Source organism: Castanea sativa, chromosome 11 (assembly GCF_040712315.1).
Source record: "Castanea sativa cultivar Marrone di Chiusa Pesio chromosome 11, ASM4071231v1".
Classification (NCBI taxonomy): Eukaryota; Viridiplantae; Streptophyta; class Magnoliopsida; order Fagales; family Fagaceae; genus Castanea; species Castanea sativa.
In genome coordinates this window covers 33,655,483-33,718,414 of record NC_134023.1, presented here as the reverse complement: position 1 = coordinate 33,718,414, position 62,932 = coordinate 33,655,483, and the positions used below count along the sequence as shown (strand labels likewise).

The 62,932-nt window shown below is 38.5% G+C and overlaps 1 protein-coding gene across 4 annotated transcripts; it reads left to right on the top strand.

Moving 5' to 3' along the window:
• The first annotated feature begins 23,767 nt into the window (after nt 1-23,767).
• On the top strand, nt 23,768-55,653 carry LOC142615660 (uncharacterized). 4 transcript variants are annotated; one of them, XM_075788400.1, is made up of 26 exons: nt 23,768-24,079; nt 24,159-24,239; nt 24,718-24,855; nt 25,532-25,642; nt 25,738-25,788; nt 26,225-26,325; nt 27,838-27,931; nt 28,700-28,831; nt 28,916-29,176; nt 29,298-29,376; nt 29,513-29,601; nt 30,196-30,279; nt 31,256-31,330; nt 31,453-31,500; nt 42,429-42,524; nt 43,173-43,402; nt 44,524-48,056; nt 48,173-48,252; nt 48,431-48,511; nt 49,624-49,695; nt 49,775-49,871; nt 49,988-50,042; nt 51,458-51,586; nt 51,692-51,809; nt 53,123-53,205; nt 54,876-55,653. In XM_075788400.1, exons 1-26 carry the CDS (start codon nt 23,915-23,917, stop codon nt 55,291-55,293), a joined length of 6,501 nt encoding a protein of 2,166 aa, XP_075644515.1. In that variant the 5' UTR covers nt 23,768-23,914; the 3' UTR covers nt 55,294-55,653. The 4 variants fall into 4 exon arrangements, with proteins under 4 accessions (XP_075644515.1, XP_075644516.1, XP_075644517.1 ...); XM_075788401.1 differs by lacking the exons at nt 23,768-24,079; nt 24,159-24,239; nt 24,718-24,855 and having other exon boundaries at nt 25,564-25,642; nt 25,731-25,788; XM_075788402.1 differs by lacking the exons at nt 23,768-24,079; nt 24,159-24,239; nt 24,718-24,855; ... (3 more) ...; nt 27,838-27,931; nt 28,700-28,831 and having other exon boundaries at nt 29,009-29,165.
• Nucleotides 55,654-62,932: the final 7,279 nt, after the last annotated feature.

Sequence of the window (62,932 nt, the reverse complement as noted above, 5' to 3'; positions counted from 1 at the left end):
AGGCATCCCCTATTTAGAGGTTGGAATGTTGAAAAAAAAAATCAGCAAAAAATGTATGGGGGAAAATCCTAAAAAAAAAAAGATTTGGATAAGAGTAAGTTGATTTTTCAGATCAGAACCAGTTTCGCAATTTGATCATATCGTTTTTACTCAAAATTCTGATTAAGCTGAAATTTTGACAACTGAAGGGAAATTCGATTTTCTACAACTTTTACAAAAATAGCCTAGTCCTAATTTTGAGTTCTACTATACCAAAAGTGCCTCAGAACGTGAATCTAAAATCTGCTACTTGATTAGCACGTTTTTGAAGTGTTTTCCAACTCTAAGACTGTATTTGGACGAATTTCAGAGTTATTTTATATAATAAACCTCATTCCAAAGTGATAATTATGACTTTTAAAATAATTATTTAGAATATAATTATCTCAAAAGCCTAATTATCCATAGTCTTTAAATATCATCAGCTTATTTGTTTTAATCCCATGCAACAATTCTCACTTTAAGAAAAATATTCCACCAATCACATAAATTTATTTAATTAATTGTAATCATTAACCAATCAAAATTAATTTCAATTAATCACACGTGATCGGCTTCACCCCATACAATGCATGCAAACCGTGCAAACTTGATCATGTGATATTTTTCAATCCAATAGTCCGATTTGGGAATCGGACATACCGTCGCGACCGTTAGAACCTCAAGATCATTTTTATGATATGCAATGAAATGAATGAACTGATGCATGTAATTCAAGAACAAATTGATGCATGTAATGCAATCTTGATTTTTGGGGTACATGGATGATCATTCCAATCATCTTCCTTGATTAAATCATGGGTGCAAAATCGAGTGTCTACAGAACCCAATCCCACCCGACCATTGGGTTGGCTTTTACTCATTGTATTCCAAGTCTTTATCTCATTAAATGCATATTCAATACATTATTCCAACTCACACACTCTAGCATGCATCTAAGGCAAACAACATGGCATTAATGATCCTAGACCTAATCGTTCATATATCATGGCATTTAAACACACATCTCCAAAGGCAGAAACATCACATGATAGAATCAAACAGAACATGTTAAATCATCTAAGCATCATAGACATGGCATTCAACCAAACATGTTCATGTTATTTAGACATATCAAGCTCATATTTCAAGCAATGCTTGTTCATGTGAGTGCATGACTTACCACACTTACCTCACTATATTACAGCACCTATATGTCAATGCATGTTCATGGTATCCAAGAAAATCAAAACCCCAATAAACATAAAAGGCATGAAACAAAGCAAAGTGAAACAAAACAAGATAAACAGATGTATACGAATGTGAAAATTATGTTAAACAAAGGCTAAACATGTAGATAAAAGAAAGGAAAAATGAACATAAGGTGAATTAGGGTTAATAAGCAAGAGTATGCATGTGCATACATAGGGCATGTGTACACAGCCCATCTGTATGCATTCGCATGCAAGTAGCATGCGCACGCATACGCGCCCTAAGAACCCTAACCCAAAAACTATAGAAAAGAAACACAAAAACAAAGAAACTAACAACCTAACATGCTTAGAATGAAAACACAAAGAAAACTCAAACTTAAACAAACGTATTGGAAATTAAAACATGCAAACAAGCCAAAGAATTATAGAAAAACCAAGAAAAGGTGAAGAGCCAAAGATAGAACTATTACTACAACACAAGAACTTCCTAAAGCTTGACTTTGACCATTTCCCTCAATCAATCTAGTCACAACTAATTCAAAAACGACTTAGTAAACTTGGAATTCAAAGATCAAGGCTAGAAAAGGTCTCAATCAAGTAAAATTTGACTTGAGGATGTTTTGTGAAAAACTCCCTCTTTGGTTCACTATTTTCTGGTGCATCTTATGTGTTTTACCACTAGAATTCGTCCTTAAAAATCTACCATTTATGGCTTTATATAGTCAAAAAATAGGGTTTGGGGTGGCTCCCAAACGATGTGAGATTTGTTCTAAACCTAGTTTAAATGCAGAAAACTTTTTCTTTCATAGTTTTTGAAACCCTAGCATGCGTACGCATACACATGTATGCGTAGCATGCATGAAGCATGCACATGCAGAGTCTAAGCATGTGTGCACATACGCTTGTATGCGTACGCATGCCCTAGGTTTTTCATGATTTTTATTTTCCAAAAATAGTTTATTTGATCCAAAAATAAGTTATTTTTTCCACAAATACTTTCCTTAAGTCAATTTTCATCTGATCAAGCCCTAAACCAACTTTGGGCTTTAGAATTCTAACATCATTGGAGAATGGGGGCCCCAGTTGTAAAGGGTACAAAATGCAATATCTACAGGCTTCTATTTTGGTTTTGGTTTCACTATTTGATCTTCTTTTTTTATCGGTTTGTGGGTTTCAAGAACATGAACAATCATGTTCTGGTTCATGTTCTGGGAAGAACATGAAAAACATGTTCTTCCAAAAAAAAAATGTTGAAAAGAAAAAGAAATTAAATTAATTATTTTATTTCATTTAAAAAATAATAATGAGTTTATAAGTTTGTTTTATTATTTTTCTGATGTGGTTTTTTTTAGAATTAAAATGTTGATGTGGCATTTTTTAAATACCAAATAAAATTTCCTATTTTTATTTTATTAGCCATGTGACACGTCAGTATTTAGTATGCTAACAGTGCACTTTGTTTGCTATATAGGACTTTTTTGTTAGTGGGTTGACGATAAAGACTAAAATGGAAATGATTTTCTGTTTTCAGGGACTGAGGTAGGTGCAAAATCAATATAGGGACCAAAATGAGAATAGGCCCAAAATGTAGGGACCAAAAGATAAGGGATTACTAGATTTCACCTATGATGTATGCACAAAAGCTAAGGAGTTACTTAGGCAAAGTTGTAGCTAGGTAATTTCTTGAAGCATAAATTTAAACATTGATATATTTTCTCTTAAAAACAAGCTAATAAGGTTCTCCTTAACTCAACCACACCTCTAGGAGTTGAAGTACTGAAATCCTGAGGCTTCATCCCAAATAAATATTGGAATTGAATAGGGGTTGGGGCATTGATTGGATTGGTATTACTTTTGACATCTATCGCTCTAGCTCTCACTTATCTCAACTGTGGGTATTCTTATTTCTCACCTGAAGCATTTTATTCTGAGATGGACCTAGCCAAAATTTGAAAAAAAAAAATTCTTAGTACGTATGTACAAAAAGAAAAGTTTCAATTTGTCCCAAAATATGCAATCTTGGCCCCCCTCCCTCCAAAAAAATTATAAATTGGCCCATGAAATCCAAAAGTATATGTTCTATTCTATCCCTTTTGCCCAGTTGCCTAAAGAATAATTACAATAACTTCTGGATAATAACAGAAAAAATAAAGCACAATTCTAGTCCAAAGAAACCCAATTGCCCAAAAAATAATATGAAATTACCTACATACAAAGAAATTCAATTGCCCCAAAAATAACATGAATTACCTATAAACAAACTAATATTGACAACAAAAGTAAAACACAAATTTGGCATTATCAAATATATGATTTTTAGTTCACATGGTGTGAACTATGAAGTGGTTAATGTTATTTTTTTAAAGTTACTTTTTAAAAAGTTTTTAGTTGTGTTTGCTGTAATAAGTTGTTTGGTAATGTTACTTTTAAGAAATGAAAGAAATTTGTCAATCTTATGTCAAAATATTATTTAAATGGTTAGGTAGACGTAGGATAAATTCCTTATAATTAATTAGTGTTGCCTTTTTTTTTTTAAGATCATGGAAAAATAATGTTCAATTTTGATTTTTTTTTTATTACGAAAAATTCAAAATAATTTAGAAGCTCATATTGAAAATGCAAAATTGTCAACATCTAGTTTGATGTCCCAATTTCTAAAATCCATCAAATAATTTTTTGAAAAATCACCATATATAAAATTGGTAGTAGTTCATTATAGGATAATCTAGAATTACCACGAATATATTATGATGTTAATTAACACAATGCAATTGAACAAGCTTATGTTAAGTTTGGTCTATACCCATTTTCTTTTCTTTTTTTATACTTTAGCCCCCTCATTTCTGAATCCTGGTTCCGTCCTGATTTTATTGTACGAGTTATGTATTAATGTCATCAAATTGATTGTGCACTATTGGGGAAGTGACAGTGTTAAATTAAATTATAAGAATCATTTTTCCGACTTTTCCCTCGTGGGCTCCCATGCGTGAGTCTAGCGATGGTGAAAACATGTTGCCTATCTTAGCGTAGGCCATCTTTTTCCCAGGACGGTGAAACCTAGTGACCTTGCACCTCTCTCATCACTATCTCTCCCTCCCCTCTCCCTCTCACACGCCTCTTTGTTTCTCTATAACAATGGATGACCTCACTGGTAAGTGGGCCCGCCTCTCCCTCAATACATGTGAAACTCAAACACTCCCCTTGGCCCCTGAAGTGGAGAACAATAACAGAGTACCGGTGGCCAAGCTCTTCACAAAATGCCGTGTCAACATAGAAGCGCTGTCCCGTACACTGAAGACTATGTGGCGATCTATACAGAATTTTGAGGTTCGTGACCTCACTTCCAATACTGTTCTGATCCTTTTTTCCGACGAGGCCGACGCGAAAAAGATTCTTTCTCAGGGACCTTGGTCCTTCGATAAGTATCTGATTGGACTGTACAAACTAGGCGATTCTGAGTCCATGGACGACGCCAAATTTGACACTGCCTCCTTTTGGGTCCAAATCCACAACCTTCCACTCAGTCGCATGAATAGAGCAAACGCTGAGATGATTGGAAGCTCGCTCGGCAAGGTTGAACAAGTAGACGCCTCGCCTACCGGCGAATGTCGCGATTGTTGTGTGCAGGTCCGGGTTGCGCTAAATATTGAACAACCCCTCTGCTGTGGTCGATTCGTGGACATGGGTGCAACCGAACCTCTATGGGTCTCGTTCCAATACGAACGCATGCCGGTTTTCTGCTACTGGTGTGGGCTCATGAATCACGACGAGAAGGATTGCCGGTTATGGATGGACAACGGTGAAACATTGACAAAAGAGTCCCAAAAGTATGGACCATGGTTGCGAGCCACCACGGCAAACCCCCAACAAACCCAGGTTGTCCACACCAAAACTCCACAGCCCACGGCATCGCCGTCCACACATCGCCCAACACCATCCCCCACTACATGCCCCTCACCGGCAATGGAAAGAGCCCATAACCTGCCAGAAAATCCTCCTTCTCTGTCCAAAAATAATGACCCCGTGATCTCAGCAACGCATCCCGAAAACACGCCCACAAATAAGGAAATTCTTTTTGACCCGATTCTTTTCCGTACGCATATTACGGAAATTGATCATGCTTTAAACTCTTTTCAAAATTCAAACAGACAAACTTTACCTACACAGCTAGACACCATCCTAGCCACAAATACTCCAACGCCTCCATCACCATATCTCCCAAAGTCAACCAACACAATAAAGAACACCAGTGCTGCCATAGTACCTCACGTGACTCCCACCCTCCCCATAACTGACCATGCTTTGCACTCTTTTCAAAACTCCCACCAACCAACCCCATATATACAGCTAGCCGACACCCCAGCCACATATTCTCAACCATCCCCATCACCGTGCCCCCCAAAATCAATCACCACCAAAAAGGAAACCGACGCAGCCAAAGTGATCCACGTGACTGACACCATGCCTCCCATAACTGACCATGATATCCATGCACCATGCCAAAATTCCAACAACTCCATAACAATCACAAACCTTGACCTTGTGGGCCTAAAACAAAGTTCTTGGCGTCGGCTTGGGCCACCTCGACACATAATGGACACTAGTGGGACCTGCGACCAAAGTTTCAGGCTCTAAAAGAAAATCCTCTGAGGAGGTGCACATGGAAGACTCTTTTGACAAAAAAAAGCAAAAGTTGCTAAATGAGGAGGCACGTACCCTGGGCAAACTCATGGCAGACAACCTAGGAACGGCGGTGGTTGCTTGGCAGCACTGCCGGACGCAATGAGTATATTGAGCTAGAACTGTCGGGGGCTTGGGAACCCCCGTACAGTGAATGCTCTCAAGAGAGTGTGGAAGAAACAAGCTCCCATCTGTGTCTTCTTAATGGAGACAAAACTCTCTACTGAACAGCAAAATAACATGAAACGAAACTGGGAATATAACCAAGGATTGATAATCTCTAGTGATGGTTCAAGTGGAGGCTTAGAACTCTTATGGAAACCCGGCACTCAGATTTATGTAAAAAAAATTTCCCGCTGGTTTATTGATGCCCATATAGTCTGTGATATAACAAGTATAACGTGGAGGCTAACTGGTTTCTATGGCCACCCTGATACCAACAAGCGTGAAGAGACATGGACTCTTCTTGAATCCCTTGGACGATCGAACACTCTACCTTGGCTGTGTCTGGGTGACTATAATCAAATTCTCAGTCAAGCGAAAAAGGTCGGAGGACTTCTTCGACCTACTAGGCAAATGGACCATTTTCGCATGGCAATCTCACACTGTGGTTTCTTGGACCTGGGCTACCATGGATCTCCATTCACATGGTCACGGAACCATCCTACTGAGGGCTGCATTCGCATACGCCTGGACAGGGCACTTGCCACCGCTACATGGAAATCAAAATTCCCCAGAGCATCAGTTCAACACCTTTCAATGTCCACCTCAGACCACTCCATGATTGTTGTACATTTGCCACCCTCTAAGACTCGGCTCAAATATCCTCGGCCACCTTTCTGCTTTGAAGCAATATGGCTTCGTGACCCACGTTGTGCTGAAATAGTGGAAGAGGCATGGATGGAAGGACTATACAATCCAAATGGTGCCCCAATTAGCAATTGCCTTGACAGTTGTAGAGCTCGGCTATCTGCATGGAATAAATCTGAGTTTGGGCACGTCGGAAGGCAGATTGCAAGGTTGGAAAAGGAACTACAATCTCTATAACAACATCCCCGCCCTAACCACGAAAAGATTGAAAAGACCCGCAAAGCTTTGAATTGCTGGCTTGATGCTGAAAACACAATGTGGCACCAGAGGTCCAGGCACTTGTGGATCACTGATGGCGACCAAAACACCTCTTTCTTTCACCAAAAAGCTTCAAACTGTAAGGACAGAAACCTTATCTGAGGCATTACAGACCCAAATAGGGTATGGCAGGAGGATGCTCAAGCTGTGGAAAGGGTTGTTCTAGACTACTTCAACACCATTTTTCAGTCCAACGGTCCTACAGACACTGCTCCAATAACTGCAGTTGTTCGACCTGTGGTCACTACTCAAATGAATAAGTACCTTTGTCAGCCTTTTCAAGCAGATGAGATACACAAAGCACTGAAGCAAATGCACCCAAAGAAATCCCCGGGCCTAGATGGTATGCCACCACTCTTCTACCAACATTTTTGGTCTCTGTCGGGTGAGTGTGTTACAAAAGTTATACTTGATTTTTTAAATTTAGGAATCATGCCTCCTAAGTTTAATGACACTCATATTGTACTCATCCCAAAGGTGAAAAATCCTACCAAGATAACAGAATATAGACCCATAAGCCTAAGCAATGTCATCTCCAGATTAGCTTCCAAAGTTATTGTAAATAGGCTTAAACGCTTCCTTCCTGAAATCATTAGTGAAAACCAGAGTGCGTTTATGTCTACCCGGCTTATTACTGATAATGTATTAGTAGCTTTTGAGACTATGCACCAGTTAAATAAAAAACAAAGCGAGTGGGTTGGGGAGATGGCTTTAAAGCTTGATATGAGTAAAGCTTTTGATAGAGTCGAATGGGGCTGCCTTCATGATATAATGTTAAAAATGGGTTTTCATACTAAATGGGTAAACCTTATGATGCTTTGTGTTACCTATGTCACATATTCCATCAGGATCAATGGCGAGCCCCGTGGTCATATCACCCCCACGAAAGGCTTGCGACAGGGGGACCCTATATCCCCTTTTCTTTTCTTGTTTTATGCAGAAGGACTCTCCGCCCTCCTCACTCAAGCCTCTAGGAGTGGGGCAATCCATGGTGTTGCTGCATGCCCACGGGGTCCACAGATTTCCCACCTTTTTTTTGTTGATGATAGTTTAATCTTCTGCCAAGCCACTAGTGATGACTGTGATCACCTAGAACACATCCTAGAGACATATGAAACAGCATCTGATCAACAACTCAACCGTGACAAGACTGCCTTATTTTTCAGCCAAAACACACCACTTGAGATTCAGGAGGACATTAAACATCGTTTTGGGGCAAAAGTTATTAGACAACATGAAACTTATTTGGGTTTACCCTCCCTGGTGGGTCGGTCAAAAAGAAATACCTTTCGAGCCCTTAAGGAAAGATTGGATAACAAGCTCTCGGGATGGAAGGAAAAGTTGCTCTCACAGGCCGGAAAGGAAATTCTCATCAAGGCAGTGGCTCAAGCCATTCCCACCTATACAATGAGTGTCTTTAAACTTCCAGACTCCCTTTGTGATGAAATGACAAGTACAGTTCGTAATTTTTGGTGGGGCCAAAAGGATGGAAGAAACAAAATGGCCTGGTTAAGTTGGGAAAAAATGTATGCACCCAAAAAAGATGGAGGTTTGGGCTTTCGTGATCTCAAAGCCTTTAACATAGCACTCCTGGCAAAACAGGGCTAGCGCCTTCAAAGCAATACACGCTCACTAGTTCATCGTGTTCTCAAGGCACGTTACTTCCCTGACCATGACTTCCTCCATGCTGAATTGGGTCGAACACCCACCTATGCTTGGAGAAGTATAATGGCTGCACAAGACGTTGTTAAGGCTGGTCACCGATGGCAAGTGGGTGATGGCACCTTTATACAGATTTGGAGAGATAAATGGCTGCCAAAGCCATCTACTTTCCGAGTCATCTCTACGCCAAACACCTTGCCTGAGACTACGACTGTTTCTGAGCTCATTGATGAAGCCACAGGAGAGTTGAATGTTGATTGGTTAATCATGTTTTCCTACCTGATGATGTCCGCACCATCCTTGGCATCCCACGTAGTAATAGATGCAACAAAGACCACATAATTTGGGCCTACATGCCAAAAGGCAAATTTACTGTGACCAGTGCTTATAAAGTTGCCTTGTCTTTATCTCAGTCTAAATCAATAGAAGGAACATCAGATGCCAACAGCCACAGTCAGTTTTGGCAGAAAATCTAGAGCCTCCGGATTCCAAACAAGCTGAAAACCTCGCATGGAGGGTAAGCCGGAATATTCTCCCCACGAAGGCGAACCTCTACTCTCGTGGAGTGCTCGACGACCCTACTTGTGATGCATGCGGCCTGACTGCCGAGACCAACGGGCACCTCTTCTATCTTCAGGCAGCATGTGGGCCAAGACGTACTCGAACTTGTTATCTCCATCGCATGGTGCATGTGGTACAACTGGAACAAAACACGGCATGGCTCCCCACAGCAGTCTTCAAACGAAATCCTACACAAATCTCGCACTGTCATGGAGGAGTTCCAGGTGGCTCACTTCGCATGTCCTCAACCCATCGGTCCATCAGACAATCGCTGGGTTCCCCCTTCAAACCCGTGGCTCAAAATAAACACTGACGCAGCTATCTTCAAGAATCTCGGCACAGTGGGCATCGGTACAGTGATCCGAGACCATGCATGAATGGTCATTGCAGCCCTCAGTCAGCATCTGCACTTACCGTTGGGTCCCTTAAAGGTTGAAGCAAAAGCGATGGACGTAGCCGTTTCGTTTGCATGGGATCTTGGCGTACTGGATGTTATTTTTGAAACTGACTCCCACGTTTCACTGCTCTGTCTGGCTCCACCATACCACCCGCTATAATGATTGACGTCCTTGAAAGCATCTAGCAAAAATTGCATGATTTTAGACGAGTCAAAGTCCAACATGTCAAGCGCCAGGGAAATAAATGCTCACATACGTTGGCACAACATGCAAAGGGTATCCATGACTTTGTAACCTGGTTGGATGAAAGTCCACCAATAATTGAATCTCTAGTATTACAAGAGGCTATGTACTTCTCCCTTACGTAATAAAAATTTTCAGTCTTCCTATCAAAAAAAAAAAAAAAAAAAAAAGTAATAGGATATGAGAAGGCATATGGTTAATAGGTGGCGTAACTATCTCAAGTGATGATACAAACATAATGTCACGTGTGTAGTATGTAGCGTGCTGTGACGATCATTGTTGATTGATTCATAATTTATGTAATACCATTTGAGCAACACTATCAACTTCGATGAAATTACATATTCCTTTGACATGCAGCTGGTAACGTGTTACCATATAATAAGGTTTTAAAATTTAAGTGGAAAATTTAAATTATTAAAATTTAAGATCAAGGAGGCCACCAACATTATATGCAAGATATGTGATGCCCATTATCGAAATATGCTCCTTTCTTGACATAGATTATATTCACAAAGATTAAATTTAGTACCATACAAATAAATGCTTTGGAGGGAGGAAGGGTGAGAGTTACATTCACTAAGAGTCCGTTTGGTTGGATGAGTGAAAAAGTGGGAGGATAGAAAATGGTGGGAGAATGGAATAGTGGGAGGATAGAAAAGATTTTAATTTCTCTCTTTTTTGTTTGGTTGAGAGTGAAAAAATTGAGAGATGGAAAAAGTGAGTTTGTATAAATTTACATGTACACCCTTGTTAAAAAATAATGGCCAATTAAAACAAAAAAGTGACAAAAAAAGGCAATCATCCAATTTATTAAAAAATAAAAATCATGTCTCATTAAACAAAAACAAAAAGAAAAGAAAAAAGAAAGAGGCAACATGCCCACCCACAGCCTAGAAGAAAGAAAAAAAGAAAAGAGAAAGGGAACATCTAGGAAAGGAAAAAAAAAAGATATGGGCATTTTTGTCCATTAAGTAACCACATTTTCTCCCTTTAGTTTTCTCTCCATTTTGGGGAGAAAACTTTTTGTGGGCTCGGAGAGAAAACACCCAGGTCCCGCCATTTATTTTCCTTCCTCTCCACCCAACCAAACACACTCCAAAAAGTTTTCCTTTCCATTTGCTCTCCAAAGTTTTCCATCCACCTATTTTACCTCTAAACAAACACACCGTAAGGTAGAAGTACATAAAAGACTGCAAAATAAATTGCAACCAGCCAAGTTTAGGATGGATATGGTTTCAATCCACATACGCCCATTGTATTTTGATAAGTCAATGGTTAAGTAAGCCAATTTATATGATAGATATGGTTTCAATCCACATACGCCAATTGTGTTTGGATAAGTCAGTGGTTAGACCCAAATGCATTAGAGAGTTCTAGTCCAAAACTCAAACCAATTGGTCGCCCATTGGCTACTATCGTTGCATTTTCATCTAAAAGAATAAAATAGAATATTAATTATGGAAAATTACAGTAAACTTACCTGTAATTTGGCTCGTTTGCATTTTGCCTACTTGGCTTGTGTTCAAAACTTAACACTTTGCCCACCTAAAATTACCACCGTTAGTCTCCCATAACCCACTTCTGTTGAAAACACTCTTTTAAGACTAAAACAAATTTAAAACGAATCAAAGAGTTAGGGTTTGAATTTTTTACAAAAAGTGATGAACATTACAATTGAAATTCCAAACAATTACAAATCAAAATTTTGAAATTAAAACTAGTACAAATCAAATGCTCACATGTCACAACAAACACAACACAACACAAATCGAGGAGAGAGCCCACAAATCACAATAAACACAAAACAAAAGTTCCACCATGGGTATGGGTTTGGTTTAGATTGGAGAGAGAGAAAGAGAGAGAGAGAGAGAGAGAGAGAGGAGGGGAAAGCTTGAGGTCATTGGTTTGATGTACATTAGAGAAAATTGAGAGGGTTTAAAAGAGAAATCGTTGAGTTAGAGGTGGTTTGGTGCAGAATGAAGATGGCTTCAAACTAAGATAGGCGATGGATTGGCCATTTTCCTGAGCCATTGCTCGTCGCCTCACACCACTACCATCACACAATCTTAGATCTCCTCTCTATGTGTTTTGTTGCTATAGTGTGTGTCTAAAAATGTGTGATTTTGAGATTTAAGGTGTAGTTCTCTAGGATTTTTGTGAATGTTTGAAAGTGTGGCTGAAAGGATATTTTTTGAAATTAAACTATAAACATAACAACAAACTCCTTTGTGCTTACCTTTCTGTTGAAGTTTTATGCCAATTTTCATAAAGCCTACAACTAGTGCCTGAGGAAGGGCTTGAAGCCACTCTTCCCTACTTCTATCTTGAGGAATCACATTCAAAACATTATCCAAAATATTATCCAATAAGTTCTCCTCTGCAAAGATAGTAGCTGATATATCATTATGTCCATAAGAAATTTGCCAAGAAGAATCTAGTGTGTATTATATCCATTAGGGGATTATATTGATGCTCCATTTGGTCGCTAAGAAAAGGATGGAAAAAAATAAGAAACCAAACTTTTGAATGATAAATTTCCCATAATTGGGACTGCTGATGTGCTGAAATCGTCAATGAGTTGTAGGCCCTGAATCGCGCCAATGGATACCTATGGAATAAGAGTAAAAAGACCAAGCTGAAGGCACCGGTGTGGTATTGGCTAAAAACCCTCCGAAGGTCAAGTTAGCGAGTGAGAAATCTCTAAGAACTCTATAGCGAGAGAGCTAGGAATTTTTTGCGTACCTGTGAAAGGTGGAGGTCTTGTACTTATATAGTGGCAAGTGGTGGATCGAAATCCCTTTAAAGTAGAGATCTTTCCTTACTAGGAGGGCTTGGCACTTAGGGTTTCCAAGATTTTAGGGTGCCTTTCCATATGAGAGAGATATGGGTGAGTAATGGGTTTTATTTTAAGTGTCATGCAAGACATTTCCATGTGCAGGTATTCGTGGGGACCAAGCTAGGCCACGCCCTATAGAGGCACTCATCGGGTTTCCTTATCTGGTCATCACCTTCGGTGTCGTCGACCTAGGCCTTCTGTTGGTTTCCAAGGAGTTGGCGGGTACGCAACTCCGTTGTTTCCCTAAAGCGATGCGTCTGGGGTATTTATTTAGTAAAAAATGCCCCTATTAGCTGACCCTTACTCCATGGTTTCGTCGACTTTGGCTGACGAGTCTGCGGAGTACATGGGCATTTATGACCATTAATTAGAGTTTTATCGAAGATTGTGTCTTTAAGTGGCGTAGGCAACCCTAGGCTTTAATGCCAGGTGACACGTGGCATTCGCTGGTTGGCCTTGTTTCTAATCAAAAAGCATCACTTCGTTTGTCATGCTTCTTCGCCCTATAAATAGTTCCTCCTCCCCTTAGCTGGTCACTTTATTTTATTTTCATTCTTGGAGAGCCTTAGGGATCAAAGTGCATCCACCCATTGTTCTTGAGCACCCATCATTCGAATCACTCTATCACCTTCGAGGAATCCGTTGCCTTGTAAGTTCCCTTTATCTCTCTCTTTCTTATTTATTCTTTCAGTTGGTCGTCATCTATATAGAGACTCGTCGAATAGGTTCTTAAAATACCTCCGTCGCTTGTAGGTGAATAGATGTCAGGTGGTAAAGAAGTGATGAGTGAACGGTCATCGTCAGTTTGTGAGGGTGCGGGCTATGACGAGGTCTACCCGTCAGGTCATGGGGCTGGGAGGGCTTAGCCTAGTCCCCGGAAAGAGAACTGTCTACTCATTCTCCTAACAAGGGGGAGGAGGAGAAGTATGAAGGGGATGAAGGAGAGAATGAAGAGGGAGAGGAAGGAGAGGAAAGAGAGGAAAGGTAAGATGGGAAGGAAGAAGAGAGCGCTGAAGAGAGTCACGAGGAAAGTGATGAGTTGGTAGACCAGGCAGATGGTGGAGGTAGTAGACCCTTTATTCTACCCAAGATATGGACGGTGAATGACTTTTATCTGACCATGTCTCAAAAGGTCTTTAATACCCTTCGCGGTTGTCACCAAATTCCTAATAGCATCCCCATCCATTTGCCAAGGAAGTTTGAGAAATGCTATTAGGGTAAAACGACGGACATGGGTATGTATGACCATATGTTTACAGCTAGGCTGAGGTTGCCATTAACAGAATTGCACCGTCAACTTGCTAATTACCTAGGCTTATCTGTCAACCAAATTGCCCCCAATACGTGGAGGATTTTTATTGGTGCTGAGGTGATATGGGGTTATTTGAGTGGAGGGAACCGTCGGCTCACACTTGACGAGTTCTTTTACTGTTACAAATCCCAGCAGATATCCTCATCAAAGGGCATCTACCATTTCCTAGTTAGGAAGTCGTCGCTCAAGCTCGTGTCTGATATTCCATATTCTAACAGAAACTGGAAGATTAGGTATTTTTTCGTTGAGGGGAAGGAATCCATGTGCAAGCCCGAAGAGTGGGCTAGTATGCCTGACAGGTTTGATAACACGTGGGGGATTGTCAAGGAGTCTGGTATGCCATCGACCTTTCATATCTTTGACAATCTTAGTTTCATATTTAACACTTGGAATTTTCTTGTTTCTTTGCTTCTGCCCGTCCTGAGATAACTAACGAGCAAGAAAGGACTTAGTTACCCTCGACACCTTCCATGCCTTTTATGGCGATTCGGAGCTAACGCCTGTAGCCCGACGACTGTACACCGCTTCACGATGTCGTAAGTTCCTTTGTCCGTCAGTACTTCTGTCAAATCTTCTTTGTACCTTATTCGTCCATTTTTAATTTGTCCCGTCATTTTTCAGAGATGGAGATAGGTAGGCAAAGGGTGCTGATAAGAAAGGCAATTGCGGCTCGTAAGCAACAGGGAGACATCTACATCGGTCCCCAAAGTGGTCCCCAAGGCGACCAACAAAAGAAAGATTGAAGCCAAAGACGACCGTTCACCCAAGAAGGGGACGGGTTCATCTGTAGGGGACCAGCGGCATAAATCTCCTCCCCCATCCGCCCCTCATCAAGGCGCTGGCAAGGGTCTGATGACCAGTAAGGGCCCTATCATTAGCAACTTCATCCAGAAGCTTCTCACACACAAGGATTATGCCGTTGGGATGGTCAACTCTATCATCAAGGAGACGGATCTAGACCCCTGTGCCGGGTACACTACAGAAGACTCGGGGGATTTAAGCCTTTATGATCTGTCGAGGGTACGTATCTGTCATTTTGAGTCTGCTAGTTTTTCTTTTACGTACCTTCTAACCTCCGTCACTTTCTCTCATTTCAAGCATTGGTACGGATGATGGCCATCCAAGACAGGTGTGAGGCGAGCGAGGGGGTGATCCGTCGATTTTGTAAGCGCTAGGAGATAGAAAATAAGGAAAGGGCTCAGTATGTAGAGTCAGTCTGTACCCTTAACAAGGAGTTGACGGCCAAAATCATGGCACTTATGAAAGAGGCCCGTCGGCGCGAGGAGGCGAAGAAGGTGAGGACTAACTTGGCAACAAAGCTGGTTGCCTTTCGTGAGCAGGTGGAGAAAGCCAGGGCCATCGCCGTGACGGAGTTTCGGGTCTCCCAACCCTTCTTCGATGTGTGTGGCATTTATTATGGCGACATGTTTGATGATTGTCTAAAGCAAGTGGGAGTTGCTTATCCCAATCTTGACTTATCCCATATCAAAATAGAAGACATGGTCCCGCTAACGCTTGGAGGAGATAACACTGGCAGCAACGAGACCGTTGACTCTGTTTATACGATTGAGTAAGAGGTGAAGGAAACTGACAATGTAGTCATTGCCCAGCCTGCCCTTGAAGGTCCTGATGCTGCTGTGGTGTCGTCCGTTGTGGACCTGACAGCTGCTAATGCCTCACCCATCGTGAATCCAGCCGACCCTGATGTTCCTTTGTCTTGATTTTCCCCAACTTTTGTATTTAAGTTTTTGTTGGATTATTTGTAAGACAATCATCAATGCCTCTTCTTTTGGGCTTCTATGTAAAAATATTCACCTTTTTTAGGGTACATCTACTGCTTTTATTCGTTGGTCACGCTAATTATGTTTTGATTTTATTATATCCATGTGTATGTCTTTGTTGTATTGGTATTGTCAATATTCTATTTCATCCGTCCACCCTATAAGTAGGACTTAGTAAGATTTTTAAGACTAGGTACTTGTTGGTATCCTTGGTCATCTGTCCACCCTATAGGTAGGATTTCGTAAAATTTTGAAGACCAGGTACCCGTCGGTATCCTCGGTCATTTGTCCATCCTGTAGATAGGATTTCATAAAATTTTCAAGACTAGGTACCCGTCGGTATCCTTGGTCATCCATCCACCCCGTAGGTAGGACTTAGTAAGATTTTCAAGACAAGGTACCCGTCAATATCCTTGGTCACCCGTCCACCTTGTAAGTAGGATTTCATAAAATTTTCAAGACCAGGTACCTGTCGGTATCCTTGGTCATCCGTTGGTCACGTAGGTAATTGGGTAGAGAGTAGAATAACATTTCTGATAATGCATTCAAGGTTTTATTAATAATAGAAAGAGCCAAAAAGAAATTTAACATCATTTGATATAACAACAATGACATGAAAGAAAAGCGAAAAAATAAGCTACATCCAACTACTACTGGTAGTATTTCCTTAAGTGCTTAGTGTTCCTTGGGTGACAAAGCCTTTGCCTGTCAAGAGTTTTCAAGTAGTAAGTCCCCTTCCTATAGTAGTCGACGATCTTATAGTGTCCCTCCCAATTGGGGCCCAACTTACCTTGTGAGGGATCTCTGGTGGCCGTTGTTACCTTCCTTCTGACTAGGTCCACGACCTAGAAATAACGAGGCCTGACTTAGGTGTTATAATGTTTTGCCATAAGGTCCTGATACTAAGCCATCCTCTGCTCTGTCTTTACTCTGACTTCGTTAAAAAGATCCAACTCTAGGCGCACCCTTTCTTCATTCTTCCCTTTATCATGGTGGGATACTCGATAGCTAGTCAACCCTACTTCTATTGGGATGATAGCTTCGTGTCCATATATGAGGTGGAAAGGCGTCTCCCTTGTAGGTGTGCGAGTTGTTGTCCTATAAGCCCACAAGACACTGGGTAACTCATTCGGCCATATCTCATTTGCTCCCTCAAGCTAAGTCTTGATCATCTTGAGTAGGGACCGGTTTGTGACTTCAACTTGTCCGTTGGCCTGGGAGTGAGTGGGAGAGGAGTAGTGATTCTTAATTCCTAACTATTGGCAAAAATCACTGAATGCGTCATTGTTGAATTGATTTCCATTGTTAAAGATAATGACCCTGGGGATTCTGAAGTGGCAAATGATGCTTTTCTAGATGAAGGTATAGACATTCTTCTTTGTGATAATGGCCAATGGCTCTACCTCGACCCATTTGGTAAAGTAGTCGATCCCTACAATGAGGAATTTAAGTTGCCGCATGGCAATGGCGAAGGGTCCCACTATATCCAATCCCCATTGGGTGAACGGTCAGGGTGCGCTCATTAGTGTAAGTCCTTAAGCGACTGTTGTATAATGCTACTGAAGTGCTGGCACCTATCACATGCCTTTACATAGGATTGGGCATCCTTCTGCATAGTAGGCCAGTAGTATTCGGCTCCATATTAGCTTGTGAACCAATGAGCATGCCCCCGAGTGGTTCCTGCATACTCTTTCATGTACTTCTCTCATGACATAGTCCGCTTTGTCGGGGGTTAAGCACCTCAGATACGGATGAGAGAAGCTCCTTTTATAAAGGATATCCCAAATCATTACGAAATGTGATGATTGTACCTTCAGTCTACGGGAACAGTTGCGATCTTCTAACAATGTCCCATTCTTGAGGTAAGATATGATGGGCGCCATCTAGTGGGTCCTTAGGGGAATGACTTGCACTTCTAATCTGTCAATGGTAGGGGCGTATTGAACAAAGGATAATACCTGATTAGTGGCGTCCATATACTCCACGGATGCAGCTTTGGCCAAACGGTCTGCTTGCCATTTTCTTCCTTTAGGATCTGCACAAACTTGTTTGAAAATCCCTCACTTGTCTTGTTTTTTACCATGCTTAGATATTTTTTCATTCGCTCTCCTTTTGCCTCGTAATCGCCGTTGATGTGCCCGACCACAACCTGTAAATCACAGTGTATGACTGTTGACACAACCCTTACTACTTTGGCTAAGTCGAGGCCTGAGAGGACTGCTTCATACTCTGCCTCGTTGTTGGTCGTTGAGAATTGGAGGCAGATTGCACAATCTACCTATCTCCTTCTAGCAACCGTAGTAAGACCCTAGCTCCGCCTGCTCACTGGTTAGATGAACCATCTATGTCGTTAGTTCCTCCTCTTCAACCTCTCCTGGCGTGAACTCTGTAATGAAATCAACTAACGCCTGCACTTTGATTGTGGTTCAGGGTCGGTATTGGACATCGAACTCGTTGAGCTCTATTGCCCATAGAACTAGTTGTCCTATTGCCTCTGAATTGTTCATCATCTTTCGCAGTGGCTTTTTTGTTTGGACCATTATAGTGTGTGCTTGGAAGTACGGCCTGAGTAGTAGACGAGCAACTGCACTCGGTCTTCCTCCGATATAAGAACAAAACTGATGGCTATTTGGGACACAGCTAAGTAGATAGAGAGCTCTTCGCTAGGTTTAGATGGGCTGAGCAACAGGGGGCACAAGGTATGTCTTTAGCTCTTTGAAAGCCTTCTTGCACTCGTCAATCCACTTGAAAGCCTTCCGTAGTACCTTAAAGAAGGGTAGACAGTTGTCCGTTGCTCTGAAGACAAACCTGTTAAGGGCTGTAACTCTACCATTCAGGCTTTGCACCTCCTTAATGTTCTTCGGAGGAGCCATCTTCATTATCGCTCGAACTTTGTCTGGATTGGCCTCTACACCACGCTGTGATACCATGAAGCCTAAGAATTTTCCTGACGCTACACCAAACATGCATTTGCTGGGATTGAGTTTCATATCGTAGAGGCAATGGGTATTGAACGTTTCCCGAAGATTGTCTAAATGGCTAACTTCCCGTGCACTCTTTACGAGTATGTCGTCTACGTATACTTCTATGTTTCGCCCAATTGGCTATGTGAACATCTTATTCACAAGCCTTTGGTATGTCGCCCCTGCGTTCTTTAAACCAAATAGCATGACTTTGTAGCAGAAAAGTCCTTGGCTCGTGACAAATGAGGTCATCTCTTGGTCTGCTTCATCCAACATGACCTGATAGTATCCGGAGAAGGCATCCATGAAACTCAACAACCAGTAACTAGGCGTAGAGTCCACGAGGAGGTCGATGGAGTGGATAGCTGTCCTTTGGGCAAACCTTGTTTAGGTCGGTGAAGTCCATGCACATTCTCCACTTGCGGTTTGCTTTTTTGACCATGACTATATTGGCCAACCATTCGAGATAGTAGACTTTCTTAATGAAATGTGTCTCCAACAACTTGCAAACCTTTTCGGCTATGGCTTTGTCCTTTTCTTGGGCGAAGACCCTCTTTTTTAGCTAGACTAGGGAGAAGGTTGGGCATACGTTGAGCTTATGTACCATTGTACTGGGGCTGATCCCTAACATGTCCTCATGACTCCAAGCGAAGACGTCCTAGTTGTTTTATAGGAAGAGGGCAAGCTACTTGCGAACTGAAGGTTTGGCTTGTGTGCCGATACGAATGGTTCAGCCCAGGACTCTATCGTCCAAGGAGACTTCCTCCAGATCTTCTGTTGGCTCTACTGCCACCCTTCTCTCTTCAATGTTCAACGCTTGTAGGTGATCGTCCATTTCCAACGTGGCAACATAACATTCTCGAGCAGTCATTTGGTCCCCTCACGCCTCCCCTATCTCGTACTCTGTTGGGAATTTTACTATCAAGTGGTATGTGGACATAGCTGCCTTCTACGCATTAAGCATAGGTCGATCAATGATGGCATTATAGGCAAAGGAGCAATCAACCACCAGGAAGTTGACTTCCCTAGTGAGTTGCTGAGGGTATGTTCCAATGGTCACTGGTAAGGTGATGGTCCCTACGGGGAAGACCTTGGTGCCACCAAATCCTACTAATGGTGCATCTAAGGGTAGGAGGTGATCTCTGTCAATTCTCATTTGCTAGAACGTAGGATAGTAGAGGATATCTGTCGAGCTCCCATTGTGTACCAGAACTCGTCGGGTATTGAAAGTTGCAATTGACAGGTTGATGACTAAGGCATCGTCATGGAGGTGGTGTAGTTGTCTAGCGCCGTCTTCTGTGAAGCTAATGACAGGGTTGTCAATCATGGTTGCCTTAAAAGGCCATTCAGAGATTTGAACACTCTGCACCATATGTAAGTATGTCTTTCTTGCTTTTTTAGATGATCCTGCCATAGTGTTTCCTCCTACGATTACCCTTATCTCCCCAGGCAGGGCTCTAGGTCCTTCCTCGACTTATCAGTTGGGTTCAGGGTCCCTTGGTTGGTTTTCTCCACCCCTGACGAACCGTTATAACTTCCCTTGCTTGATGAGGGTTTCGATCTACCGCTTGAGGTCATAGCATTCGGAAGTGTCGTGCTTGTGGTCCCAATGGAAGTGGCAATATTTGTTTCTAGATCTCTTGTTCGGTTTACCTTTTAGTTTGTCTGGCCAAATCAGTGCCGCGTTGTCCTTTATCTGCATGAGGACTTGATCTAGCGGGGTATTCAAGTGGGTGAAATTCATCGTTCTTCCTGACAGGGGTTTTGATCTCCTATCGTCCCTTAGGTCATTCATTCGGGCTAGCTTTCTTCCCTTGTTCGGATGATGATCGTCCTGTCGCTCCTTTTTTCTCGGTGTATCCCCCCAGGCGATCATTGCATCTTCGGCATTCATGTATTTTGTGGCGTTGTATAGTGCTTCGGTCATTGTCTTTGGGTTATTCTTATAGATGGATAAGAGAAACTCCCCCTTCTTTAATCCGCTGGTTAAGGCAGTGATGAGGACTTTGTCATCAGCTTCGTCAATCAAGAGGACTTCCTTGTTAAAGTGGGTCACGTACGACCTTAGGCTTTCGTCTTCCAGTTGGTTAATGTTTAATATGGCCACAAAGGACCTTTTGTGTCTTTGCCCTCTAATAAAGTGTGTAATAAAGTGCCCACTCAACTCTTTGAAGGTAGAGACTGTGTTCGGGGCAAGCTTGCTGAACCATACCCTCGATGGTCCCTTCAGTATAATGGGGAAGGCCCTGCACATAATTTCATCCAGAACTCCTTGTAGGTGTATGAGGGTCTTAAATGACTCTAGGTAGTTGAGTAGGTCCCTCGACCCATTATACATTTCCACTTATGGCATTTGGAACTTCATTGGGAGAGGGAAGGACGTCACTTAGGCGGTGAATAGGGAGTCCGTCCAATGCACCAATTCGTCCAGGTTGGTGGATACTCGTTCCCTCAGGGCATTCATCATCATATCCATCTTTTACTTCATCATCTGCATGTCTTAGGCCATGCGCATAGTGCTGACTTCCAGTGCTAACTTCCATTTTGGACGGGTGGTTGGTATCTTCTAGTCCATCCTTTCTGCTCGGGAAGTTACTCTCCTCTTGGTCTTCCCTTTCCCGTCGATAGATGACTTTCATTTAGCTCATCAATCTCCTGCTTGTCGCGTTGTTGCTCGTTCCTTTGGTTAAGCTGTTGCTCCAAATCCTGGTTGCATTGGGTGAGTCACTTTACTACTACAGCTAGGGTTTGCACTTGTCTTTCCAAGGCATTGGAGGGATTCCTTGTTCCCTGGTTAATGGTAGCCATTGAACGTGTCTGGACCATGTAACTCTTTCATCTCAGAATCGATGATATGGTTAACCACACTAATCCCCACAAACGACGCCAACTGATGACGTGTTGAAATTGTCAGTGAGTTGTAGGCCCCTCATCATGCTAATGGATACTTGTGGAGTAAGATTAAAAAGACCAAGTAGAAGGCACCGGTGGGGTATCGGCCAAAAACCCTCCGAAAGTCGAGTTAGTGAGTGAGAAATCTTTAAGAACTCTATAGTGAGAGAACTTGGGATTTTTAGCGTAACTGTGAAAGGTGGAGGTCTTGTGCTTAAATAGTGGCGAGTGGTGAATTGAAATCCCTTCAAAGTAGGGATCTTTCCTTGTTGGGAGGGCTTGGCACTTAGGGTTTTCAAGATTTTAGGGTGCCTTTCTATATGAGAGAGATATGGGTGAGTAATGGGTTTTATTTTAAGTGTCATGCAAGACATTTCCATGTACAGGTATTCGTGGGGACCAAGCTAAGCCATGCTGGATCCGTCTGCCTCTTTTCCTCGTGACCCTCTTGCCCTGTCCGATGGTTTCCTGTCGACTTATAAAGGCGCCCATTGGGTTTCCTTATAGGGTTGTCACCTCCAATGCCGTCGGCCTAGGCCCTTTGTTGGTTTTTGAGGGGCTGATGGGTACGCAATGCCATCTTTTCCCTAAAGCGATGCGTCTGGGGTATTTATTCTGTAAAAAATGCCCTGAGTAAAGACCACTGAAAACCAAGACTTCTATCCGATAACACCAAATTCAACTTCTAAGTTGGCTTTGCATGTTCTTTTTTTTTTTTTCTCCTTAGCAACCAGATAAAGGGTTGAAAATGATGTCGACAGATTTCCTAGAACCATCAACATCATTTTTAAAGGTGTCAAGTTTAGGATTTTTGAAAATGTTTTTTTTTGGATCCGTGTGAATATGAAATTTTTTTTTTGGATTGATTGACTTAAGATTGTTCATACCAAGAGGTAGTATGTTCATGAACCTGGATTTACAATTTTTACAAACTACTTTTAGATCTTATTTCTCTTATATATATATATATATATGTATGTATGTATTTGTTTTGTGAGGAGAGGGATATAAAAGTTGAGCAAAAAGACATATTTACCCTTGTTTTTATTAGAGGTGGGTAACTGGAAACTAACAGAAGTAATCTCAAGTGGGCAAAGTGTTAAGTTTGAACCACGGGTAGGCAAAGTGCAATGGGTCAAATTACAAGTGGGTTTACTGTAATTTTCCCTATTACTTATCGGTGAGTGAAGTAGAAAAAAAAAGAGAAAATAATATCCTTTCGTGAAAATAATTAGGCTTAAAATGTTTAGCGTTAGATAAAAAATTGGTAGATATACATTCTTTTTTTTCAAAAGGAGAATATCTAGACCTATCTACCTATTCTCTCACGTGTATCCATTTTCCTGTCTTATGCACATTAATGAACGTGACCCCTATATGTTGGTTAGTGGTTTTGAACCCTTCAGAATTACTAAGCCAATTTAGGGTTGGATATATTCAATATGGGAAAATAACTACAGCAATAAATGAAAGTCAATAATCACGCCAGCAAGAATGATTAGGGGTAGCTAAGAGTGGCCTTTTATTTCTTACCAAATTAGTGATGCACAAAATAAAAATAAAGGAAATATCATAAATACAATGTTGTTTACGATACATAACCACACATGAGGAGGTGACCTAATGATAAGAAGCTCTCGTGGCCGATCACCAAACAAGTCTGAGGTTGCAAGTCCATTTAAAGCTTGGGTGGTCCTATGTGGTCAGATTACTAACAGAAATGGACAAATTGACTAATATGAAAACAATTAATGGTTAGATTACTAACAAAAACAAACAAATTGACTAATATGAAAACAAAATCAAACATATCGAGGTCCAAAAAAAAAAAAAAAAAAAGAACGAAGAAATTTTGAAACGTAAAAGATTAAAAATGAAAACAACCATAAATTTTCAAGGTCAAAAGTGTACTTTAGTCGAAACTATGTTGGAGGGATAGGACATTGGAGGCTATTACGACGTGTCGTATATGGATTTTAGTTGAGCAACACAACAAAACACAACACAGCATCATCAAGAAGAGAGAGAGGGGCGTGAGTGAACACCAAAAAGGAAGTCTTTTTGGTTTTTTCGCCAAATTCCACCATCGAAAGAAAGAAAGAAAGAGGCTCCGCATCTTTCTTTCTTCTAATACTACTACTACTACTACTACAAAGTACAAACCAGCAAACGCAGCAGTCTGAATTGGAATTTCATTGATTAGGGAGATATTATTGAGTGACAATGGAGATAGAGTTGGAGTCGCGGGTTAAAGCTTTGCCCTACAAGGTTAAAGCCACCTCACGAGAGTCGCCGTCTCAGAAAGCCGGTAACGTCCTCGACTCCGACCTCCGCACCCACTGGTCCACCGCCACCAACACCAAAGAGTGGATCTTACTCGAACTCGACGTACCTCTCTCTCTCTCTCTCTCTTTCACTCTCACGCTTTGCGTATTTGCAAATCAATTTTGTTGTTTTTTTTTTGCAGGAGCCTTGTTTATTATCGCATATTCGGATTTACAATAAGTCTGTACTCGAATGGGAAATTGCCGTTGGCTTGCGTTACAAGGTTAGGTTTAAATTATCTGCTTCAAATTCAATTCATTCACTTTTGTTGTGTTGAAGCTTCATTTCTTTTTAAATTTGGTAATTATTTCATAATTTACATTCAAAATGAGAACTTGAGAGTACATTCATTTCATTTTCACTATCATTGTTTTGAATAGGACTGACTTAATACATTTTCCATATTTATATTGAGTTTAGAAATTGAGTATACATTCTTTACATTAGAAAGAAAAAAGAAATTGGAATACTTCATTTTCTCCTATGAAGCGTGGACACTGACACGACACGACACGAGACTGTAGGGATACCATAGTTAATTAATTATGTGCTTCTTAGAATTGCTTCTTAGAATTTCTCTATCACTGTTTTTGAAATTTCTATGGTACCAAATTTTAATGTTATATGAATTTGAGGGCTAAATTATGTGCCTTGATGCTGTATCATGTAGTGATTTTTTTTTTTTTTATTCTCTTTACCAGCCAGAGACATTTGTGAAAGTTCGCCCACGTTGTGAAGCTCCTCGACGTGACATGGTGTACCCTATGAACTACACTCCATGTAGATATGTGCGGATATCTTGTCTACGGGGAAATCCCATAGCTATTTTCTTTATCCAGGTAAGTTAGGACGATTGTTTGTGTCATTTATACCTTGGATTGCAGTAACAATCTGCTATAGGATTGTTTGGTGGTTTTTAACTTATCAGATTAGAATTTTCTAGCGATGCACTAGCCGTCACCTGCTGTAAGACATGTGATTGCTTAAAAGTTAGAAACTATATGCTGTCGTCATCCTTAAGAATTGAAGCTAAATTCTCTAGGTATTTACTGTGGGGAATTTGGGATGACCCTTCACTAGTATTGGCTCATGTTCAATTATTTTCTGCCTCAATTGTTCTTCTCTAATGATAAACTAAATATATTGAAATGCTCTTATATGGTTATTATTCTGAGAAGAATTATTGTTATGTCCTACATGCTTAGCTTCTTTTGGCAATATTTTTTTTTGTAAACCATGATTACTCTTGTAGTTAAACTTTTATGTTGTCATCTTTGACACAGAAGTTATTTCCTACCTGCTTTGTTTCTTGGGGGCAATGTAGTAAAAATCTTGCTTCATTTTGTCTGTTGCTTTGTATAAAATGCTTACAATGGATGTTAACAGCTACCTTTTGATTATATAATGCTCTAATCTTTATCTAATCGTGTAATTTACAAACTCTTGTGACATGTAGTTTGGAGCTTGGTCTCAGTTTCCGGAACTAAAGTTACTTCGGTCATTTCTGTTTTGCAGCTAATTGGGGTTTCGGTTAATGGTCTTGAACCTGAGTTTCAACCAGTTGTTAATCATTTGTTACCACACATTATATCACACAAACAAGATGCCCAAGATATGCATCTTCAGGTGGATTCACCATTAATGCCATCATTTATGTTTTGCTGTATACACTGTCTTGAATTATGATATTCTTTGCCAATCTGATGCCCATTAGTTTGTAGTTGCTTCAAGATGTGACAGACCGGCTACTTGTGTTCCTTCCACAACTTGAGGTATAGATTTTTTTTTTTTAATAAGTAACTTGAGGTATAGATTTGTTGCACATTAGTTCAGGGTCTATATCTTCTTTTATTTCCCCTATTTTTTGTCTTGTTTTGTTTTGTTTTGTTTTGTTTTGTTTTGTTTTTTTTGTAATTGGTAAGTTACACACACTCAGTGGGTCTTGAGCCTATAACCTCACCCTTCATCCCATTGTTATGAGAGAAGGAAGTTGTAGTTGAGCTATAGCTCCTTGGCGTAACCTCCGAAAAGTTACGATCTAAACATTAAAAGGGCTGTGAACTCTAAAACTGAATGATAGTGGGGGCTGCCTAAAGCCTCCATCCCATCATACAGTGTTCTTTTTCTCCCCGTATATTCTTTTTCCAATTCCACTTTTTTGGCTTGTTGCTATCATATTGGTAAACTTTATGTTTTACAACTGTGCAGGTGGACCTTACAAGCTTTTCCGATGCTGCTGAACCTAACTTACGCTTTCTTGCTATGCTTGCTGGTCCATTTTATCCAATACTTCACATTGTGAATGAAAGGTTAGTTTATGCTGCCTTATATATCCAACTTCATATTTTGTGTGGTTGTTTGTTGGTTTACCTGAACATTGTACTTTCTGTGCTTTGGCAATGGATTGAGAAATTTCACAAGTATAACATTAGAGTTACATACAATACTTGCTGATTCTCTGTCTTCCTTTATAATCCAACCATGGGTGTAAAATATTCTAAATTTGGTAGCTTTTCATGCTTCCAAAAGCATAAATGGGTTTTATGTTTGACTACTTTAAACAACTACTAGATGATCTACTTTTTGAATGGGAAATATGTGTGTGTGTGTGTGTTCTTTTTTGGGTAAATTGGGAATAACATTAGAAACAAAATGACAGAGTTAGGAATAGAACAGTTCTTTTTGGTACATACCATTCAAGTCCAACAGCAACAAAAAGGAAAAAACTACTCAAAATCTTCTTTCTGGGTTATTCCTTATCTTTCTAGTGCAATTGCCTCTCAGTTAGCTTCCCTGTAAATATTCTTGACCCGAGTCTGAGGAATGGTGCCCAACTGGTACTTACAATCACCACAAGAGAGTGCAAAAGTCTGTTAGCAGAGAAATGTATACCAATCATACCCAATACAGCTTTTGCATATACATCAACATCAATGGCTTTTAATTTAAGTTTTTTTGCAAGCAGCAACCCATCTCTTAGTGCCTAAAGCTTGGCTATGACACTACTAGTGCACCCCATGGTCCTAGAAAAGCCCCTGACCTAGTTTCCTTTTGAGTTGTGAATGGTGCACCACCACCAGCTGCTACAAGCTGATTAAATCAAAGGCTAGTTTTGGCTGTACCTCTTTTTAGGTTGCTAGAGAAGGTATTACTCATCAAGAGTGTTGCTTTGTTTGGTGTTACTATTTCCTTGATAGGAAGCATTTCGCTCTATTTGTTTAGCAGTTAAGCAGATAAGCATCCCATTTTATTTGTTGTATATTTTTACTGGATTCATTGCTTTTGCCGCTCAAGAGAATTCTTGTTGTGAATACCACAGCAATAAAAAATGATATTGTGCTCTTGCGGGATACTGAATGACTAATAGACAATGGGCCAAAAAGGTTTATGATTTTATGTCTTAAATTATTGGGTGGCCCAAATACCATCATAAAGTGGGTGAATGCTACTCTTCCCAACCCTTCTGAATATTTATTTTCCTTGCTTGTCTCCCCACCTGCAATTTGCGTAGAGGAAATATTATAAAAATTGGGATCCTAGTGTCTTTGTGGCTGCTGGTGCTGGACACATCATGGTTGGACTGACTTGTCATTACACTACCGTTCCTGTTGAACTGTGTATAGTAGTATACTTTGTTTATGAGCTACTTCCTTCATTGCCTCAACTTTGAATTTGTTCTGAAGCAGTTGCCCTTGGTATTGAGTTCTCTATAACTCTCCATTGCCATTCTATGATTTGGGGGTTGCAGTATTTTTTTTTTGGCAAATAATGTTTACCTTGCCATACTCAACTAATTTTGAGGTATGGGATTGAGACTGCAGGGCAACTGGAAAGTCTTTCAGCAATATTTCAGACTCTGAAGGCTCTAAGAACACTCAGCTGTCGTCAGCCTTAACTGTTTCCTCCAACTTTGAGGTAACTTTGGTGCCCTCTCTCTAATTCTTGGTTCCTTGACATTTGATTTGACATGCTTCCTAATAAATAAATGCGACTACAAAATTGGTTCTCAGCCCCTGCCCCCAAAATCTTGTGTGATTGGTAGGAAGCCCGACTCTATATATCCTATTAGAACATCATTTGTTTATTTTTGCTTTTGTTCTTTATCCAAACTAAAAATTGTTTTTGCTTTAGTTGTCATCCATTGAAAGAGGAAACCTATGTTTTTTTTTATAAAAAAATCTTAGTTTTTCTCTTGTTTACTATCTGTGGCTTTCCATAATTTGCCCTGTCAGCTCTTGATTTAATATCCACACTCAAAGGGATTTAATATATCTGAAACTTGTGCCACATGGTTTTATCTCTCTCTCTCTCTTCCTTATTAAAGGTTTGTTGCTTTTTTTTTTTTTTCCAACTCTTTTATTTTCAACTTTTTAAGAGGCATGTGATATTAATGGACTATGGGAAAACTGTATGCTACATTATCTAAGACTGTTTGGTTCAAAAATTCGCCTTTTGCCACTTTCTGAAAATTTTTCTTTTTAGCTTCTGCTGCAAGTCATAAAAGCAAAAGTTTGCTCAGTGACTCCAGAAAATATTGCCTGAAACTTTCTCACAAATTTTAAAAGAACTAATTTTCTTCTTTCCTTTTGCTCACAGGAGAGTACTTTCTCAGTGTATACCTAAAAGTTACTTTCTTATTTCTATGCCCTTTTTCGTTTAAAGTCATACTCTTTTCACCTGCAGCCTCGGAGGTCACGCAGCACATCACCTTTTGTCTTTTCCACATCTAGTTCAATTGTGTTTCGTCCAGATTCGATTTTTGTTCTGCTGAGAAAGGCATATAAAGATTCTGATCTGGGAATTGTTTGCAGAACGGTAATTCATCTGTCTCTACCCATTGTTGTTGAGTTGTCAGCCTGTAAATGCTAATCTGGATATACATATGCCCTTATATTTCAGGCTTCCAGAATTCTGCAGAAATTCATAGAGCCTGTTACAGTGCAAGAAGCATCGACGTCTCCTAATGATGTAACCTCTGATCCAGATGAGACATCGAAATCTGAATTATCTAATCCAGTTCCTATAGTTGATTACTCAAACTTGTTTGGTGAAGAATTTGGTATTCCTGATGATCAATGGGACACCAGCTATCTCAACATCCTAGATTTAGGGGCGGTGGAAGAAGGGATTTTACATGTTCTTTATGCTTGTGCGTCACAGGTTGATTACTGTAAAAGGGCCATAAAAACTCTTTAAGCAACTGTTGAATTTCGTGCTGCCTGTTTTTGTTTGTTGGGATTTTGATCTGTCAATTTACATAATAACTTCTCATCTTTTGCAGCCTCTCCTTTGCAGCAAACTGGCAGAGAGAACTTCTGACTTCTGGTCTGCATTACCACTTGTACAAGCATTGCTACCAGGTTAAGTATCATGTAACAGAAAATTTTAAAATTATCTTCCTTCTTTTTAGCAGCAAGTATGTTCTGCATTTTCGAGAATATCATGGTCATTCTTGACTCAAATTTTTGACATGTATTTTCAATTGCCAATCTGTAGCACTTCGTCCTATTGTGAGCAATCCTGACGTTGTTGATGATACTTTTTCTCAATGGAAGCAACCTACTGTGCAACAAGCACTATCTCAGGTCAGACATAATGTTAAGGTTTTTTTCTTTGGCCAAAATACACGGTCGGTCCTTAAAGTTTACATGTTGATCCTTTAGTCCCTGCTGTTCTAATGAGCAACTTTTAGTCCCTAACGTTTCAAAAACGAGTGCTATTGGTCACTCAGTCTAGTTTGGTTAATTTTATAGTATATGTGGGTAGTGGAACAATGAGGTGGCATTTTTTAATGACGTGGCAGCTTTGCTTTATTAAAAAATTGCAGTGAAAGTATGAGTTTCATTGATTTTTGTGTATACAAAATTCATGGTTGGAAAGTGTGAGTTTCAGTGAGTTGCCTCAGTGTGTAATTTTTTAATAAAAATAAGCTGACATGTCATTAAAAAGGAGCGAACTCATTGCTGTATTAGTATACATTAAAATAAACGGAACTAGACGAATGGGCCAATAGCACTTGTTTTTTAAACTTTAGGGACTAAAATTGCTCATTTGAAACATAAAGGACTAAAAATGCTCAACATGTAAACTTTAGGGACTGAGTATTTTGGGCTTTTTTTTTTGGCAATGATTTTTGTTTAGATTTTATATCCCACTTACATGGTGGTTATATTTTGCAGATTGTGTCAATGTCGGCATCATCTTTATACCGCCCACTTCTTCATGCCTGTGCTGGCTATTTGTCATCGTTTTCACCATCACATGTTAGTTGGTTCATTTTAATTAGTTCAGTAGCAATTTAAGCTCTCCTTCATCTAAACACAATTTTTTGTCCTGTCTTTCATCCTGTAGACCATCTATGGAGAGAGTATTGAATCAGTAATATTGATTCTTGCACTTTCAGAGCTCAACAACATATAAAAATGATATAAAAATTTAAAAAAATCGAAAGAATCCAGTTTCAGTATCAGACTGGTCAATGTAGTCATGATTCAATTTGTTAGGTCAAATTATGATGGGTTTGATAGGAGTAATGGAGGAGAATATATGTCAATACCAGGAGATGAATAATTGTTATTATTATTCATTCAGGAATAATTGTATGATGATGTTTCATTCTAATATTATGAGTAAACTAAAAAATAAACATATGGTCCTCCTACATATTATGCTTATGCACACACCTTAAACAATTTTTGTTTTCCCCTATAAAAGTTTACTTGCAATACTGCAAGAATGCCAATGAGCTCAATTGGCACTTTCTCCCCTTGCAAGTTCTAGGCGGAGGGTGAGGTCATGGGTTTAAGACTAACTGGGTGCGTAATTTATTAATAAAAAAGGGTGCAATAATGTGAAATCTGAGAGTAAATACAATTATCATACAAAATTATGTGTTTGGTTTTGGTAATTGAAGGAAGCACACAGCAAAATATGAACTCGCCATCTCACCCTCAACCTAGGAAGTGCGTTAGGTCTAAAGGCCATTACCTTTTGCTGAGTATGTTACATTGTAGTATCCCATTCATCAATCTAAATAGATACTTCTCACTTCTAAAATGTCATATTTGAAAAATATATTTTGTTCATCTTACATGGGTAATGACTACTTCGTTTGGAACAATTTAAGTTGGCTGGCGTAAATATGTAATCCTTTCTTCTAAGCATATTAACATTTATTTCTAAGGGTATGAGCTTCACTTTTTCCCTTGCTAACAAGCTGCTTTAACCTCAATTCTACAGGCAAAGGCTGCATGTGTTCTGATTGATCTGTGTGCTAGTGTGCTTGCACCTTGGATGGCTCAGGCGATTGCAAAGGTTAGTCTGGGTCAGTGGTTTTGAGTTTTGCGCTATACCATCGATGTGACACTGTTGGTTTACTGTCATTTGTACTTTATTTATTTTTGCTTATCTCAGCTTTGAGGCTGATTTTGATACAGGTTGATCTGGCTGTGGAGCTTGTAGAGGATCTTTTGGGTACAATCCAGGTATGTTCATTGGTTGTGTGAACCAAATATTGTGTTATATTTAGATCTTCAATTTCTGTAACTTGAGAGATATGTGTGATTCATATTTATAATTATGGTGAATGGAAATTCTTCTTTCCTTTCTTCAATGTTTAGATCTTTGTAATTCATGGGTTGACTGCATGCTTTTATTATTATTATTTGACTTATTCCTTCCCTGTGACAGTCACTTAGTAGCTTTCCTATGTGTCTGGTTGGGATAGCTTATTTTCTTGTCTTTTTTAGTTTAGAAGATAAGTTGGGTTAAAGTATAGCTTTACTTAGAAAAAAGGAATGTTGTAAAATGTTTTGCCTAGTCAAATAAGGGATGTAAGCTGGAAAAAAGCTTAGCCAAATGAACACTTTGACAATATCATTTTCTTCATCTACCTTGTATGTTTATTATTAGAAAATCTTTTTGTTTTTCTTCCTATTAAAAAAATTTTTGATTCGTTTTCTAGTTATTATTTTTAGTTGAATTGTTTGTAGGTTAATTGCTTTTAAATTAATTTATGTATGTTTTCAAACATTTTGATGATTGTTACTTATTTTTAAGACCTAAAATAAACATAAAATATGCCTAAAAATATATAAAATATACCTAAAAATATATTAATTAATTAATGGCCATGTCCATGTCCTTGTTGTGTCATGTTAGAGTTTTTAAAGATTTACTAAGTCGTATCGATATCGTAATGTTCCCGTTTCTGTGCTTCCTACACACACATTGGCTAGGTTAAAGTTACAATGAATGTAAATTTTAACTATTATTATTATCACACGAAACATCTTTTTAATGACTAAATATTTCTTCAAATTGGACCATTGGATTATATGTTTTTTCCATATCTCCTGTTCTCGTTAACTAAGTCTAGCTGAAATGAGAATGTGATGATAGATAAGGGGAAATACACGAAAAGATAGGACTCGAAATGAGGAAATCTGCTTAAAGATTTTTTTTTTTTTGATAAGTAATAAAGAAATTTATTGAAAAAAGAGAGTCACCCAAGTACACAGGAAGTATACAAGGGAGAACAAATCAAAGACGAACATTACAAAAAACAAGGAAATCTAAAATAGAAAGAAAAGGAAGGTTTCTCCACACGGAGAACCAATCAAGTAAGGTTCGGAAAAAAAGAGACTTAAGAACAGGCATGGAACTCTCGATGTCTTCAAAACATCTACTATTTCTCTCCTTCCAAATACACCACAACAAGCAATGAGGAACGGCCTTCCAAATATCTCCATTACGATGGCGACCAAAACGACCTTGCCAACAAGCCAAAAGCCCCACAACAACACCTTGGCATAACCCAAAGAAATCCCAAATAAACCGAAGACCATGTCCCACAATTCCATGGCAACCGGCAAGAAGAAAGAGATGGTCAACACTTTCACAATTGCACTTGCACATATAACACCAATCCAGATGCAAATCTTTCTTTTTTTTAAATTGTCTACAGCGAGACATTTTCCCAAAGCCGCAATTCAAACAAGGAAAGCTACTTCTAGAGGGGATCTTCCGCTTCCAAATGCTTTTCCAAGGGAAAATTTGCTCCTTATGGCCAACAAGAAGATGGTAGTAAGAACTAACCGTGAACCCCTTACTCTTACAGGGCCAACAGGACTTGTCCTCCCCAATCCCCCTTACGGAAAGTGCTATAAATGGAATTGATGAAGCTCCCCGAAAGCTTCCAATTCACGATTATGCACATCTCTACAAAACTCAAACTCCCAATGGAGGACTCCATTGGTGTACCTCAAAAGATCCGCCACAGTAGCCTCTTTTCACGACAAATCCTAAATAATTCCGATAGCGAACGGCAAGAGAAGAAGTACCACACCAATGATCTAGCCAGTACAAAGACCTTTGATCCATCTCCAATATCAAACATAATTAAACGAGATAAGGAGGCCACCCCCGTCTCGATGTTTTTCCACAAACCGACACCATAAGGACCAGAGAAAGAGGTAGAACACCACCACCCCAATCACAACCATACTTCACCGCAATCACTTGACGCCAAAGAGCATCCCTTTCTTGCCCAAATCTCCATAACCACTTCCCTAATAAGGCAATATTGAAGGTTCTCGATTCCTAATCCCCACCCCACTCCGAAGAGAAGGGGAGAACACACCGAAGACCAATCAACCAGAATGAAATTTGGGCTCATCTCCTAGACCACCCCAAAGAAAGTCACGTTGAAGTCTAGCAATTCGGGTTGGCCACAGGAATAGGGAATAAGGAAAGGAAATAAGTAGGAAGATTGGAGAGAGTGCTTTTAATTAAAGTGACTCTACCTCCCTTGGATAAATATAATTTTTTCCAACCTGCTAATTTTCGTTCCATCCTTTCAAGACTAGGAAGCCAAAGAGACTTGGCCTTCAATTTTGCCCCCAAAGGACGACCCAAGTATTTCATAGGGAGGGACCCATGATTGCAACCTAAGACAACCACTAAAAGATCCATATCTTGCACCGACCCCACCGCCACCAAATTTCGACTTACCCAAATTAACCTTCGACCCCGACACAGCTTCAAACCAAATGAGCACCATACGGAGAGTCAGCAGCTGATCAATGTTAGCATCACAAAAAATAAGAGTATCATCAGCGAAAAGGAGATGGGAAACCATCAAAGGATTACCATCAGAAACACCAACTCTAAAGCCAGATAAACGGCCTTCAAGGGCAGCCTTATCCAACATTCTACTAATGGCTTCCATAACCAAAACAAATAACAAGGGGGATAAAGGATCACCTTGCCGCAACCCCCTTGAGCTTCCAAAAAACCCATGAGGAGTACCATTGATGAGGATAGAGAAACGAACCGTTGATACACAGAAGGAAATCCAACGTCTCCACTTATCTGAAAAACCGCAACGCTCAAGCAAGTAATAAAGGAATCTCCAATTCACATGATCGAAGGCTTTTTCTATGTCCAGTTTACATAACAACCCTGGCTGACCAGACTTTAATCTACTATCAAGACTTTCATTGGCAATAAGAACAGAATCAAGGATCTGCCTATTAAGAACAAAGGCATTCTGAGGAGCTGAGATGATCTCTCCTAAAACCATGCGAAGACGATTAGCCAAAGCTTTGGCAAGAATTTTATAAATCCCCCCAACAAGGCTAATAGGGCGGAAGTCCTTTAGTTCCACTGCTGCAACTTTTTTGGGAATGAGAGCAATGAAAGTTGCATTCAAGCTTTTTTCAAATTGGCTAGTATCATGGAAGTGGTGGAACACTGCCATGATGTCTGATTTGAGAATCCCCTAGCAAGATTGAAAGAAAGCCATCGAAAAACCGTCAGGCCCAGGGGATTTATCCCCATTAAACTCCATGATGACATCAAAAATCTCAGAATCCTCGAAAGGTCTCTCTAACCAATCCACATTATCCCTAGAAATCCTAGGAAAATCCAAAACATCTGGAAAGGGTGCCGCTTCTTGTCGCTCCGAGTAAAGGTTCAAATAGAATTGTTCAATATGGTCGCAATTCTATCCCGGTTGGAAGACAAAACCCCATCGATGATAAGGTTTTCAATACAATTACTTCTTCTATTAGAATTCGCCATCCTATGAAAAAACCTCGTATTGGAATCTCCCTCCTTTAAAAACAACACTTTGGACTTTTGCCTCCACTAATCTCCTCTAACAAGGCTGCCTTCTCAAGATCGACACGAAGGGAAGCTTTTTCCAACATTTCTTGATCTCGAAAGAGGCCGAGTGTCCGCTTTGACATCAAGAGCATTCAACTTGCTCCATAACAACTTTTTCTTAACCGAGATATTGCCAAAATCTGATTCATTCCACTCGCTTAAGGTCGATTTTTAGGGCAGTCAATTTCTTGGCAAGAATGAAACTAGGGACCCCTTGAAAATGGTAATTACCCCACCAAGACCGCACCTTATCAAGAAACCCATCTCGCCTTCAACCACATATTCTCAAAACGAAAGTGGGTTCGCCCTCTGCGAAGATTCCCACTCTCCAAAAGAATAGGAAAATGATCTGATAACACTCTAGGAAGCCTTTTTTGGAGAGAAATGAGAGAGGTGATCCCGCCCAAGCCCAGAAAAGAGGAACCGATCAATTCTAGAGGCCGAGGAAGAGTTAGACCATGTGAAAAGGCCTCCCTCCAAAGGGTTATCCAATAGCCCATGAAGAGAAATAAAATCTGAAAAATCACTATGCACGGTGAATCTTCCCGCCCCTAACCTCTCCGAAGGAAAGCGGGTGACATTGAAATCCCCTCCCAAACACCAAGGTAAATTCCACCAACTAATCAAGCCAGCCAATTCCTCCCACAAATATTGACGCTCTCTATAAAAATTAGGGCCATAGGTACCTGTGAAGGCCCACTCAAAGTGGTCACTAACGTTTTTAAACCTACACGAAATTGAGAAACACCCCACTGCTTCTTCAATTTTTTCAACCACCCTTCTATCCCACAAGAGCAGAATACCACCGGAAGCTCCCTCAGAACCCAAGTAAAGCCAATCTATGAAAGGACAACTCCATATACTTCTAACAAGGCCTCTTGTAATCCATTCCAGTTTTGTCTCTTGCAAACACACTATATCAGCCTTCCAAGAGCGTAAAAGATTACGAACCTTGAGTCGTTTTTCCTTGCCATTCAGACCTTTGACATTCCAAGATATAATCTTCAGATTCATTGAGAAATAAAAAGAGCCCTATCCTTACCATTATCACTGCGCCTATAAGAGACTGGACCATAATTGACAGAGCTAAACAAACCCCTCAATTCCCTAATCCCTTTCCTCCCTGAGCTCTTCAACTCTTTATCAGAATGAACCTTAAAATCCCTTTGCTGTAACTCAGCTTCAACAGCCAACAGGAATTTGGTAACTGGCTCTTCCAAACCTTTGAGGGATGTCCCAAGAAAATCATCAAAGCCACTCAATTTTTCCTGAAACCACACTGAGTACTTGCCCTTTCCCAACAAATTATCCACCAAAGTTGTTGACCCTTCAGGAATATCCCTGACACCCGTAGGTAAGGAGACAGCCAGGGGTTCAACATTGAGAGGAGCCGAAAAATCAGAGAATTGGGAAACATCCTCTGAACCAATATCTGATACCCAATCCTCCACACTAACCTCAGCCCCATTATCCAGATCAGAATTAATCTCCCTAGGTTCCGAATACTCCTCTGGAACCAACACCAACTGGTTCGACTCATTCGTTCCAACAACCGCAGCATCCGATGGCAAAGAAATAAGAATCGGGACAGTCACTCTCTTACCGTCTCGTAATTCAAGAACCCATTGCTCAGAATTACCCCATTTCCTGATGGCTTTGTCTGTGTGCTCATGGATGATCCGTTGGATGTCACGATGCAAGTCCACTTCAGTATCCGAGCACAGGGACTCATCCAAAACATTATCGGAGCACAGGGACCCAACCGCTTCATTATCGGAACACAGGGACTCACCCCCATCATTATCGGAGCACAGGGACACCTCCACCGAGGCATCGGAGCAGTGGGACTCATTCACGGAGGCTTCGAAGATATCGGGCACTGAGAGAGACTTCTCGGTGCACGTTGGTTCCAAGCGCGATACAAAGTGCTCGAGAAGAGACAGGCACGCCGACAGGCTTAGCGTAACCTGTAATTGTTGTCGCCGACGAAACAAGGTGGGAGTGAGGGGCTTGCGAGGAGAAGACAGCCAGTGGGTGGGTCTGAGACTTAAACACGGGGGGCTGGGAAGGTTTGGGTTTCCATTTAAAGGCAGTTTTCAGTTTGGGTTTGGAGTGTTTTGGGTTTGGGTTTGGAGTTAGGCCCACGGGTTTGGGTTTGGAGTTAGGCAGGGAAGGATGTGTTTTGGGTTTGGAGTTAGGCCCACGGGTAGGACAGGATTGCAGGGGGTTTGGGTTAGGAATGGGCTTTGGGTTAGAGGCTTGAGATGGTAATGGGTTTGGAATATGGTTAAACAGGGGGAGGCAGTTGGGCTTAAAAGAAAAGGTGGGCTTGAAGTTAGAAGCTAGGCCCATAGAAGGAACCACCTCCTTGACATTGGACCAGCAAATCTCCCACTTACCACTGGGCCCACGTACCAGCTTAAAAGAGAGTTCCAAACTCATCCCATCATCACTTTCAGCTGAAAAGATCTTCTCTCTGTCAGGAGAATCCACCTTCCCAAGACTGTTCCTGCGAGAATCCTGGGTCTGAGAATTCAGATTTGCAAAGTTGGACTTTCGAGGGTCCAACATTAAATGAGTTGGATTCGCAGCTCCACGGGGATCCTGGGACAGAGGAGGATTCGCCGCCACGACCTGCCTGAAAGTAAGGGGTTCATTACAACAGCCTTGCTCCACAGCTGCCGCAAAGGATTTGGAGGCTAAGAATTCAGACCCAGGTAAGAACTTGGGGGGCTGGTTAAAGGCAGGAGATTCAGGAGCTATTGCCTTTCTCAAGTGACAACCAAAACCTCTCCAACCACAGCCCAGTTTACCTTCCGGCACTACAATGAAGCCTTTACGCCGGCCATGAAGGAGTTCAGAGATCATAAGGAAAGAGCCATGTGCATTGAGGCCCAGTTGAAGAATAAAAACTGTCTCTCCATCTCTAACAGTTTTAGCAAAGTGTCCAGGGGGTTTGGAGTAAATAAAGTCTTCCAACAAAGATAACAGTCTCTTAGCAGACTCTTTTCCCATGAAAACAGACTGAAGAGAACCTCTGCCTCTCTCGAAAATACGAAGAAGGAAGAAGGAACCCCCTTCTTCCACAGAAAATTCAAAGGATTTTGACTCAACAAAGAAAAATAAAGAGCCACCCATGACCAGAAATTAGCAGACTTGAGTAAACAAAATACAAACCAGTGCCCAATCAAATAACACTAACTTCGGAACCACCTCCTTGAGTAACTTTAATGACGCTCAGCACATATTAGCTAATACTGAAAAAGGCAGGCAATCTCATTTCTTCTGTATCTCACATGGTGCAACATGTGACAAATATGTTTCACCATGTGACTTTTGCTTGGTAAGTTACTTGCACACCCAAGGGGATTCAGATCTGCTTAAAGATAGGGATATCCCTTATTGATGAAAAGAGGAGAGAGCGTCATTTGTAATATTTTGGTCATGTTCAAAGGAGAGCATTAATGAATTAGTAAAAAAGATTGAGTTGATCCAAGTTGAGGGATTAAAAACAGGTAGTGGAAGGTTAAAAATAACATTAGTATTAGTAATAAAAAAGGAAACTTCAATTAGGGAAGTAATACAGACTATAACTTCTGATTGAATAGAATGGAGGAAAAGAATATATATGAACGACCCTAATTAACTAATTGAGAATTCATAGCCAATCCCATAAAATTTGGGATCGAGGTTTTGGTTTTTTTGCTCATTAAATATCAAGATGATCGGATTTTAAGAACCATGTCAGTATGTGACAAAAACTATTTAAATTTTAGAGCATAAAGTACACAAGAAGTATACAAGAGCTACAAGAAAACTTAAAGCCTAAAATTACAAAGATCAAGATGCTCCAAAATAAGAACAGCTACAATCAACAATGTACTTAAACCAATCAAAAAGCAATCTAAGAAAAAAGAACTTAATATGAAGCAAGGGTGATTCTATCCCATTGAAATACCTACAATTACGTTCCTTCCAAATGCACCACATATGACGAGTTGTGTTCCAAACATCTGCACTCATATGGCCCTTAGAGCATTAGCATTAGTATCCCTAAAGAGTATTGATTATCATACACTCGTTATTGCATACTCCATAACACTCCCTTTGAAATCGTGTTTTGAAAAAACGATTTTAGTTAAAATTGTGAAATCGTTTTAAAAACATGATTTCCTGATTTTACAATTTTGAAAACACGATTTCAAAGGGGAGTGCGTACTAATTGTGCCATAGCGAGTGTTTAGTGTTCAACAAGATTTTCCCATCCCTAAAATAGTGTGCGGGAGCAATTTAGGTAAGAAACCCAAAAGAACACCCCGCAACAACTTCTCTACCCATTCCCCATTTTAGGATTTTACTATAGTTGCTTCCTATTTTTAGGGAGCACTGTTCATTCCCGAAATGAATTTTTTATTCATTTTCTTTTATTTTTCTCTTTCTCGCTCATTGGGAAACAATGGTTGCAATGGCTTGACGGTTTCGATGACTGGCCTAAACTCTCTCTCTCTCTCTCTCTCTCTTCTTGGTTTGCTCACTGGGCAGTAACGGTGCACGAATTGGTGGGTGCAACAGTTGGCATGGGTGGCATTGGCTTGTTGGAGGGTTTGGCACTGCCAACTTCTGGGATTGGACTGTGTCTGATGTGGGTGTGGGTGTTTTGGGCTTTAAGAGGAGAATTATTAAAAATTAATGGAACAAACTATATCTAATGAAATAAGGTTTAGAATAGAGAATTTGATGTGGGTGTTTGGAAAAATGGTTTGCTAAAATAGGAAAAGTAGGTTCATATCCTAAAATAGGGAGAAAAATTTAAGGAATCTAATGCTAATGCTTTAAAACCACCTTTCCAACAAGCTAGGAGTTCTTTCACTAAATAAGGCATAATTTAAGAGATTTCAAATGAGAAAACGAAAAATGTCCTTTGCAATAGTGCAAAGAAGAAGATGGTTGATAGACTTCCCATCCATTTTGCACATACAATACCAATTAACAATGATATTTCATTTTTAAAGATTTATGGATAATTTATGTTTTCAAATAGACTAAAAGAATTTTATTTGATAAGTAATCAAATTTATTAATGAAATAGGTTACACAAGCTCATGAAGATAAGAACTCTGTAACCTAAAAGAATTACAAAACTTAAGAACCAAAACGAAATCTATGACAGTGTTACTATTTGTAAGATTCCACATATAGGACCAATCAAACAAGGTATGAATTAGCAAAACTTTTTGCTGGGTTTTTATTATATTTTATATTAATTTAGTTTTATCTATCTTTCTTTACCCTCTAAAGTGTGATTATTCCTCTCCCTCCACAACAGCCACATCACACACAACAGAGCAAAATTTCAAATCTTCGAATAGTGCTTCCCCAACCAATTCCACCACTCCAATAAGTGGTCAATCACCCTCCTTGGTAGCACCCAATAGATTCCAAAAATTCTAAAATCCTAGCTCCGTAAGTCATAGGCAACATCACAATGGATCAACAAGTGACCTACTGTCTCCTCACTATGTTGATTCATACAACACCACCCAACTTGGGTTAGTCCTTGCTGTTAAGATTATCACGAGTTAGGATCTTCCCACTGTCAGCTGTCTAGACAAAGAAGGAAACTCTCTTAGGGGCCTTAGTACACCAAATACTCTTCCAGGGAAAGCGTTAGGTGATGCACCATGGATATCCTCCTTATAAAAGTGGACAGTACAGATGCCACTACCTTCCAATTTTCATAACATCCTGTCATCCCCTGCCCTTATATGGATATTGGGATATATAAGATCTAAGAAAGAACTGTCTGCGTCTAATTTCCAATCATGAAAACTTCCATGAAATCTCATATTCCAGATCTGACCCTCCCCTCCTACCTGGAAGTCCAGGACTGAATAAACAGAAGCATTCTGATCAAGAGAGCAAGCAAACAAAGCAATATAAAACTCCTTCAAATACTGACTCCCACACCACGCATCATGCGAAAAACTGTAGACGATGGCCATCCCCAACCTCAAAAGACACAAAATGCTGAAAAATTCTCCAACCCATCCTAATACTCCTCCACAAGTTGCACCCATGAGAACCCCTAACTAATCCTGAAGTCTAACCACCCCATTCCTCCCCATATTTTGTGGCAATGACCCTTCTCCACAGATGAGTTACTTCATTCCCAAACTGCCATAACCACTTACCCAAGAGGGTGTTTTTAAAACTCCCTGCGCTCCTCATCCCCAACCCACAATAGAACACAGTGTGTCCCAAGCCACCATAGAACACAGTGTTATTAAAACTCCCTATTTATCCAAGGCACCCCACAAAAAATTCCTCTGTAACCTCTCCAACTAATTAGCCATGCTAGTTTGAAGACTCAAAAGCAAACTCTTCAAAAGTGTCTGTCTCCTACAATTCAAATAAAGAATGAATCTGTTGATTGGATAGTAAATGATATTGGATTAATATACACTTAAAGAAAAAAGGTAAATGATATTGGTTTAATATGAAATTTAGAATGCATGATTAGCTTGTAGAGAATGTGGGATATAGTGATAGGATTGACAAATTACTAATGTAGTGTTGGTGTAACTTGAACTTTGACTCTATCTATCTTGAACCTGACTATATGTATATTTATAGAGAAATGTTATGTCCACAACATTTTTACAACAAATCCCAAGTGGCAGGTTGTTATTGGTGGGGCAAAGAAGTAATTTTAGTGATAGATTTAAATTATAACCACTAATAACTAAACTCCTATGAGTTTTTGTGAAAATGTTGTGGACGTAGCCCTTTTTATATTTATAAGAGCTGTCCCCAACCCACACCCCCCAAAAAAAAGAATAGAAAAGGTCACATTTAGACAATTCTGGTTATCTGTCTAGAGCATTTAAGAAGTATCATTGTCGTACACAAATATGATATGAATATGGCTCCCTTGCAAGAGTATTTGTGCCACTTGGATGGAAGAGTTAATCATGTTCTTACACTGATAACTTCAATAGAATAAAACTTTAATAGTATTTGTGCCATTGGTATCTCACTCATATGTTCACTAACCCTTTAGCCATCAAGTGTAAGTATCAAATATCAGCTGTGTTTATATTTGTACATGCACGTGTTAAATCATGTTGGATGCAGTTATTGGTGTTGCTTATATAATATTGTACTTGCTGGAAGCTGTCTTTTTTTTCTTGATTGATTAGATTTATGGTAAAAAATTGACTTATTGTTGTTCTAATACATTTGTTAGGGTTCCCGACATTCCCTTACTCGTGCTCGGGCTGCCTTAAAGTACATTGTTCTGGCTCTCTCCGGTCACATGGATGATGTACTACGGAAGTATAAGGTATTGTGTCATGTTTGGTGTTTTTTATTAACCCTCAAACAATAATTTTGCTTTGGTGTTTTCATATTGTATGTTGGTATGTACTTTTTTGATAAATAAATAAATTCATATTAAAAAGCCCAAAGTAAAGCGTTATCCCAGTACATGGGATGGCCAATGAGCTATAGCTCAAACAGTACTTCCTCCCATAATAATGGGATGGAGGGCAAGGTCAAGGGTTCAAGACCCACTAGGTGCATGTACCATAGTACAAGAGATGTATACAAAGGAAAAGCCAAAAAGAAAAAAATCAAATTGCAAAAAGGTTAACATCTAAAATATATAACTCATCTACGAAGTCCATGAAGGTTAACATGGAGAAATTGATGGGACTTTAAAGCGCACTCTAACGTCTTGAGAAAAACAAACTTGGGCTATGGCATGAGTCTATAGTGCTGCGCATCTGGACCGAATGTTTTGGCAAAAAACCCCAGTGTCTGGTTGGCAATCAGCTGTGCTTAGGATATTGCTGCTAGATTTGTTGGCTTTTGGTAGCTTTACAGCTAAGCACCTCCTATGTAGTGGGCATATTTTGTTAGAATTGTATAGATTTAGCTTTCTTTAAGTGTCAAAATGTTTTTCTTAACTTCTTGTCCGTGGTTCTTTCAGGAAGTCAAGCACAGGATTCTTTTTCTTGTGGAGATGCTGGAGCCTTTTCTTGATCCTGCTATAGCCACGTCAAAAAGTGCAATAGCTTTTGGAGATCTATCTTCCTCTTTTCCTGAAAAGCAGGAAACCACTTGTGTGACTGCCCTCAATGTCATCCGTACAGCAGTAAGAAAGCAGGCCGTTCTTCCTTCTTTGGAATCTGAATGGAGGCATGGCTCAGTTGCTCCTAGGTAATACACGCCTATATTGTTTGTTATAAGAATATTTTGATCGGACATCAGTTGGTATTACATGCCTGTCATCTGTACAGCATTAAGAATATTTTTGTTTAGGATGATTATCTTCTATAAGTTATGAATAATTTATATTGATCACTTAAAAGAGCACAACAAATCATGGGAACAGTTCAATTATTCTATATACTTAACCCCTCCCTAAAATGACTTAGATGTAAAAAGAATCTATTAGATTAGATGGTCTACACTCCTCTAAAAACAACCACTGGAATAAAGGAGCTGACAAACATGATTTGGTTCTCATGACTGACAATTCCTGTCCCTTACAGTTTCTTCTATTTCTCTCCTTCCACAATGGCCATATTAGAAATGACTGCACTAAATTCTTTTTTTCTTTTGATAAGTAATAGAATTTTATTAAAAGAAAAAAAGCCACCCAGTGCACAAGACATACTTAGAATGCATGACTGCACTAAATTCTAAATTCTATATTTGAAAGAACCGCTTATCAATTTTTTTCAAAGAACCTTGTCTCCTCCAATGTTTTTTTTGATAAGTTTGTCTCCTCCAATGTTGAAGCAACATCTGCACTCATTTATTGCATCACCTATCTAACATCAAACAACACGAAGAAAAATGCCTACGATTCAGTGGCAAACTGACAATTGGAAGTGTAGTAACAAAGGATTTATGTTCTCACCATTATTTTCCATGACACATGAGAATTTTTTTGTGTTCTCACCACTAAGATTATCTGCCTTGAGAATGTTTTTCAAAGATGCAATCCATACAAAGAATGCTACCTAATTTGGCGTCTTCACTTTCCATACAGCCTTCGAAGGAAAAGCCAAACTAGTGTTCCCTCTCAAGATCTCATAGTGTGAACATTGGTTTAGGATGTGTGAAATTTAGAGTAGAGATAGTGTACATTACACCACTATGACTCAATAGTGCACACCTCTAGGTATTTCGTCTGTGGATGTAGGGCTTTCATCCTTTGTTATTATTGTCTAACATCATTAAGATTTTTTGTGGGTTTCACTATTATGTGAGTTTTATCAGTATTCTCTTCTTATATCTTTGGTTTGGTTATGGATGAAAATTTCTTCATGCAGTGTACTTCTATCAATATTGGAACCTCACATGCAGTTACCTCCTGAAATTGATCTTTGCAAGTATCCTATATCTAAACCACTTGATCCTGAATCTTCAAATGTATCCCCTCTTTCTTCTGTCCCTTGGCAAGTAGGAGCTTCTTCAAAATCAAATACCCAAGATGACTATGATGGAAAGACAGATTTTTCTGATACAGCTGTGAAGATTGACATTTCTGAAGATGCCAATCTATTTTTTGCCCCTCCAGAACTTCGGAGCATAGCAATGACAAATATTTCTAGTGGTCCAGATGAGAATAGCCCTGTTTCTATCCATGGGGATCTCAGCTCAGAACCAAAACAGTTGACCGAGAAAAGTGTTACTCACCAGTTTCATATTGACTTAGTGTTAGATGCAGGTTTCACTGCTGAATACTATAATATGCAAGCAGATTATTTTCAGCTAATTAACTATCGAGATTGTGAGCTGAGAGCTTCTGAGTTTCAGCGTTTGGCTTTAGATTTACACTCTCAAAGTGAGATTACAGTTGAGGGTCATGATGCTGCTATAGATGCTCTGCTCTTAGCAGCAGAGTGTTATGTAAATCCCTTTTTTATGTTGTCTTTTAAAGCCAGTCCAAAATTTATGGACCAGATGAACATTAACAGGACTAGAATTGCCCAACATCATGAAATTTCAGAAGTGAGGAGTTCTGAAAAGAGTAAAAGAGATCTAGAAACAATTGCTCATCTTGAAAAGAGAAGAGACAAAATTGTTCTTCAACTACTGCTTGAGGCTGCTGAATTAGACAAGAAGTATCAGAACAAAATTTCATTTGGGGGACAGTGTCCTTACTACTCTGAAGGATTTGAAGAGCAAGTTATCAAGTTGTCTCCTCTTGATATGCAATCTGCAGATGCTGTCACCTTGGTTAGGCAAAATCAAGCTCTGTTGTGCAATTTTCTGATTGAACGGTTGCGGAGAGAGCAACACTCAATGCATGAAATTCTTATGCAAAGTCTTGTTTTTTTGTTGTATTCAGCCACTAAGCTATACTGTGCGCCTGAACATGTGATTGATATTGTATTAGGATCTGCTGAGCACTTAAATAGGACACTGACATCTCTTTACTATCAGCATAAAGAAGGCAATTTACACTTGGAGCCTGAGAAAATACATGGGATACAACGAAGGTGGATGCTGCTTCAAAGGTTGGTAATTGCTTCAAGTGGTGATGATGATGGAAAAGACTTTGAAATCAATATCAACAGTGGTATTCGTTATGGAAATTTAGTTCCACCTTCAGCCTGGATGCAGAAAATATCCACATTTTCACGCTCTGCATTCCCATTGGTTAGGTTTCTTGGTTGGATGGCAGTATCTCGTAATGCAAAAAAGTATATGAAGGACCGTCTTTTCCTTGCTTCCGATATGTCACAGCTGACATATTTACTGTCAGTATTTACAGATGATCTAGCCATAGTAGATAATGTTGTTAATCGAAAGCATGAAGATGTGAGGATTGAAGAGTCAGGGGGCAAAAATATGCCTTCAGTTAAAAGAGGATTTGCTAAGGAACAGGATGGGGATCAATCTTTCCGTGTGATCTATCCTGATCTCAGTAAGTTCTTTCCTAAGATGAAAAAACAATTTGAAGCGTTTGGGGAGATCATTTTGGAGGCAGTAGGCTTGCAGCTGAGATCTCTTTCTTCGAGTATGGTGCCTGATGTCTTGTGTTGGTTTGCTGAGTTGTGTTCCTGGCCATTTTCTCATTGGGACCAAATTGCTTCTGAAAATAGTTCTGATAATTGGAAAGGTTATGTTGCAAAGAATGCAAAAGCTGTCATTCTTTATGTACTCGAAGCCTTTGTACTTGAGCACATGGAAGCAATGGTGCCTGAGATGCCTAGAGTAGTGCAGGTGCTAGCATCACTTTGTGGAGCTGCATACTGTGATGTGTCATTTCTTGACTCTGTACTGCATTTGTTGAAGCCACTCATTTCATATTCTTTAAAAAAAATATCTGATGAGGAAAGATTGTTGGTTGATGATTCATGTCTTAATTTTGAGTCGTTATGCTTTGATGAGCTTTTTAACAATATTAGACAAAAGAATGAGAATCAAAATAGTTCTGCAGAGAAAGTTTACAGCCGAGCATTAACTATCTTTATTTTGGCTTCTGTCTTTTGTGATTTGTCCATTCAACGTAAAAGGGAAATGTTTCAATCCCTAATATTTTGGGCTGAGTTTACTGCTTATGAACCAACAACTTCTTTTCATGACTATCTATCTGCATTCCAGAGTGTAATGGAAAGTTGCAAAGCTCTGTTAGTTCAAAATTTAAGAGCCTTTGGTGCTATCCCACTTCAGTTTCCCCCCTTCAATGATGTGGGCAGTGGTGCACTCTCTGGTAATAGCTTGGAATCACAATCATGGTTTCTCAATGATGTCTGCGATAGCACATGTCCAAATAAGGTTTCTCAGAAGTTAGAAAACAATAATTCTGACGCTTCTATTGTCAATGAAAAGGTCTATCAGTTATCAGCTGAGGAAATAGCAGAATTTTCTAGAGACTTAGAGGCTCTCATTGTGAAGCTTGACCCTACTGTTGAGCTCTGTTGGACTCTTCATTATCAACTTGCTAAGAAGCTATCTATTGCATTGGCACAGTGTTTAATGTACTCAAGATGCTTATCTTCAATTGCACGTGATGTCCATAATGCTGAAGAGGATGACAGTGAAAATCCTTCATCATGTAAGTCAGTTGACCAGTTTCCAGTTCATTGGAGGATTGGTCTTGAAGGACTAGCTGAAATCATGATGATGCTCCAAGAAAACCGTTGCTGGGAAGTTGCATCTTTGATGCTTGATTGTCTGCTTGGAGTTCCACACTGTTTTCCCCTGGATAGTGTGATTGGTTTGATTTGTTCTGCAATCAAAAACATTTCTTGCAGTGCACCAAAAATTTCATGGCGCTTACAGACTGATAAATGGTTGTTAATTTTACTTGGAAGAGGTATTCATACCCTTCATGAAAGTGCGGCTCATTTGGTTGATTTGTTCTGTGCAATGCTAGGTCATTCTGAACCTGAGCAACGGTTTATAGCACTTCGCCACATGGGAAAACTTGTTGGCCAAGATGTGAATGGATGGACAGCTATACAACCTTCTACACTTTGCAATAATTTAGTTTCACCTGGCTTACTTATTTCTGTTCCTGAGTCTATTCTATCTCATCTGGTTTCTAGTACATGGGATTCGGTGGCTGTTCTGGCATCATCTGACACATCGTTATCTTTAAGGACTTGTGCAATGGCACTTCTCGTAGATTATATCCCATTTGCAGAGCGTCACCAGTTACAATCATTTCTTGCAGCAGCTGATAGTATTTATGGTTTGGGGAAGCTTGCACATCCAGCGTGTGAGGGCCCATTACTGCAACTATCATTAGCACTAATTGCTGGTGCTTGCCTGTACTCTCCAGCTGAAGATATTTCTTTGATTCCTCCAGACGTTTGGAGAAATATTGAGACCTTAGGCTTGTCGAAAACTGGTATTCTGCTTTGTTATCATATGTATTTAAATCAAATTAAGTATATAATACAAATCTGGAAATGTTGAGAGTATGCGTCCGAGTGACTTTTGTTTTGTTTAATTATCCTTCTGTAGACAGTGGGCTGGGGGATCTAGAGAAGAAGGCTTGCCAAGTCTTGTGTAGATTGAGAAATGAAGGGGATGAAGCTAAAGAGGTATGTAGTAGGATGCAGCCAAAGTTGTCATATAACTACACAGTACTGTATAATATCTCAATTTCTTATGAAGTGTGTGTGTGTGTGATTTCTTACCATCTGTTCTCATAATGAAAGCATTTAATCTGTTATTTCTTAACATTGCATTGGTTTAATAAGCCAAAATTCTATAATTCAGGGCTTAAAAGAAGTGCTCTCTTCAAATCCTACGAGACAATCCGACCCAGATTTTAAGAGTACCCGTGAATCAATTCTTCAGGTAAGAAAAATTACAAAGGGTGTGTAGTGAATTTCTCTTGCAAATGTTGAAATTTATCAATTTCACTGTAGTTCTGCTTGCTTTTGGAAAATCTTGCTAAATAGTGGTGGTAGGATTGCTGGAGAAATTTATTGTTACTGATGCAGTTGTCTTCTTCAAGTTCTTTACAAGCGTCTGATGTTATTGTCAGTACTTTTTACTCAAGGATAAGGCCCAACCCTGAGCATTGCCTTGTGTTTTAGGTGTGGGCTTGATACAACGACCAAAATAGCCATCCACACACACACACACACACACACATGTGAGGATTATGTCTCTGTCTATGTGTATTATACACTGATATTATAGGTTTGAACTATTGTTTGATTTTTTTATTTTTTACATTACTCTTTAACTGTTAGTGTTTATAGTTTATTCTACTCAGTTTTAAAGATTGGATTGGACAAAGAACTGAAAAAGGTAGTGGTTTCCGGTTTCTAGGTCTCACTGGGGTCTAACTGGTGGTTGAGCTGGTGAATTGTAAATAATTTAATGATTAATTATTTAATAGTGCAGATAAAGTTAATAAATATATAATAACTAATAATAGTTTAAGTATCCAAAAATAATATTAAATATTTTATGTTCTTAACTTTTTAAACATATGAAAAAGAATATTTGTATGAATTAGTAAGGTCATAATTTTTTTTCGATAAAGAATTTTACCTCAAAACTTATAATTTTCTCTAAATTGTATGAAAGAATATAAAGATAGCTTCAAAATGGGAGATTATGCTAAAGCTTCATATTTAATGTCAGACATATTTTAGTAAATTGTGGAGATTTTTTTTTTTTTTGATAAGTAGTAAATTGTGGAGATTTTATCTAGTCATATAAATTTATTTTAGTAGTTTCAGGAAATGTATGATTTTTTATGTAAATTATTATCTTTTTTTTAGAATAAGCCAACTCTGATCCTTTGTTTTGTGACTCTACCTTATGTGGTTAAACCCTGGGATTTTTTTCCCCTTCCCTTTGAATGGGTGTTTTTTCATGCTGTCTTGTCGCAATAAGTTCTCACCCTATATCCTTGTCATGTTGTTGCTCATTTTTTATTAATGTATTTGTAACAGGTTCTTGCAAATCTAACTTCTGTTCAGTCATACTTTGATATCTTCTCCAAAAAAATTGACCAAGAGGTTATGGTAAGCCTGGGTGACTACTGATGCTGTCTGTTACTTCCAAGCTTCTGCATGCTCAGTTTGTAATTTAATTATGTTGTAGGAACTAGAGGAGGCTGAAATGGAATTGGACATCCTTCAAAAAGATCATTTACTGCAAGAAGATTCCAAAGATAGGCATCAGATTCCTTCTCTAGCCTGTAATCATTTCTACTCCTAGCATTGTCATCTACATCTCATTGGCTGCTTAAGAATTTGTACCTGTTATGTTAATCAATATTTTTCCTGATTTTATCTACTGTGCAACATTTTCCAGCTCCTACAAAAGATGATACCCGCCTTCGTCAAATCAAGGACTGCATTCATTCCCTGTAAGTACTAATTTTACTTTATGCTGTACTTTGCAACATGTGAAATTCATTGTAACCTTTGTCAACTGATTCAGTTAGTAGGAAAGAAAGTGATTCTTTAATATTAACTCTTTTTTTTCTGAGGCAAAAATATATGTTTGGTCCTAGAAATTTTGGTCAAGTTTTTGTTTAGTCTCCTTGAATTTTTTTTTTTTTTTTTTGATAAGTAACGAAAATTTTATTAAAAAATGAAGAACAGCCAACCCGAGTACATTGGGAATGTACTATGGGGGCATAAATCAATAACCAAGATTACAACGATCAAGTAAAACAGGAAGGGAAGAACAAGAAAAATGACAAAAAACCACACTCCAATCGAGGAGAGTGTGTAAGAAAAAAGACTTAATCTCTAATATAGAGCGTTCACAACCGTCAAAGCATCTCACATTCCTTTCGCGCCAAATACACCATAACAAGCAATGAGGCACAATTCTCCACAACTCTATATTTCTATGTCTTCCAAACTTACTTTGCCAAGACTCAAACAACTCAATAACCTTCTGAGGCATAACTCAATGAATTCCAAACAAGCAAAACACCAACGACCACAACTCTCCTTGAAAAATTTAAAACAAGCCAAATTAGTCCTTCTGTTTATTCTCGGTTATAATTCTTGCTTATGTGGCTAATTGAGTGCCATAGTGGTGTTGACAAAGGACAATTAGGCAAGCCACATGAAATGCACGAGAGTATACAAGAGATGCATGGGATTTGTTTATTTGTTTTTTTTTTTTTTTTTTGAAGATATCTTTGTCTCATTAGTTAGTTAATCTTCCATTTATTGTTCGTGCTTGAATGGATTTTCTTTTTAAAAATGGTGGTAGGCTGGTAGCCATGGTGACTTGCTCATCTAGGAAGCCTCTAGACAGATACTACTAGGTCCTTTAATAACATACAGTTTTCTTGTAGCGTCTTCATTGCTTCTGTTCAAATCTTCAGCCTCTAGGTTTATTTTTAAACACTTCTAATGAAAGTAATTGTTTAATAATTACTGTCAAATGGTAATAATGAGTAATTTTGTATTCAATATTCCTTAAGATTTTGAACACAACCTCCAACCCACCCCCCCCCCCCCCTGCGGGCGCCGGGGCCACTGCTGTGCTAGAAAAAGGTGGACATTCCAGTAACACTTACTACCATTATTGGTACATGTTCATACAAATAAATGGGACACCGTGTACAGTTTTTCAAACATACCAATGCCTGTGGAGCTCATCTCTTTTAGTTGTCTTTATTGCTTGGAAATAACTAAATTTCACAAGTTACTAGGATCAAATTTTACATGTGTGAAATCAGTGCTAACTCTGCTGAATATAGCAGGCCTTGTATTATGTAGATTCTAAATTTAATTTTTCTATCTGTTTTGTAATTTTCAGAGAGAAAACTAAACTCCGAGAGGGTGTAGTAGCCCGCAGGCAAAAGAAACTTATTATGAGAAGTGCCCGTCAGAAATACTTGGAAGAGGCAGCTTTACGCGAAGCAGAACTTCTTCAAGACCTTGATAGGTTTAAACTCTATCAGTGGCTTATCTTTTATTCTTGAGTGCAATCTTTTTGTGATGGATCGAAGTTGGTGATTTTAAACTAACAGCTGTCATTTTCATGTATCAGGGAGAGGGCAGCTGAAGCGGAGAAGGAGATTGAAAGACAGCGGTTGCTAGAACTTGAGCGTGCTAAAACTAAGGAACTGCGCCACAATCTTGATATGGAGAAGGAGAGGCAAACACAGGTGCCCTTCCCCCCTTCTCTCAATTTATTGGTTTTCCATCAACTCTGTTGTGCTTTTTCACCAATTTCGTATGTTTCATACCAGAATATGATGTGCTAGGCCTATCTGAATGTTGGTTGTAAATATGTGCCTGAGATGACTCTTTCTAATATTTTTATTGTTAATAACATTTCTTTTTTTATTTTGGCTATTGGGTGGGGTGAGGCCTGTTTAAAATTTCTAGTCATTAGTAACAGTCCCTAAGAACAGAGCAAGATAGGAATTATGTGAATCAATTGGAGTTAATATATAATTTATTTTTTCATATCTTTTTAATTATGATTAATCATTTTTTTTTTTGACTATAGTGTACCAAGTCCTTCCTTTGTATTATAAGGATATTTTATTTTTATATCTATGGTTATCTATTGGGCTTGTTGGCATTGATGAGGAATGTGCTAGGGCCTCCGGGAGGTGCCAGCATTGACGAGGAATGCGATCATTTGGAATTTGATTCTAGGTTGCGTAATGTGGATTGTTTGGTTGGAACGAAATCGTTGTTCCTTTGAGGACACTAAGAAGATGTTGGATGAGTTAATGGTTTTATGCTAGCGTAGTCTTTTTGAGTGGTCTTGTTGTTGGGGTTTTACTAATCATTCTTCTCTATGAGTTTATGTTCTCTTAGAATAGTTTCCTCATTTCCCTTTTTTTTGCTGTTTGTTTTATATTTTTCTTGTTGTTCATCATCATGAACAACTTGTACTCTTCCTTATTTTTTTCATTAATAATAGTTCTCTGATTACCTTTCAAAAAAAAAAAAAAAAGATTGGACATGCCCAAAGATTAATACAGTAATTTTCTTTTTTGAGTTCCTTTTTCATGCTTTTTTTGAAAGCTATTGTAACATTATTCAAAGAATATACAAATAAAGTTACAAGTTGTATTTAGTAGCTCATCATATGATCCAAAGAAGCAATAGCGACAGATGGAAATAAAAACAAATATATATACAAGAAGTCGCATGATAAACAAAATTGAATGTATCTTATATGGCCTGCCCTATATTGCAAGTAAAACACAATCAGCAAAAATTGAACTCCACCTGCCCTAAGTGGAAGAGACATTCCAACCTGCTGGATACTTGAGAGTGGAAAAATGTAGTCTTACCCATAAGTTTTGCATTTTGATTGAAAAAAAAAAATAATAAAAAAGAAGAAGAAAAAGGAAAAAAAGGTTTTGCAAGTCTTTGGTGTCTTTATCTGAAAAGTTACCGTATTATTGGCCTCTGGTCTTTTTGAATGATACTATATCTAAAAGAGTACATTTGCATGTAGAGAGAACTTCAGCGTGAACTTGAGCTGGCTGAATCAGGACTCCGAACGTCTCGACGAGACTTTTCTTCCTCCAGTCATAGTAGGTAAGCTATTTATGTCATTAGTTAAAATTAGTTGATTATTGCACAATCCTTTCAGTTGTTATAGAACCTCTATATATTAAAAAAAGACAGATGAATTGATATATATATATATATATATATATATATTAATTTGAAGAAGTTGAGTTGTGAAATATGAGATATTAGCAAAGTTGTCAATTGTGTACCATACTGGCCTATACGGCTGGTATTTGCCTCACCGACATAGAATCAAGCACAGAAACTTCCCCTGAAACATACTGCCTTGAATATTGGTTTGTATGAAATAGTTTTGGCAATACCAGGAAATGTTTCATGTTTCGGCCAGTAAATGGATACTGGACAGACCAGTATTGAAACTCCTTTTTTTATTTGTTGAGAAAGGGGCAAAGGGCAAGAGGGAGCACAATGAAGATGCCATATTAGGATACTAATAAGCTCTGTCACCAAGTGATGCAAAATGGAACTGCAATAAGGGGCTAGATCTTGTTTTAGCTAGGCACAAACCTTTAAATTCATAAGGGGCATCTTGAATACACAAGGAAGAACTGCAAAATCTACCAGAAAATAAAGAAAGCTTAATTTTATTGAAAGGAAATTGTTAATTTTCATTTTACATATTGCAAGCCTATTCAAAGACTCAGAAATTATTTTTCAAGTGAAAATATTCCTATACATATTTTAATTCATACAGTACCATAATAGAACTCTATCTTGACTAACAAACCCTTAAAACCACTTATGAATAGGAATGTTTTTCTCAGCCATGACTATAGATTTTTCTTCAGTCATATCAATCAAACACAACTAATCCTAGTTAGATCTCTACAATCAGTGAAACTAGATAAAAAAAAGCTTCACATAATAACCAAGAGTTCCAGAGTAAAATTGCAACAAAATTTTAGAAATTTTTGTTCTAATGTTGGCTGAACTTCCCAAAGCCAGAAAAAAATAAAAAAAATAATAAATAAATAAACCTTAACAAATCAGCCATAAAGAAAAATATCCAGAATTAAATTTTGTGGAGGACAGAAACTGCTGAGTCTCAAAATCCCCAAAATCATCCTTCAAACTCCACAAATCAGCAAACAACCATCACCAAGGTCTCCTAAGTCTTATTTGACCCCCAATGGAGCAACAAAACTAGTAAACTTACTCTGAAATTGTTGATCAGAAAAATAGTGTTGAAAATCCAAAAATAAAAAATAAAAATAAAGAACTCACATAAGATGGTTTCAAAAACAAAATATGAAAAGATCACCATAATTACTAGGGAGGCTGGCAACCCAACTTGTGGTTGCCAGAATTTTGTGACTGTCAGTGCTAACGTCAACAATGATGTCATAGTACGGGATGCTGACATCAACACACATCATCTAGATTTTTCTATTACATTCTAGGGTTGTATCAATATGCTATGTTACCAAGTTGAGTTGTGAAATAGGAGATATTAGGATTGGAGAGAGAGAGAGAGAGAGAGATAGATTTGAGAAAACCATGAGTTTCTTGTCAAAACTAACAATATTTTTAGATCTTCTTTAGTATCTTGTTAGTTTTATAGCTAGAACCAGTTATATCTATGTTTGATGTCCATTCTACTTCAATTTCTTGTCATGTGCATGTGTGTGTGCGTGTTTGTTGGCTTAGATAATATTTGGTATCTTCATTTGCAGTCGACCTCGGGAAAGGTATCGTGAAAGGGAAAATGGAAGATCAGGTAATGAAGGGAGCACAAGAAGTGGAAGCCTGCAGCCTGAAACTTCTGCCACTAGTACATCCATGGGAAGCATGCCAACTGTTGTTTTATCTGGATCCCGGCAATTTTCTGGCCAACTTCCTACTATTTTGCAGTCACGAGACCGCCTTGATGAGTGTGCCAGCAGTTATGAAGAAAATCTGGATGGAAGCAGGGACTCAGGTGACACAGGTAGTGTTGGTGATCCAGACTTGGTGTCAGCATTTGACGTACAGTCTGGTGGATTTGGGTCTGCTCAAAGGCATGGATCCAGAGGGAGCAAGTCTAGGCAGGTAGTAGAGAGGAGAGAAAGGGATAGTAGACGCGAAGGGAAGTGGGAAAGAAAACATTCATAACTCATGGCCCTGAAAATGAGATTAAAACTTCGGATAACTCAATGTATACTTGTGTACATATGTATCCTTTAGCAGTGTAATTGGGAGGCAGTGATCTTCATAGCAATAGGATTTTGAAATTCATCTTAAATGGGGGCTGTTTTTAGGGCCTAAGGCAGTAGGTTTGATGTAGCGCCATAGTCAAAAGGTGTCTATTTTGATCTCTCGTGACAATTGTTGTAGTAGTTCCATACTCCCATGTAATATTACATTATTTTATTGTTGTTTCAGCCTGTGCACTAAGTTAAAATAATATGGATATAAATTTTGTTGAATCTTTATGCCTAGAGATCTTAATATTTCAATGAAAATGTTTGTACCAGTAATACCAAATGGGTATCTTACCCCGGTAATCCAATTCAACCATTTGTTGATTGATATTGCAACTTATTAGCAGATTTCCCTTATGCGTGGCTGGGCTGAAATACAACCCAATTTTACTTTCTCAAGTGTAACACAATGTGTGAATTTTAGTATAATGTCCATTAATTCCACGTTTTTATGTTTACTCTTAACTCTTAAGATTGAATGGGAACATTGATATTCGTATATATATTCTTTTAATATATCAATGTGGAAGCAGGGGAGTCAAACCCTACAAGTTCCAGTGTATAATGTGTGTGTGAGAGAGAGAGAGAGAGAGAGAGAGAGAAGTCCTATAAGTCTTGATATTAAAATCTATAATGATAAGTGGTGGTTTTACACATTTTTATTCAAAAACTATTTGCATCAGTCTATCTATAACACTGTATGTATATATTATTGCTAAAGTAAACAAGTAAATATTTACACGGTTATTATAACTTGCTATTTTATTATTTTAAGCTTTTTTCTCTCTCCTCTCTCACTCTCGTTAGGCTCTTTCTTTCTCTTCCCTCGACTTTCTTTGATGGAGAGAGAGAGGGAGAGAGTATTGACGTGGGTTGATGAAATAATAAAAAATGAATAAAAAATAATAATGTATAATAAATAATCAGATAGGGTGTTTTTGCTCAGTGTTTGTGTAAAAAAAAACAAGTTCTTATACTAATTTAGATGGAAATTCTAAATAGTTTGATGCAAATGGACATTCCATATGTAATAGGGATACATATATAACACGAAAGTTAGCCTGCCATAGTGGCAATATCAATACAAAGTCTATTGCATCCTAGACTAGTAAGGTCATGCATCAAAAGTGAAGCTAACTCCACAAGTGGAGTATCCAAAATAAGGAAGTTTTGTTGTAAGTGGACAGCCATCATTGCGATAGAATCAGCACAAGAGTTGGCCTCTCAAAAGCAGCGGTTGATCTTCCAGTGGGGAATTTGGTTCGGCAAGGTCTTGCAATCATCAACAATAGATGCATATTCAGCATTTGAGGAATCATTATTGGTGAGCAAGCTAATTACAGAGCTGGCATCAATTTCAATTTCGAGTTTTCAACAAATTGAATTTGAAGGATAATGCAAAGGCCAAAGGGCATCCCTTATTGCCCACAGTTCAGCTTCTAAGCTATTACCTATTAGCCCAACCAATAGATCTAGTGAATACCTTCACCCATCTGCTTGATAGGTTCTTATAAGCCCACCTCCACCAGCAAGTCCAGGACTCTTATTGTGCACATATAACAATTGTTGGTTAGAATTAGATGCCTAATCATCAATGTATGGTGCAAAGCAGAGAAGGGATGGGAGGCACCTACAGACTACAAGCAACGTTACCAAAAACAGGTCTATATCACCAATTCAATTAGAAAACCTAAGAGCTATTAGTAAAACTAGTTGAAAACCCGTGCGATGCAGGAGAAAACTTTGTCTAAAAGTATGTTGGTCTCAAGTGTTGCATAAAAACTATAATTAAATTATGTTGGTCTCAAATTGAAACGATAAACTTGATTTCTATAGGATTCCAATCTTCACTATTTACAACAATAGGAATTGAGCAAGCAAGAAAAGCTTGAAAAGGATTCAGAAAAATGAACATCTAAATAAATATAGATTTGCTATAATAAGTAAAATAAGTACATATTGTTAGCGACAATATTTTTTAAAATTTTTTTAAAAATAATATAATTCAGGAACTAACAATAAAAAAAGTAGTGCATATATAATTAAATAATTGAATGAAGTAACATTTACAATAAAAAGATCACAAATGGCATACCTTTGTTGCTCATGGATTTGATTGAATGAACATATTACTGATTTTGCCAATGAAATTCTACTTTAAACCAAACCATGTAAATACTACAAGAAGACTCCAAAAGTTTCAGAATTCCTCTCTAGTTCCAGAAGTCCTCTCTAGTTTCTACCATATAGTTTACCAAAATTATTTTTGCATCATAGATTGGTGTGTTTAGATACCGCTTATTTTGTTGAAATTGAAAAATTATTGCTGAAAGTATTGTAGATAAAGGTAAAAGTTAGTTGAAATAGTACAATGAGGCCATGAATAGTGCCAAAAAGTGCAGTGAGGCCTATGAATAGTAGCAAAAATAAGTTAAATAGTGAAATAATTTTCATTTTTTTATCTCTACCCAAACGCACAATATATGCCAAATATTTTTTGCTAGAATCCTATAAATTGTTTGGATTTACAAAATGAACGTATGCTGTCAAAATCTATGACCGCATTATCTCAATTATTTGTCATATCTGAACTTATGATTATCTTTATGCTTATAATGGACCTTCCACTTTCATGCATTTGCTTAAAAAAAAAAACCTGCATTTCAAAGGCATCACAAATAATTTGATCCAACTTGCTGTGAATTTCTTAATCCGTTGTAGGAATATATCATGTCATATCAACAAATTGGTCTTCATACCTAGGGTCTGTTTGGGAACATCTTATTTTGCTGAAATTGAAAATTTTCCGCTGAAAGTATTGCAGATAAAGTAGTGAGACTTATGAATTGTAAGTGCATAATTGTACTCGAACCCAAAAACAAGTGTTGGGCTCAGGCGCAATGAGCCTTATACAATAAAATTTGTAGAGTATGGATTTGAAATCTAGGTTCGGGATGTTGGAAGTTTGATTAGCAAGCTAGAGTGCCACTATCTATGCAAATAATAAACGAATATGACAAAGAGACCTCCTTGGACGTAAGCCGATGATGAGTTGTATAAATATTCTCTTTCTATGCCAAAGTTTACAATCCTTAGTTCCTATTTTTCTCAACAGAAGGTGTAGATCCCCTTCTCTTTCCTCTCTCTTCTCCTTATATACTTCTTCTTCTTCACTGGTTTATCCACGTGTTGTACAAATCTTTCCCTTGGATACTTGTCCCATCCATCGCCTTCTTGAAGTCTTCAAACAATAGCAGGGAGGCTGAATTCTACTGTTCATAGGTCACTTCCCCATTAATGCGGCCAGGGAAGTAGATGCAGAGTCTTTAATGTGGAGGTAGCAGTCTTTTCCTTAGATATTTCTCTCACATCCTTGCTTCTAAAGGGTGCTTGGATCACCCTTTTACTTATCAGTTTTTTCAGAATTCTGCCTCTAACCCGTTTAGCAAGTCACATGGTCATTGCTGGGCCTGTCCGAGGAGACATTCCTCCTCGGACAACTCCTCAGACCTTTACAGTGCAGATTGATTTGTGGGCCTAGAGGCCCTAATCAAAACAAACTGGTACCAGCCAATCAGGCCCAAAGCCCAAATGTTTATTTAAGAGTTTTTACCCCCCCACATGAATAATACCAAAAAGTGTAATAAGACCCATGAATAGTAGCAAAAATAAACTAAATAATAAAAAAAAGCTGGCTTTTTAAGCCAATGCCAAACACACACCCAGTACCATAGCATCATTGGCAACACAAAATTTAATATGAATATAATAGAATGTAAGATGACTATTAGTGACTGTCATATCGCATACCATTTGACATTTTTTGTAACACAGCAAGAGAATTACTCATTATCTTAAAAGACAATCCTTACAATGTGTAGCCCATTGGTAAGATTGAATATTATCTTCAATTTGGGGAATCCTAATATACCACTCAATATGAGAGAGAGAGAGAGAGAGAGAGAGAGAGAGAGAGAGAGAGAGAAGTTTTGGAAGAGGAAGAGAAAATAGAGTGGTGAGACTATTGAGGTTAGACTATACATTTCCTTTTTTATTTTATTTTAATAATTGTATATTTTCATTGACTATATATCTCCATTAGTTTACATAGGAAGACTGAATTAAGACTTGAAAAATGAGTAAGAATGTTGATTTTGTTAGATGGGATTATTGAACACAAACTGCAAACCATTATTTTTAAAGAAGCTAAAAAGTGTGTGTAGTTTGAAGGAAAACTTCCACGGAGGAAGAGAGCTTCTAAGCGAGTTATGATCTTAGCTTTCAAGTTTCATCTACAAGTGGGGGAGGAGAAAGAGAGTTTGTAAGTGGGTTAGAATCCTAGCTTCATCCACACGTGGGAAAATATCATACCTAGGTCATAATATGTAAGGAAATAAGTGGGCTTGGGTTTTTCATAAAGTTTAGTATGATTTGGTCTAAGTTTCAACAACACCCATTTTTTAGATAACTGTAATAAAAAAAAAAGAAGGGTAACAACAAAAAGAGTTAATGAGAAGAGGTCAAAAATGTTAAATGCAATATTAGATAACAGCAAAAAAAAAAAAAACATTATCTTTTGAGTAACAGTAAAAAGAGTTAATGAGAAGAGGTAAAGAGGTTAAATACAATATTAGAACATCACATGGCAAGACTTCATTCTCTTCCACATGAGGTCTCTGCTTTTATATGTATACATATTTGTTCAAAATTTGTGTTTATTGTTTTAGCTATTAGTTCATATCAGTCTTTTGAAAACTTCCAAATTTGACATAAAACAAAACTTCAGTTATTGTCTCCCCGAGTTTGGGTTGAAATCCCTACCATGCTCACCCAAATAGCGTCATGGGCCTTGATCAAGTGCGTGTCCAATTAACTCAATTGCTCACATAAAATATTAAAAAACATTTTAAAAATCAATTGCATTATGTTCAGATTGAATTTGGATCTCCTTGGATTACCTTGCAATTGGTTTTTGCAAGTGGGATAAGTTGCCCATAAGGTTTACTAGATTCCCTAGTCACTTGAATAAGGAACTAGAGAAAGTTGCTAACAATGGATTATCCATAAACTCCACATCCTCAAAAGTGCAATGTTATGCGCCCTCCAAATAATCCACATTAAACCCAAAGGAAAAATGTTTCAAATATCCGATAAATGCCCTTTCATGAGCAACTGTGCAATGAATGAATCAAAAGACGGTATATCGTCTCTCCATTACAACAAGACATACTATACTAAACGTTGAAAAGAATAGTTTGGAAATCCTAAACTAATTAGATATTAAACTTTTTTTCTTGAGTAATTAGATATTGAATTTTTTTTTAAGAAACAAACACACATGCACACAAGAGAGAAAGGGAATGAGAATAGAAATGGGGTAATTAAATATTGAACTTAATTATTTGGAACCAGTACTTATAACCTTGATCTCAGTTAATCGCAGTAAGTTTTATATGTTTTATGTTTTCCTTTAAGCGAAATCTAGCATACACAACACCATGTATGAAGGGGATAAAAATAGGAGACGGATATTCTCATAAAACTTGAAGGGACGGAGAGAATGAAGACGGATCGACACCGTAGGTGACACGACTATGACGGTTAGATTTTGTTGAGTATCCGACATGTATGAATTGCAGATTCCGGGTTGCATGTTATTTGATATGTCTCGAATGAGCTTTTGCTTTATCCCCACGCAAACGTGCATACTTGGACTTCTTGCGACACACGTTTGGGAAGACTCCTATATGGAAAGGAACTTGAGAAGGAAGTTGTATCCTAAAAGAAAGGCAATTTCACTCAATATAAATACCCCAGAAACCCTAGATATGAAGGTACGCACACTATTCTTAACTCTGGCACTCTAGGGTTAAAGAAACAAGATTCTAACTTGACCTTCGGAGGGCTTTTGGCCGGCACCACACCGGTGCTCTCTTTTAGGTCGTTTATTTTCTTTTTGCAGGTGTTGCTTTCGTTTGAGGAGTGCTTGCAACTCACTGGTGATATTTTCGGCATCATCAATGTATATTCTTATCATCACAACGTGTGCCACACCGCACACCCTCCCCAATATGATTTGTTTTTAGATAACCCAATATGATAACTCTTGAAACACTAGTATATATATTTTGTGGTAACAATATTTATTGCTTTAATATATTTTTTATATTTTCCAAATATTGGCTGATAAATTTGAGATACCATCTAATATTGTTAAATTTATTTTAGTACTTTTAAAAAAAAAGAAATGCTATGTCCACAACATTTTACAATAAATTCTAAGTTGTAGGCTATTACGGGTTGTTAGTGGTGAGGTAAAAAAACAATTTCAATGGTAAGTTCAAATTAGAATTAATAACAACTAACCACTTATAATTTGTTATGAAAGTATTGTGAAAATGTTATTAATGTAACACTCCTCTTAAAAAAAAATCATAAAATTTGTATTTGAAAGTGCATTTGAAGTCATCTGTTTCTATTGTACCTACTTCCAACTGACTTTTCAAATACATCATAAATCTACTTTCATTTTCCAGTACATCCAATAGAAATGATCATCATAATTATTCTTTTGAATTTATTTTTTGGGTAAATTATATGTTTGGTCCTTAACTTTTAAAGCTAATTTCAATTTGGTCCTTAACCTTTTAAATGTGTCAATTTGGTCCTTAAACTTTTGGAGTTGTATCAAAATGGTTTCTAATGTTAAGTGATGGATGGAAAATGCTAACACTGCTGATGGCCTAAATAAATATTATTTTCTTGCCACCTGTATAGCTACATCAAACTACATTAAATTTTTTTTTTGTTAGACTCACGTTTACGCGAGGGCTATTTGGGATCAAAATTCCTAGTAGAAATGGATCTTAATTTGTTACAAGTCCCATCTCCACGTCTCTCTCTCTCTCTCTCTCTCTCTCTCTCTTCAAAGGTAAGGAACTACTCTTTTTATATTATTATTTTTATACAAACAAACTCTTCGTAAATAAAGTCAAAGGATAGCATATTGCTAAGAATGTGGCCAAACTTTACATTTTGGATCCATATATTAAATTAGAAACAATAAAACTGCCAGTGATCTTTTCAATTGCTTTGAAACTTTCACTTTTAAAAACTTTTGTACAAAATTAGCTATCTTCCAAAAAAATCGTCATCCTTTGACACCATTAAATGGCGAGGAAGACGAAGGTTTTGTGTGAGGAAAAGCGTTGCTTGGTGAATGGGGGAAATTAGGCCATTTGTAATGCTGGTGAGATTTGAAGGAAAAAATCAGTCATTGTGAGTTTTGGTGCAAATGGGTCAGTGAGAATTTGATGTGGGAGAGTTGTTCTTGGTGAAAGGAAGTGAAACCAGAGCACAAGGGTTGATGGATATAAGTTATAACTGATTTGTGAAGATTAAGACGGGCGTCCGTAATTCTTAGTAGTGCCATATAACTTTTCATATCAATGAAAAATACAAAATGAAGAAGACGATGAAATGGGGATTTCTTTTTCAAAATAACACAAACTCAAATAATTTCCTTAATTAGCATGTTTTCAAAACTATTT

Bases quoted from the DNA above. Each gene is read 5' to 3' on its own strand.
- LOC142615660 (XM_075788400.1), top strand. From the start codon at position 23,915: ATGGAGATAGAGTTGGAGTCGCGGGTTAAAGCTTTGCCCTACAAGGTT. The intron at 25,789-26,224 runs GTATAGATTTTT...ACAACTGTGCAG, and splicing joins TGTTCCTTCCACAACTTGAG to GTGGACCTTACAAGCTTTTC. The intron at 48,253-48,430 runs GTATGTAGTAGG...TCTATAATTCAG, and splicing joins AAGGGGATGAAGCTAAAGAG to GGCTTAAAAGAAGTGCTCTC.